General features: G+C 29.8%; 1 protein-coding gene across 1 annotated transcript; it reads left to right on the forward strand.

Annotated features, from left to right (window-relative positions):
• The first annotated feature begins 15,971 nt into the window (after positions 1 to 15,971).
• On the forward strand, positions 15,972 to 19,239 carry LOC113335496. The gene is made up of 4 exons (XM_026581533.1): positions 15,972 to 16,712; positions 16,857 to 17,130; positions 17,293 to 18,911; positions 19,189 to 19,239. Exons 1-4 carry the CDS (start codon positions 15,972 to 15,974, stop codon positions 19,237 to 19,239), a joined length of 2,685 nt encoding a protein of 894 aa, XP_026437318.1.
• Positions 19,240 to 72,089: the final 52,850 nt, after the last annotated feature.

Below are 72,089 nucleotides of genomic sequence, written 5' to 3' on the forward strand. Positions count from 1 at the left end.
TTATCTATGGGAAAAGTTTTAGGGACTCCTATTGTGGTTGATCAAAGAACCCTAAATCTGGAGTATGGAAACTTTGCTTCAGTTTTGGTAGATGTGGATTTTGCAAAACACATTCCAAGTAGAATTAAGATTACAGCTGGGGGGAGAACGTTTTGGCAATACTTGGATATCCCAAAATCACCTAAATTCTGTATGAAGTGCTGCATAATTGGTCACAATGATGTTGAATGTAGAAGACAATCAAAGAATGATGAGAAAACTTCTAAGGCTGATGCGAAAGGGGAGTGGCAGAATGTGCGTAATAGGAGAAACCGTAAGGGTGATGGAGATGACGCAACCGTGGCTGTTGCTGGTGGTACAAACGCTGTTGCTGTAGGTGTTGGCGCTGCTGTAGGTGGTATAAACGTTGTTGCTGTAGGTGTTGGCGCTGCTGTAGGTGGTGTAAATGATGGTGCTATTGTGGTTCATGATGTTGTTAATGGTGCTGGTGGTAATGTGGATGATGCTCTTGCTGTAGGGCACGGTGGAGCTGTGGTGAATGGGGTGGTTGAAGCTGGTTTAGTGGAGAGTGCTGGTGGTTTGGAGAAAACTCTTCAGCTAGAGAATGATTTAGCGAATACTGAAGCCAATCTTCATGCAGCGTCTGAAGCTTTTGAGAAGGCTAAGAAGGCGTTAGCATTGCAAAAGAGTTCGGTTATTGGGTTGTCAATGGTTGAAATTGCAACCTCATTTAAGTCAACTAAGAGTGGTGAATTGGCAAAAACTAATCACTCTAGTGACAGGAATGAGGCGAGTTCTTCTTTTACGCCGGTTGAGGCTGGTAATAAGTCTTTGCAAGACATGGTGGTTGATAATATTGAGGATATCTCAAGCTACAGAGCTGTTGCTGAAACTTCTATCGTGGTTTCTCCTAATAAGTTCAATGTTTTGAATGATGAGTTGGGTGTGGATAATGATGATGTTGAACACTTTTCTGGAGGGGGTTCGGATGCGGCAGAAAACACTTCTGGAGGTAGTTTGGATGAAGAGTTGACGCCTGAGAAAGCTTCATCAGGTGTTAAAGGTGTTAAGTGGGCGGAAATACCAGTGGATATGCCAAAGAAAAGTAGAAAACCAAGCCGGGTTTTGATTACAAGCTCTAGTTCTTCTCAACAACGTTTTAATGATTCCAAATCAGATTCGGATTCTGAAGTGAATGCTTTGGGAAGCCGAGTTAGGAAGGGTGTCTCTCCTGTTTTACAAAGTAGGATTCCTAGCAGGATTCCACAAGCTATTCATAATAAAAAGAAGAGTGTTTCCTGATGAGAGTTCTATATTGGAATATTAATGGGGTGGCGAAGGTGGAAGCGGGTAGTAAGTTACGTAAATTGGTGCATGAATACAAACCGGTAGTACTTTGTATTGCTGAGCCTAAGATTCGTTGCACTGACAATGTAATGATAAGGTTAAATTTGGTTGGTTATAATAAAAAGGTAATTCATAATTCTACTTCTAGTTCTTTGGGTAATTTGTGGATTCTTTGGGATGATTGTATTGAGGAGACGGTGGTGATTAATATGTCTAGACAGGCTATTACGGTTAAAACTGAGGGGGTTCTTATCTCTTTTGTTCATGCTAGTTATATTCAAGTTTTTCGTAGGAGGCTTTGGAGTCAACTTGAAGCGGTTGACGTAACTACTCCTTGGTTGGTTATGGGTGATTTCAATTGTGTTCTTCGTTAAGATGAAAAGAAAGGGGGTAGGACAACTCGTCTCTCTTGTATTAATGAGTTTTCTGATTGGATGGAGGATAATAACTTGTTTGAAGCAGATTCGTTGGGGTCTAAGTTTACTTGGACCAATGGTCAGACTGGTGTTGGCAGAATTATTAGTAAGTTGGATCGTGCTATTATTAATGAACCTTGGCTGTCTAAGTTTTCGAATTGGCGGTGTAAAGCTCTTCCTAGGGAAGTTTCTGACCATTCGACTCTTATTGGTTTTCCTTTTTGTGATCCTAGGCCTAGACGTGCTCCTTTTCGTATACAGAAGATGTGGTTTTCTCATCCAGATTTTTTGAAGATGGTGGAGTTATCTTGGATGACGCCGGTGTATGGTAATCATGGTTTTATCTTTCCTTTCAAATTGAAGCGGTTGAAGGAGGAAATTAAGTTATGGAATCAAATGGTTTTTGGTAATGTCAATGCTAGACTAAAGCAAGCAACGCTTAAGTTTGAGGTAGCTAGTAGAAATTCTGATGAAGATCCGTTTGATGTTTCAAAACTTAATAATATGAAGGATGCTCTTGTTGAGGTTCAAGATATTCAAAGGCAGCAGCATATAATGTTAAAGCAAAAATCTAGAAATCAGTGGTTGTTGGAGGGTTCTAGTAACACTTCTTTCTTTCACAACTCTATTAAAATTCGTAGAAGTGCTAATACAATCTCGGAGCTTGTTGCTGAAGATGGGAGTACTATTACTGATCCGGTTCATCTTAGTGCTCATGTGGTTTCTTACTATCAGGCTAAATTCAATGGTGAGGATGGTCAGGTAAGTGAAACTCTTTTTGATTATGATCATGATTCTATTACTGTGGAAGAGTCGCATATGTTGGATGCTATTCCTACTTGTGATGAGATTAAACAGGTGGTTTTTGATTTGGGAGCTGATAGTGCGCCAGGTCCAGATGGTTTCTCGGGGTGTTTTTATAGACATTATTGGGAGATTATTCAAAGGGATCTGATTTTAGCGGTTACTTATTGCTGGTCTTCTAAAACTGTTCCTAATGGGGTTAATTCTAGTCTTATTCTTTTGCTTGCAAAGGTTAGGGGAGCTGCTAGGTTGAAGAACTTTAGGCCGATTGGTTTAAGTAATTTCTTTTTTAAGATTTTTACTAAAATTTTGGCTACTAGGCTTGGTAGGGTGTTGGGAAAGTTGGTGTCTGAAGAGCAAGTGGCTTTCATGAAGGGAAGGAATATCCATGAGAATATTAGTTTAGCTTCTGAGATGGTGAATGAATTGCACATCAAAAGGAAGGATGGTAATTTGGGTTTGAAGCTTGATATCTCTCAGGCTTTTGATACGGTGAGCTGGTCTTTTGTTCTTGAGGTTTTTAGAAGGTGTGGTTTTTCTGAAGATTGGTGCTCTTGGATTTGGAAAATTCTGGATTCGGCGCGTATTTCTATTCTTCTTAATGGTAGTCCGGAGGGTTATTTCAAGATTAATAGGGGTTTACGGCAGGGGGATCCTCTATCTCCTCTTATTTTTGTTTTGATTGAGGATGTGCTTAGTCGCAACATCACTAAACTCTTTCAGAATAAGGATATGTCTTATATTGTAAAACGTAAGGGTATTGCTCCCACTCATTTATTTTTTGCTGATGATATTATGATTTTTTGCAAGGGAAATATGAAGAGTGTGAAGAATCTGGTGAAACTTTTGGAGAATTACCAACAAGCTTCTGGTCAGAGGGTTTGTAGGGAGAAGAGCAAGATCTACTTCGGTGGTGGGACTTTGAGTAGGCGCCAGACCATTGCAACTTTCTTAGGTATGGCAATTTCTAACTTTCCTGATAGATATTTGGGAGTTAAGGTGATGCCGGGGATGGTTAAGTATAGTCACATCAGCAACGTTGTTGATAAGTTGAGGGATCAACTTTCGGTTCTGAAAGGTAAGATGTTATCTTTTCAAGATAGGGTTGTGCTTGTTAAGAATGTTCTTTCGAGTTATTCTATTCATAACATGGCTGTGTACAAATGGCCGGTAAAATTCACTCTTCAATGTGAGCGTGTGATTCGTAATTTTCTGTGGTCGGGTGATTCTAATCTTTCTAGATCTTTTGTAGTTGGTTTTGATAAGATTTGTAGTCCTTTAAAGGAAGGTGGTCTTGGGATCACTAGCCTAAGGACTATGAATAAAGCTTTGCTGATGAAATTGTGGTGGGCTATAAAATCTTCTCGAAAGAGGTGGGCGAGGTTTTTGGAAGCCAAATTCACTTGTAGGGATGGTCGTATTAAGATGGCAGGGGTGAAATCTTCTATTCTTCCTGGTCTTCGTTGGGTTCATAAGGAGATGGTGGACAACACGAAGTATTTTATTGGTGACGGTAGGGATACTTCTTTATTCTTTGATATATGGTATGGAAATACAACCTTAGCTAGTGTTTTAAATCGCATGGATTTAGACAGATCAGCTCGTGTTTGTGATATTATTGTGCAAGGTGATTGGCAGATTCATGGAGTTCATTCGCAACTCCTTTTAAGTGCTGGTGTGGTGCAACAGGATTTACCAAAAATTCATATGGGAGTGGATAGGCGTTATTGGATGCCTGATTTACAAGGTAAATTTTCTGTCAAGTCAGCTAGGGAATTGATTAGGAAGAAATATCCTATTTTGAAGGAGGCGAGGTTGTTATGGAAGAGGGTGGTGCATCCTTCATTGGCGGCTCAGAACTGGAAGTTTATTCGTGGTGCGTGTGCTACTCTTGATAAGGTACGTAGCAGATTTAAAATTCAACTTGCATCTAAATGTAGTGTGTGTCAGATTGAGGAGGAGTCTCTCCAACATATTCTTTGGAGCTGTAATTTTGCACGTCAAGCTTGGGAGTGGATTGAAGGTATTTTCAAAATTAAACCTAATTATGATATCATTACTTCTTACCAAAAGGCAAAAAACCATAGTGGTATTGTTAAGGATTTGTGGTTGGTAGTGAATTTGGTTGTGCGTTCAGAATTATGGTTCACTAGGAACAAAAAAGTGTATGAAAAGAAGAACCCTTGTTGGTCTTTATTTCAAAAACGTGTTTTTAGTTTGATGCAAGATTATTCAGTTCGTATGAAGAGTTATATGCATAATTCTATGGATGACTTGAGAATTATGGAGTTTTTTAGGGTTCGGCATAGAAAGGTGAAGTTTACTGATCCCAAGGAGTGTTTTTGGTTTCCACCTAATGATAATGAATTGCTTTTGTGCACGGATGGCGCCTCAAGAGGTAATCCTGGGGTGGCGGGAGCTGGTGTTGTTGCAAGGAATGCACATTGTGAAGTGGTAGGTGCAATGTGTATTGGTTTGGGAGTTACTTCTAATTATTTGGCTGAATTGTATGGTATTATTGTGGGTATGGAGTGGGAAGTTTTGTGGGGATATGCTTGCATTGTTATTAGATCAGATTCTACAAGTGTGTTGAAGGCTTTGGAAGAAGATAACGTTCCTTGGTTTGCTAGGCAAAGATGGATGGAAGTTAAAGGTTTATATGGTTCAATTCGTTTTGAACATTCTTTTAGAGAGGCAAATTTTGCAGCTGATGCAATGGCAAAGCGTGGTTGTTTACTAGAGGACGGGGTTGGTTTTCACTTTGAAGGTCGACCAGTTTTTTTAAGTTCTATTGAGTTTCCAAATGTAATTTATTATCGTTTTAAATAGGTTTTAGGAGTTTTTTAGGGGTTTCTCTGATCCCTTTTCTCCTTCACCTATCTTGTAAATATCTTTTTTATCAATATATTTTCTTGACTTAGCAAAAAAACAAGTTGAATTTTTTATACGTTAACTCAAAAACGTCTACACTCTTCGTTATAAGTCGGAAGTTGATTTCTGAAACTATATTGTAAACTGGATAAACTCATCCTTAACAGAAAAAGTTTTAAAAATGTATTTTAATCACAATTAATATGTTCTAAGGCAGTACGTCTAGTAAAAATTGCATTTCTATGTACGTTGATTCATGAATATATGAAGGAAGTCAAATTTTACCATAGAAGAAGGATGAAAAACCAAGAAGAACTAATCCAAGTCCTAACAAATTTCATCTATCTTGAATCAAATAGAAAGACAAAGCCAACACAAAAAGAAAGAGGTCATAAAAATGTTGAATTTTATTTATGTTAACTCAAAAAAGTCTACATGCTTCGTTATACGTCTAAAATTGGTTTCTGAAACTAAATTGTAACCTAGATAAACTCATCTTTAACAGAAAAAGTTTGAAAAACGTATTGTAATCACAAATAATATGTTCTAAGGCATACCGTCTAGTAAAAATTGCATTTCTATGTACGTTGATTCAAGAAAATATGAAGGAAGTCAAATTTCACAATATAAGAAGGATGAAGGACCAGCCAGAACTAATCCAAATTCTAACAAACTTCATCTATTGAATCAAATTGAAATACAAAGCCAATACAAAAATAAAGAGTTCATAAAAATGTTGAATTTTTTATACGTTAACTCAAAAAAGTCTAAACTCTTCGTTATAAGTCGGAAGTTGATTTCTGAGACTAAATTGTAAACTAGATAAACTCATCTTTAACAGAAAAAGTTTGAAAAATATATTGTAATCACAAATAATATGTTCTAAGGCATTACGTCTAGTAAAAATTGCATTTCTATGTACGTTGATTCAAGAAAATATGAAGGAAGTCAAATTTCACAATAGAAGAAGGATGAAAGACCATGCAGAACTAACCCAAATTCCAACAAATTTCATCTATTTGAATCAAATTGAAAGACAAATCCAATACAAAAATAAATAATTCATAAAAATGTTAGATTTTTTATACGTTAACTCAAAAAAGTCTACATTCTTCGTTATAAGTCGGAAGTTTATTTCTAAGACTAAATTGTAAACTAGATAAACTCACCCTTAACAGAAAAAGTTTGAAAAATGTATTGTATTCACAACTAATATGTTCTAAGGCATTACGTTTAGTAAAAATTGTATTTCTATGTACATTGATTCAAGAAAATATGAAGGAAGTCAAATTTCACCATAGAAGAAGGATGAAAGACCAAGAAGAACTAATCCAAGTCCTAACAAATTTCATCTATATTGAATCAAATAGAAAGACAAAGCCAACACAAAAAGAAAGAGGTCATAAAAATGTTGAATTTTATTTATGTTAACTCAAAAAAGTCTACACGCTTCGTTATACGTCTGAAATTGGTTTCTGAAACTAAATTGTAACCTAGATAAACTCATCTTTAACAGAAAAAGTTTGAAAAATGTATTGTAATCACAAATAATATGTTCTAAGGCATACCGTCTAGTAAAAATTGCATTTCTATGTACGTTTTTTCAAGAAAATATGAAGGAAGTCAAATTTCACAATATAAGAAGGATGAAAGACCATCCAGAACTAATCCAAATTGTAACAAATTTCATCTATTTGAATCAAATTGAAAGATAAATCCAATACAAAAATAAAGAATTCATAAAAATGTTAGATTTTTTATACGTTAACTCAAAAAAGTCTATATTCTTCTTTATAAGTCGGAAGTTGATTTCTGAGACTAAATTGTAAACTAGATAAACTCATCTTTAACAGAAAAAGTTTGAAAAATATATTGTAATCACAAATAATATGTTCTAAGGCATTACGTCTAGTAAAAATTGCATTTCTATGTACGTTGATTCAAGAAAATATGAAGGATGTCAAATTGCACAATAGAAGAAGGATGAAAGACCATGCAGAACTAACCCAAATTCCAACAAATTTCATCTATTTGAATCAAATTGAAAGACAAATCCAATACAAAAATAAAGAATTCATAAAAATGTTAGATTTTTTATACGTTAACTCAAAAAAGTCTACATTCTTCGTTATAAGTCGGAAGTTGATTTCTAAGACTAAATATGAAGGAAGTCAAATTTCACAATATAAGAAGGATGAAAGACCAGCCAGAACTAATCCAAATTCAAATAAATTACATCTATTTGAATCAAATTGAAAGACAAAGCCAATACAAAAATAAAGAGTTCATAAAAATGTTGAATTTTTTATATGTTAACTCAAAAAAGTCTACAAACTTCGGTATAAGTCGCAAATTGATTTCTGAGACTAAATTGTTAACTAGATAAACTCATCTTTAACAGAAAAAGTTTGAAAAATGTATTTTAATCACAAATTATATGTTCTAAGGAATTACGTCTAGTAAAAATTGCATTTCTATGTACGTTAATTCAAGAAAATATGAAGGAAGCCAAATTTCACAATAGAAGAAGGATGAAAGACCAACCAGAACTAATCCAAATTGTAACAATTTCATCTATTTGAATCAAATTGAAAGATAAATCCAATACAAAAATAAAGAATTCATAAAAATGTTAGATTTTTTATACGTTAACTCAAAAAAGTCTACATTCTTCGTTATAAGTCGGAAGTTGATTTCTGAGACTAAATTGTAAACTAGATAAACTCATCTTTAACAGTTTTTTTTTTTTTTTTGATAAGTCAAAAAATTGTATTGCAAGAAATGATATTTACAAGATAGTTTAGGAGAAAAGAGGTCATAGAAACCCCAAAAACTCACACAAACTATTTAAAACGATAATAAATTACATTTGGAAACTAAATTGAACTTAAGAAATCTGGTCTTCCCTCAAAGTGAATACCTACTCCTTCTTCTAACAAACAACCACGCTTAGCCATTCCATCCGCAGCAAAATTTGCTTCACGAAAAGTGTGTTCAAACCGAATAGCACCATATAAACCCTTAGCATTCAGCCATCTTTGTGTAGCAAACCATGGAATATTATCCTCCTCCAAAGCCTTCAGCACCGAAGAAGAGTCTGATCTAATCAACAAACGATCATAACCCCATTGAATTGCCCATTCAAGACCAACAATAATACCATATAACTCAGCCATATAGTTAGTCGCAATTCCTAAGCCAATACACATTGCCCCTACCACTTCCGAACTCGCATTTCTAGCCACAACACCAGCCCCTGCCACTCCCGGGTTTCCTCTTGAGGCACCATCAGTACACAACAGCAATTCATTGTTATTAGGAGGCGTCCAATAACACTCCTTTGGATCTGAAATCTTCACTTTCCTATGCTTAACACGAAAGAAATCCAAAATTCTCAAATCTGCTACCGTATTGAACATAAAACTCTTCATTCTAACTGAGTATTCATGCATCAAATTGAACACTCGTTTTTGGAAAAAGGACCAGCAAGGAACTTTCTTCTCATATACCTTCTTATTTCTAGTGAACCAAAGTTCAGATCGCACAACCAAATTTGCTACCAGCCACAAATCCCTAACAATGCCACTTTGAAGCCTAGCTCCATTGTAAGACGTGATCAAATCATAATAAGGTTTTATATTGAAAATACCTGCTATCCAGTTCCAAGCTTTTTGCGCAAAACTACAGCTCCAGAGGACGTGCTGAAGTGTCTTCTCTTCAATTTGACAAACGCTGCACCTAGAAGCCAATTGAATTTATCAAGAGTTGCACACGCTCCCCGAACAAACTTCCAATTCTGAGCCGCCAAAGAAGGATGCACAACTTTCCTCCACAATAGCGAAGCTTCTCATCTTTAACAGAAAAAAGTTTGAAAAATGTATTGTATTCACAACTAATATGTTCTAAGGCATTACGTCTAGTAAAAATTGCATTTCTATGTACGTTGATTAAAGAAAATATGAAGGAAGTCAAATATCACAATATAAGAAGGATGAAAGACCAGCCAGAACTAATCCAAATTCTAACAAATTTCATCTATTTGAATCAAATTGAAAGACAAAGCCAATACAAAAATAAAGAGTTCATAAAAATGTTGAATTTTGTATACGTTAACTCAAAAAAGTCTACAAACTTCGGTATAAGTCGCAAATTGATTTCTGAGACTAAATTGTAAGCTAGATAAACTCATCTTTAACAAAAAAAGTTTGAAAAATGTATTTTAATCACAAATTATATTTTCTAAGGAATTACGTCTGGTAAAAATTGCATTTCTATGTACGTTAATTCAAGAAAATATGAAGGAAGCCAAATTCCACAATAGAAGAAGTATGAAAGACCAGCAAGAACTAATCCAAATTGTAACAAATTTCATCTATTTGAATCAAATTGAAACACAAAGCCAATACAAAAATAAAGAGTTCATAAAAATGTTGAAATTTTTATACGTTAACTCAAAAAAGTCTACACTCTTTGTTATAAGTCGGAAGTTGATTTTTGAGACTAAATTGTAAACAAGATAAACTCATCTTTAACAGAAAAAGTTTGAAAAATGTATTGTAATCACTATAAATATCTTCTAAGCCATTATGTCTAGTAAAAATTGCATTTCTGTGTACGTTGATTCAAGAAAATATGAAGGAAGTCAAATTTCACAATATAAGAAGGATGAAAGACCAGCCAGAACTAATCCAAATTCTAACAAATTTCATCTATTTGAATCAAATTGAAAGACAAAGCCAATACAAAAATAAGGAGTTCATAAAAATGTTGAATTTTTTATATGTTAACTCAAAAAAGTCTACAAACTTCGGTATAAGTCGCAAATTGATTTCTGAGACTAAATTGTAAACTAGATAAACTCATCTTTAACAGAAAAAGTTTGAAAAATGTATTTTAATCACAAATTATATGTTCTAAGGAATTACGTCTAGTAAAAATTGCATTTCTATGTACGTTAATTCAAGAAAATATGAAGGAAGCCAAATTTCACAATAGAAGAAGGATGAAAGACCAACCTTAACTAATCCAAATTGTGACAAATTTCATCAATTTGAATCAAATTGAAAGACAAAGCCAATACAAAAATAAAGAGTTCATAAAAATGTTGAAATTTTTATATGTTAACTCAAAAAAGTCTACACTCTTTGTTATAAGTCGGAAGTTGATTTCTGATTTTTTTTTTATAAGTCAAAAATTTGTATTAATAGATAACAAAATTTACAAGAAATAGTTTACAAGAAAAGAGGTTACAGCAACCCCAAAAACTTGAAACTATTTGAACCGAAAATAAGCAACATTAGGATGTTCAACAGAAATTAAGAAAGGAGGTTTCCCATTGTAGTGTACTCCCACTTCATTACTCAATAAACAACCCCGGTTTGCCGTTGCATCAGCTGAAAAATTCACCTCTCTAAAAGTGTGAATGAAACGTATAGACGTATAGTGTCTACAGATCATAATCCATCTATTCCTTGCAAACCAAGGAATTGAGTCATTCTTGAAAGCTTCAACAACTCCCATAGAATCATACCGTATACAAATACAAGACAAACCCCATTGCATAGCCCACTCCAAACCAAAAATAATGCCGTACAATTCTGCTAAATAATTCGTCGTGACTCCTAGCCCAATACTCATAGCACCAAGAACTGAACAATGCTCATCCCTAGCTACTACACCTGCACCCGCAACGCCTGGGTTACCTCTCGCCGCTCCATTACAACAAATTTGTAATTCATTAGCCTCAGGCGGTAACCAAAAACAAGCCACAGGATGATGCAACTTCACACTACGGTGCTGAACTCTAAAATAGTTCAGAAGAACAACATCATCAGCACTATTGTTCATATGACCCTTGATCCGAATTGAATAATCTTGTATCAACTTCAGAACGCGCTTATGAAAGATACTCCAATTAGGCTTTTTATGCTCGAAAACAGCCTTGTTCCGCAACTGCCATAGCTCCAACCTAAGAACGAGGTTGGCAATAAGCCACATATCACGGACAATATGACTCCTTCCTTTTGCCGCTTTAAAAGAAACAATAAAATTAGCATTAGGTTGTAACTCGAACACATTAGCATTAGGAAGTTGATTTCTGAGACTAAATTGTAAACAAGATAAACTCATCTTTAACAGAAAAAGTTTGAAAAATGTATTGTAATCACAATAAATATCTTCTAAGCCATTACGTCTAGTAAAAATTGCATTTTTGTGTACGTTGATTCCAGAAAATGTGAAGGAAGTCAAATTTCACAATATAAGAAGGATGAAAGACCAGCCAGAACTAATCCAAATTCTAACAAATTTCATCTATTTGAATCAAATTGAAAGACAAAGCCAAGACAAAAATAAAGAGTTCATAAAAATGTTGAATTTTTTATATGTTAACTCAAAAATGTCTACACTCTTCGTTATAAGTCGGAAGTTGATTTCTGAGACTAAATTGTAAACTAGTTAAACTCATCTTTAACAGAAAAAGTTTGAAAAATGTATTGTAATTACGATAAATATGTTCTAAGACAGTACGTCTAGTAAAAATTGCATTTCTATGTACATTGATTCAAGAATATATGAAGGAAGTCAAATTTCACTATAGAAGAAGGACAAAAGACCAAGCACAACTAATCAAAATCATAACAAATTTCATCTATCTTGAATCAAATAGAAATACAAAGACAACACAAAAAGAAAGTGTTCATAAAAATGTTGAATTTTATATACGTTAACTCAAAAAGTCTACACACTTCGTAATAAGTCGGAAATTGATTTCTGAGACTAAATTTTAAACTAGATAAACTCATCTTCAACAGAAAAAGTTTGAAAAATGTATTATAATTACAATTAATATATTCAAAGGCAATACATCAAGTAAAAATTGCATTTCTATGTACGTTGTTTCAAGAAACTATGAAGGAAGTCAAATTTCACAATAGAAGAAGGATGAAAGACCAAGAAGAACTAATCCAAATCCTAACAAATTTCATCTATCTTGAATCAAATAGAAAGACAAAGCCAACACAAAAAGAAAGAGTTCATAAAAATGTTGAGTATTATATACTTTAACTAAAAAAGTCTACACACTTCGTTATACATCTGAAATTGATTTCTGAAACTATATTGTAAACTGGATAAACTCATTTTTAACAGAAAAAGTTTAAAAAATGTATTGTAATCACAAATAATATGTTCTAAGGCATTCCGTCTAGTAAAAATTGTATTTCTATGTACATTGATTCAAGAAAATATGAAGGAAGTCAAATTTCACTATAGAAGAAGGATGAAAGACCAAGAAGAACTAATCCAAGTCCTAACAAATTTCATCTATCTTGAATCAAATAGAAAGACAAAGCCAACACAAAAAGAAAGAGGTCATAAAAATGTTGAATTTTATTTATGTTAACTCAAAAAAGTCTACACGCTTCGTTATACGTCTGAAATTGGTTTCTGAAAATAAATTGTAACCTAGATAAACTCATCTTTAACAGAAAAAGTTTGAAAAATGTATTGTAATCACAAATAATATGTTCTAAGGCATACCGTCTAGTAAAAATTGCATTTCTATGTACGTTTTTTCAAGAAAATATGAAGTAAGTCAAATTTCACAATATAAGAAGGATGAAAGACCATCCAGAACTAATCCAAATTCTAACAAACTTCATCTATTTGAATCAAATTGAAAGACAAATCCAATACAAAAATAAAGAGTTCATAAAAATGTTGAATTTTATATACGTTAACTCAAAAAGTCTACACTCTTCGTTATAAGTCGGAAGTTGATTTCTGAGACTAAATTGTAAACTAGATAAACTCATCTTTAACAGAAAAAGTTTGAAAAATGTATTGTAATCAAAAATAATATGTTCTAAGGCATTCCGTCTAGTAAAAATTGCATTTCTATGTACGTTGATTCAAGAAAATATGAAGGAAGTCAAATTTCACAATATAAGAAGGATGAAAGACCAGCCAGAACTAATCCAAATTCTAACAAACTTCATCTATTTGAATCAAATTGAAAGACAAAGCCAATACAAAAATAAAGAGTTCATAAAAATGTTGAATTTTATATACGTTAACTCAAAAAAGTCTACACTCTTCGTTATAAGTAGGAAGTTGATTTCTGAGACTAAATTGTAAACTAGATCGATTTTCTCAGAATTGATGCTGTTTTTGAAAAAAACTTTTTTCTCTCTCCTATGCTCTGAGGCGATTTTTCCTTAGGGTTTTACAAACTTTCAAACTTTTTTCATTCTTCCTCTCAATCATATTTAGGTGATTTGAGATGGAGGATCCACCTCAATCATCTACTAATAGGTCTCGCTCTTATGCTGATCAGTTGAAAGGAAAACAACAACTTCCAACAACTTCTATTGATCTCAAAACCTTGCCAACACCAACGTCAAAAGAAGGAAAGCCTGCTGTTGTTTTGCCTGGGGAGTTTTATTTAGAAGGTTGCGATATTTGGAAATTCAGTCTCATAGGCCGTTTAGATCTTAAAGGGATCACTTTTCAAGAGGTGAAAAACGATTTGTTAAATCAATGGAAGTTAAGCCAAGATGTTGTTCAATTAATTCCTATGAGTACAGGTTTCTTTACCATCAAGTTACGCACGCAATCAGCCAAAGATACGATTTTGAATGCTGAAGCTTGGTTTTTTAGAAACCAAAAGTTAAACCTAATTGAATGGTTTCCTGGTTTTGATGCTGAGAAGCAACGCACATCTCATGCTTCGGTGTGGGTTACTTTTCCAGGGTTACCATTGGAGTTTTGGACAGAAAAAACGTTATTGTCTCTTGCAAAATCGTTAGGAACTCCTATTGTGGTTGATAGAAGAACTCTTGAACATGAATATGGTCACTTTGCTTCATTTTTGGTGGATATTGATTTTTCTGAAGCGGCTACTGATGCTATACATATCACGGTGGGGGGTTTGGATTTTTGGCAAGCTATTGCGATCCAAAAAATTCCAAAATATTGTTCCAAGTGCAAGCTAATTGGTCATACTGATAAGGAGTGTAGAAAACAATCCAAGGAAACTTCTGAGCGTCAACCTTTGGTTACCAATCAATCTCACGAAACTGGTGAAGCGCAACTTGGGATGAATAACAAGGTTGGTGGTGAATGGAAAGTTGCTAGGCGTAAGAAAAAAGGAAAAAAGAAGGATACAAACAGCTTGGAGGTTATTCATGATGATGAAGAAGTTTTTGTTGGTGATGTGGTTGATGAGGAGTTTGCTGCTAAGCTGCTGAAAGCTAAGCAGTTGGAGGCTGTTATGTCACAAGCCAAAGCTGATTTTGAATCTGTCTATGTTGAATTGGCGAGAACTAAACAAGCACAGGCTTCAAAATCAGCCGTATTATTGAATGGAAAAGTGGGTGAAACTAATCCTTCAAATATGACAAGTTTGGTTGGAACTAGGATTCCTAAACCTGTTAGGATTGTGACTTCAACTCCAACTCCTCTTTGTGATCAGCTCACAGCTGGGGAGTTTATATTGAATAAAAATAAATATAGTGCTCTTAATTCTATGCAAGATGTGGAGGAAAGCACAGCTGATGCAAAGTTTAGGGCTGAACAAGAAGTAAAGAGAATACGCATGCTATCCATGCATAAAATTGTGAATACTACAGCTGGGAGGAATACTTCTTTAGAAAAAATTTCTGAATCCGCTTCTCTTCAGGACTCTAATGTCCGTGTTGGTGTTGAACAAGGAAGTTCACCAGGAGTGAACTCTGGCGTTGCTTCGGTAGTTGGTAAGGCCTCTAAATCTGGTTTTTAATGCGTGTTCTCTATTGGAACATTAATGGCATTGCACGGGATGCAACCAAAAATAAGTTAAGAGAGTTAATTCTTGAGTTTAAGCCAGATATTTTCTGTCTAGTTGAACCTAAGTTGCATTGTACCTTGCGTTTCTTACACAAATTATATGTAGCTGGTTATAAGAAGGAAGTTATTCATAATGCTGTTGATTCGTCTAAAGGTAACATATGGATTTTTTGGTCCATTGACATAGCTACGCCTGTAGTTATGAATACTAGTAGACAAGCTATTACCATTGCAACAGAGGGGGTGTTGGTGTCCTTTGTTCATGCTATCTGTTTTCAAGTGACGAGAAGAAGTTTGTGGCAACAACTTTCCTCATTTGATATTAATACTCCTTGGTTGGTTATGGGTGATTTTAATTGTGTTCTTCGTAATGAGGAGAAAAAAGGAGGCAATCAACCACGTACTTCAGTCATCAATGATTTTAGTGATTGGATGGATGATAATAATCTTTTTGAAGCTGATTTTTTGGGTTCTAAATTCACTTGGTCTAATAGGCAATCTGGTGTTCATAGAATCCTTTGTAAGCTGGATAGAGCTTTGATTAATGAGGCATGGCTTATTAAGTATGAGAATTGAAGGTGTAAAGCTCTTCCCCGTGAAGTTTCCGACCATTCTACTCTTATTGGCTTTCCTTTTGTTAATACTAGACCGAAACGAGCTCCTTTTAGAGTTCAGAAGATGTGGTTTGCTCATTCTGATTTCATGAGAATGGTAAGTGATTGTTGGAATGCACCGGTTACAGGATCTCCTCCTTTTATTTATCGTTTCAAGCTCAAGAGGTTAAAAGCTGTTATGAAGGATTGGAATTTACATGTTTTTGGCAATATTTTTGCTAAGCTAAAACAAGCTGAATTGACTATGGAAGTGGCTCTTCGTATTTCGGATGAGGATCCAGAGGATATAACTAAGCTGAATTCGGCCAAGGAGGCTTCAGTTATTCTTCAGGAAATTCGTTCTCATCATGTTACTATGCTAAAGCAAAAATCACGTAATAAATGGCTTTTGGAGGGAGCTAGTAATACTTCTTTCTTTCATGCTAATATCAGAATGCGCAGGAGTAGTAATATGATTTCGGAGTTGGTGGATGATAATGGGGCTGTTATTACTGATTGTGATCAAATTAGAGACTATACGGTTTCTTTTTTTGAGTCAAAGTTTAATGGTGATGAGTTTCCTATTGATGAGGAGCTTTTTAATTATGATCATAACATCATCTCGGTGGAGGATAGTCAGAAAATGGATGAAATTCCTTCTATGGAGGAGATTAAGAATGCTGTTTTTGATTTGGGTGCGGATAGTGCGCCAGGGCCGGATGGTTTCTCTGGTTGTTTTTATAGGCATTGTTGGGACGTGGTGCAATATGACCTTGTCAGAGCTATCACGTACTGTTGGCAGCGCCAAATCATTGCTCATGGTGCTAATTCTAGTCTTATTATTCTTCTTGCCAAGGTTAGAGGAGCCAACACTCTTCGAAACTTTCGGCCTATTGGTCTTAGTAATTTTTTCTTTAAAATTTTTACTAAGATTTTAGCTACAAGACTAGGGAGTGTTCTTGATAATTTGGTTTCAGAAGAACAAGTTGCTTTCATGAAGGGGAGGAACATTCATGAAAACATTACTGTGGCGTCGGAGATGATCAATGATCTGAAAACAAAACGTAAGAATGGCAATTTGGGGTTGAAACTGGATATTACTCAAGCTTTTGACACGGTTAGTTGGTCATTTGTTTTAGAGGTTTTTCGAAGGTATGGTTTCTCTCAAAATTGGTGTTCTTGGATTTTGGCTATTCTTAACTCAGCAAGGATTTCTATTCTTCTTAATGGAAGTCCAGAGGGTTTCTTCAAAATCAATAGAGGTCTTCGGCAAGGTGATCCTTTATCTCCTCTTATTTTTGTTCTGATTGAAGATGTTCTTAGTAGAAATCTTACAAAGTTGTTTGTTGAGAAGATGATGACGCCTATGCTTTCCAAAAGAGGTATTTCTCCCACACATCTTTTCTTTGCTGATGACATTATGATTTTCTGTAAAGGCAATATGAAGAGTCTGCATAACCTTCTTGCTTTGCTTGGTAAATACCAAAGTGCCTCGGGCCAAACTGTCTGTCGTCAAAAGAGTAAGATTTATTATGGTGGTGGTTCTTTGAGTCGCTGTGGGACTATCACTAATTTACTGGGTATGGAAGTTACTACTTTTCCGGACAGGTATTTGGGAGTTCAAATTATGCCTGGAGCAGTTAAGTATCGTCACATTTGTAATGTGATAGAGAAAATTAAGAATCAACTTTCGGTTTGGAAAGGTAAGTTACTTTCTTTTCAAGATAGAGTTGTTCTTATCAATTCAGTGATAGCGAGTTATGCTATCCACAACATGGCGGTGTACAAATGGCCTAGAAAATTTGTTCAACAGGCTGAAAGAGTTATTCGTAATTTTCTTTGGTCGGGTGATGCTGATGTTGCAAGGAAATTTGTTGTTGGATATCCAAAGGTTTGTTGTCCGTTGAAGGAAGGGGGTCTTGGTATAACCAGCATGGTTGTTACTAATAAGGCTCTTCTAATGAAGCTTTGGTGGAGTATTCGTTCTTCTAACAAGAAATGGGCTCGTTTCTTATGGGCGAAATTTACTACTAAGCAGGGTAGTATAAAGCTTTATGGGGTGAATTCTTCTATTTTGCCGGGCATGAAACTGATTCATTCTATTGTTGACAAGAATACCAAGGTTCTAATTGGGGACGGGAGGTCTACATCTCTTTATTTTGATGTTTGGTATGGTAATGAGTGTATTGCTGATATGCTTAATGAATCTGACTTGGACAGAAATGTCAAGGTCAGTGATATTATTGTTAATAATGCTTGGATGATGCAGGGAGATCATATTCAGAATTTGGTCCGTGCGGGTGTGGATCTTTCAAATTTGCCGTTGTTACAAGGAGGGAATGATTGTAGAGTTTGGATGCCGGAGATGAATGGCCACTTTTCAGTCTCTTCAGCAAAGAATATCATTAGAAGGGCCTATCCAAAATCAGCAATTTATGGTCTTTTGTGGAGGAAAGAAATTCATCCCAAATTGGCTGCTCAGAATTGGAAGATATGTCGTGAGGTTTGTGCAACTCAAGACAAGATCAGGAGTAGATTCAAAGTTGAAATGGCCAACAAATGTTACTTGTGCAACATGGAGGAAGAATCTTTGGAGCATATTATTTGGAGTTGTACGTTTGCAACTCATATTTGGCAGTGGTGTTCAGGTTTGTTTAATCTAACACCTTATTATGATATTGTGAATTCATATAAATCAGCAAAGGGTAGAAGTATAATTGTCAAGGATTTATGGCTTTTAGCTATTTTGGTGATTCGCTCGGAATTATGGCAAACAAGAAATATGGCATGTTTTCAGAATTCTTCTGTTAGCATTCATTTTTTTAAGAAGAGAGTGTTCTATTTGATTAGTGAATCCGCTGGTCGTTTGAAGGGTTTCATGCATAATACTACAATGGACTTGGATCTTTTGAACTTTTTCCGTGTGATGCATAGGAAGGTTAAGCAGGTTCAGCCAATTGAGTGCTTTTGGAGTCCGCCAAATAGGGATGAAATTTTATTATGTTGTGATGGAGCATCCAAAGGAAATCCGGGTATAGCTGGAGCTGGTGTTGTTGTTCGTGATGCTGATTGTAATTTTTTGGGTGCTATGAGTATTGGTTTGGGTTCTACTACTAATTTCTTAGCTGAACTTTATGGTATTATTGTTGGTTTGGAGTGGGCTATGAAGTGGAATGTTAAAAGAGTGGTTGTACGTTCTGATTCAATGGGAACAATTAAGACATTGACGGGTACAAATCTTCCTTGGTTTTTCAAGCACAGATGGAGAAGAATACAAAACAATTATGACTCTATTCGCTTTGTTCATACTTATCGTGAGGCTAATTTTGCAGCAGACAAGACGGCTAAAAGGGGATGTTATCTTCGTAATGGTGAAGGTTTAAATTATGATGAAAGGCCTGATTTCCTTTTGTCTTTAGAATTTCCTAATGTTGTTTATTTCAGATTCAAGTAGTTTGTAAGTTTTTGGGGTCTTCTGACCTCTTTTCTTATGAACACTTTGTACATATTGGTTATTCATTAATACAACATGGATTTAGCAAAAAAAAAAAAAAGTAAACTAGATAAACTCATCTTTAACAGAAAAAGTTTGAAAATATATTGTAATCACAAATAATATGTTCTAGGGCATTACGTCTAGTAAAAATTGCATTTCTATGTACGTTGATTCAAGAAAATATTAAGGAAGTCAAATTTCACAATAGAAGAAGGATGAAAGACCATGCAGAACTAATCCAAATTCCATCAAATTTCATCTATTTGAATCAAATTGAAAGACAAATCCAATACAAAAATAAAGAATTCATAAAAATGTTAGATTTTTTATACGTTAACTCAAAAAAGTCTACACTCTTCGTTATAAGTCGGAAGTTGATTTCTGAGACTAAATTGTAAACTAGATAAACTCATCTTTAACAGAAAAAGTTTGAATAATGTATTGTATTCACAATTAATATGTTCTAAGGCATTACGTCTAGTAAAAATTGCATTTCTATGTACGTTGATTAAAGAAAATATGAAGGAAGTCAAATTTCACAATATAAGAAGGATGAAAGACCATCCAGAACTAATCCAAATTCTAACAAATTTCATCTATTTGAATCAAATTGAAAGACAAAGCCAATACAAAAATAAAGAGTTCATAAAAATGTTGAATTTCTTATACGTTAACTCAAAAAAGTCTACAAACTTCGGTATAAGTCACAAATTGATTTCTGAGACTAAATTGTAAGCTGGATAAACTCATCTTTAACATAAAAAGTTTGAAAAATGTATTTTAATCACTAATTATATTTTCTAAGGATTTACGTCTAGTAAAAATTGCATTTCTATGTACGTTAATTCAAGAAAACATGAAGGAAGTCAAATTTCACAATATAAGAAGGATGAAAGACCAGCAAGAACTAATCCAAATTCTAACAATTTCATTTATTTGAATCAAATTTAAAGACAAAGCCAAGACAAAAATAACGAGTTCATAAAAATGTTGAATTTTTTATACGTTAACTCAAAAACGTCTACACTCTTCGTTATAAGTCGGAAGTTGATTTCTGAGACTAAATTGTAAACTAGTTAAACTCATCTTTAACAGAAAAACCTTAAAAAATGTATTGTAATTACAATAAATATGTTCTAAGGCAGTACGTCTAAAAATTGCATTTCTATGTACATTGATTCAAGAATATATGAAAGAAGTCAAATTTCACTATAGAAGAAGGACAAAAGACCAAGCAGAACTAATCCAAATCCTAACAAATTTCATCTATCATGAATCAAATAGAAAGACAAAGACAACACAAAAAGAAAGTGTTCATAAAAATGTTGAATTTTATATACGTTAACTCAAAAAGTCTTCACACTTCGTTATAAGTCGGAAATTGATTTCTGAGACTAAATTGTAAACTAGATAAACTCATCTTTAACAGAAAAAGTTTGAAAAATGTATTGTAGTTACAATTAATATGTTCTAAGGAAATACGTCAAGTAAAAATTGCATTTCTATGTAAGTTGATTCAAGAAAATATGAAGGAAGTCAAATTTCACAATAGAAGAAGGATGAAAGACCAAGAAGAACTAATCCAAATCCTAACAAATTTCATTCAACTTGAATCAAATAGAAAGACAAAGCCAACACAAACAGAAAGAGTTCATAAAAATGTTGAATTTTTTGTACGTTAACTCAAAAACGTCTACACTCTTTGTTATAAGTCGGAAGTTGATTTCTGAAACTATATTGTAAACTGGATAAACTCATCTTTAACAGAAAAAGTTTGAAAAATGTATTGTAATCACAATTAATATGTTCTAAGGCAGTATGTCTAGTAAAAATTGCATTTCTATGTACGTTGATTCATGAATATATGAAGGAAGTCAAATTTTACCATAGAAGAAGGATGAAAAACCAAGAAGAACTAATCCAAGTCCTAACAAATTTCATCTATCTTGAATCAAATAGAAAGACACAAAAAGAAAGAGGTCATAAAAATGTTGAATTTTATTTATGTTAACTCAAAAAAGTCTACACGCTTCGTTATACGTCTGAAATTGGTTTCTGAAACTAAATTGTAACCTAGATAAACTCATCTTTGACAGAAAAAGTTTGAAAAATGTATTGTAATCACAAATAATATGTTCTAAGGCATACCGTCTAGTAAAAATTGCATTTCTATGTACGTTGATTCAAGAAAATATGAAGGAAGTCAAATTTCACAATATAAGAAGGATGAAAGACCAGCCAGAACTAATCCAAATTCTAACAAACTTCATCTATTGAATCAAATTGAAAGACAAAGCCAATACAAAAATAAAGAGTTCATAAAAGATGTTGAATTTTTTATACGTTAACTCAAAAAAGTCTAAACTCTTCGTTATAAGTCGGAAGTTGATTTCTGAGACTAAATTGTAAACCAGATAAACTCATCTTTAACAGAAAAAGTTTGAAAAATATATTGTAATCACAAATAATATGTTCTAAGGCATTACGTCTAGTAAAAATTGCATTTCTATGTACGTTGATTCAAGAAAATATGAAGGAAGTCAAATTTCACAATAGAAGAAGGATGAAAGACCATGCAGAACTAATCCAAATTCCAACAAATTTCATCTATTTGAATCAAATTGAAAGACAAATCCAATACAAAAATAAAGAATTCATAAAAATGTTAGATTTTTTATACGTTAACTCAAAAAAGTCTACATTCTTCGTTATAAGTCGGAAGTTGATTTCTAAGACTAAATATGAAGGAAGTCAAATTTCACAATATAAGAAGGATGAAAGACCAGCCAGAACTAATCCAAATTCAAATAAATTACATCAAATTGAAAGACAAAGCCAATACAAAAATAAAGAGTTCATAAAAATGTTGAATTTTTTATATGTTAACTCAAAAAAGTCTACAAACTTCGGTATAAGTCGCAAATTGATTTCTGAGACTAAATTGTTAACTAGATAAACTCATCTTTAACATAAAAAGTTTGAAAAATGTATTTTAATCACAAATTATATGTTCTAAGGAATTACGTCTAGTAAAAATTGCATTTCTATGTACGTTAATTCAAGAAAATATGAAGGAAGCCAAATTTCACAATAGAAGAAGGATGAAAGACCAACCAGAACTAATCCAAATTGTAACAAATTTCATCTATTTGAATTAAATTGAAAGATAAATCCAATACAAAAATAAAGAATTCATAAAAATGTTAGATTTTTTATACGTTAACTCAAAAAAGTCTACATTCTTCGTTATAAGTCGGAAGTTGATTTCTGAGACTAAATTGAACTTAAGAAATCTGGTCTTCCCTCAAAGTGAATACCTACTCCTTCTTCTAACAAACAACCACGCTTAGCCATTCCATCCGCAGCAAAATTTGCTTCACGAAAAGTGTGTTCAAACCGAATAGCACCATATAAACCCTTAGCATTCAGCCATCTTTGTGTAGCAAACCATGGAATATTATCCTCCTCCAAAGCCTTCAGCACCGAAGAAGAGTCTGATCTAATCAACAAACGATCATAACCCCATTGAATTGCCCATTCAAGACCAACAATAATACCATATAACTCAGCCATATAGTTAGTCGCAATTCCTAAGCCAATACACATTGCCCCTACCACTTCCGAACTCGCATTTCTAGCCACAACACCAGCCCCTGCCACTCCCGGGTTTCCTCTTGAGGCACCATCAGTACACAACAGCAATTCATTGTTATTAGGAGGCGTCCAATAACACTCCTTTGGATCTGAAATCTTCACTTTCCTATGCTTAACACGAAAGAAATCCAAAATTCTCAAATCTGCTACCGTATTGAACATAAAACTCTTCATTCTAACTGAGTATTCATGCATCAAATTGAACACTCGTTTTTGGAAAAAGGACCAGCAAGGAACTTTCTTCTCATATACCTTCTTATTTCTAGTGAACCAAAGTTCAGATCGCACAACCAAATTTTCTACCAGCCACAAATCCCTAACAATGCCACTTTGAAGCCAAGCTCCATTGAAAGACGTGATCAAATCATAATAAGGTTTTATATTGAAAATACCTGTTATCCAGTTCCAAGCTTTTTACGCAAAACTACAGCTCCAGAGGACGTGCTGAAGTGTCTCCTCTTCAATTTGACAAACGCTGCACCTAGAAGCCAATTGAATCTTAAACCTGCTGCGAACTTTATCAAGAGTTGCACACGCTCCCGAACAAGCTTCCAATTCTGTTGAATTTTATATACGTTAACTCAAAAAAGTCTACACACTTCAAAATGTTGAATTTTATATACGTTATCTCAAAAAAGTCTACACACTTCATTATGTGTCTGAAATTGATTTCTGAAACTAAATTTTAAACTAGATAAACTCATCTTTAACAGAAAAAGTTTGAAAAATGTATTGTAATCACAAATAATATATTCTAAGGAATTACATCTAGTAAAAATTGCATTTCTATGTACGTTGATTCAAGAAAATATGAAGGAAGTCAAATTTCACAATAGAGGAAGGATGAAAGACCAGCCAGAACTAATCCAAATTCTAACAAATTTCATCTATTTGAATCAAATTGAAAGACAAAGCCAATACAAAAATAAAGAGTTAATAAAAATGTTGAATTTTTTATATGTTAACTCAAAAATGTCTACACACTTCGTTATAAGTCGGAAGTTGATTTCTGAGACTAAATTGTAAACTAGATAAACTCATTTTTAACAGAAAAAGTTTGAAAAATGTATTGTAATTACAATTAATATGTTCTACGGCATTACGTCTAGTAAGAATTGCATTTCTATGTACGTTGATTCAAGAAATATGAAGGAAGTCAAATTTCACAGTAGAAGAAGGATGAAAGACCATGGAGAACTAATCCAAATCCTAACAAATTTCATCTGTCTTGAATCAAATAGAAAGACAAAGCCAACACAAAAAGAAAGAGTTCATAAAAATGTTGAATTTTATATACGTTAACTCAAAAAAGTCTACACACTTCGTTATAAGTCTGAAATTGATTTCTGAAACTAAATTGTAAACTAGATAAACTCATGTTTAACAGAAAAAGTTTGAAAAATGTATTGTAATCACAAATAATATGTTCTAAGGCATTACGTCTAGTAAAAATTGCATTTCTATGTACGTTTATTCTAGAAAATATGAATGAAGTCAAATTTCACAATAGAAGAAGGATGAAGGACCAGCCAGAACTAACCCCAAATGCTAATAAATTTCATCTAATTGAATCAAATTGAAAGACAAAGCCAATACAAAAATAAAGAGATCATAAAAATGTTGAATTTTATATACGATAACCTAAAAAAGTCAACACACTTCGTTATAAGTCGGAAATTGATTTCTGAGACTAAATTGTAAACTAGATAAACTCATTTTTAACAGAAAAAGTTTGAAAAATGTATTGTAATTACAATTAAAATGTCCTAAGGCAATACATCTAGCAAAAATTGCATCTCTATGTACGTTGATTCAAGAAAATATGAAGGAAGTCAAATTTCACATTAGAAGAAGGATGAAAGACCATGCAGAACTAATCTAAATCCTTACAAATTTCATCTATCTTGAATCAAATAGAAAGACAAAGCCAACACAAAAAGAAAGAGATCATAAAAATGTTGAATTTTATATACGTTAACTCAAAAAAGACTACACACTTCGTTATATGTCTGAAATTGATTTCTGAAACTAAATTGTAAACTAGATAAACTCATCTTTAACAGAAAAGTTTGAAAATGTATTGTAATCACAAATAATATGTTCTAAGGCATTACGTCTAGTAAAAATTGCATTTCTATGTACGTTGATTCAAGAAAATATGAAGGAAGTCAAATTTCACAATAGAAGAAGGATGAAAGACCATGCATAACTAATCCAAATCCTAACAAATTTCATCTATCTTGACTCAAATAGAAAGACAAAGCCAACACAAATGAAAGAGTTCATAAATTTTTGAATTTTATATACGTTAACTCAAAAAAGTCTACAATTCGGAAATTGATTTCTAAGACTAAATCGTAAACTAGATAAACCCGTCTTTAACATAAAAAGTTTGAAAATGTATTGTAATCACAAATAATATGTTCTAAGGCATTACGTCTAGTAAAAATTGCATTTCTATGTACGTTGATTCAAGAAAATATGAAGGAAGTCAAATTTCACAATAGAAGAAGGATGAAAGACCAGCCAGAACTAAGCCAAATTCTAACAAATTTTATCTATTTGAATCAAATTGAAAGACAAAGCCAATACAAAAATAAAGAGTTAATAAAAATGTTGAATTTTATTTACGTTAACTCAAAAATGTCTACACACTTCGTTATAAGTCGGAAGTTGATTTCTGAGACTAAATTGTGAACTAGATAAACTCATTTTTAACAGAAAAAGTTTGAATAATGTATTGTAATTACAATTACTATGTTCTAAGGCAATAGCTCTAGTAAAAATTGCATTTCTATGTACGTTGATTCAAGAAATATGAAGGAAGTCAAATTTCACACTAGAAGAAGGATGAAAGACCATGTAGAACTAATCCAAATCCTAACAAATTTCATCTATCTTGAATCAAATAGAAAGACAAAGCCAACACAAAAAGAAAGAGTTCATAAAAATGTTGAATTTTATATATGTTAACTCAAAAATGTCTACACACTTCGTTATAAGTCTGATATTGTTTTCTGAAACTAAATTGTAAACTAGATAAATTCGTCTTTAACAGAAAAAGTTTGAAAATGTATTGTAATCACAAATAATATGTTCTAAGGAATTACGTATAGTAAAAATTGCATTTCTATGTACGTTTATTCAAGAAAATATGAAGGAAGTCAAATTTCACAATAGAAGAAGGATGAAGGACCAGCCAGAACTAACCCCAAATGATAACAAATTTCATCTATTTGAATCAAATTGAAAGACAAAGCCAATACAAAAACAAAGAGATCATAAAAATGTTGAATTTTATATACGATAACCTAAAAAAGTCTACACACTTCGTTATAAGTCGGAAATTGATTTCTGAGACTAAATTGTAAACTAGATAAACTCATTTTTAACAGAAAAAGTTTGAAAAATGTATTGTACTTACAATTAAAATGTCCTAAGGCAATACATCTAGTAAAAATTGCATTTCTATGTACATTGATTCAAGAAAATATGAAGGAAGTCAAATTTCACAATAGAAGAAGGATGAAAGACCAGCCAGAACTAACCCAAATTCTAACAAATTTATCTATTTGAATCAAATTGAAAGACAAAGCCAATACAAAAATAAAGAGTTAATAAAAATGTTGAATTTTTTTTACGTTAACTCAAAAATGTCTACACACTTCGTTATAAGTCGGAAGTTGATTTCTGAGACTAAATTGTAAACTAGATAAACTCATTTTTAACAGAAAAAGTTTGAATAATGTATTGTAATAACAATTAATATGTTCTAAGGCAATAGCTCTAGTAAAAATTGCATTTCTATGTACGTTGATTCAAGAAAATATTAAGGCATATTTCACAATAGAAGAAGGATGAATGACCATGTGGAACTAATCCAAATCCTAACAAATTTCATCTATCTTGAATCAAATAGAAAGACAAAGCCAACACAAAAAGAAATAGTTCATAAAAATGTTGAATTTTATATACTTTTTTTTGATAAGTCGAAAAATTATATTGCAAGAAACGATATTTACAAGATAGTTTAGGAGAAAAGAGGTCATAGAAACCCCAAAACCTCACACAAACTATTTAAAACGATAATAAATTACATTTGGAAACTCAATTGAACTTAAGAAATCTGGTCTTCCCTCAAAGTGAATACCTACTCCTTCTTCTAACAAACAACCACGCTTAGCCATTCCATCCGCAGATAAATTTGCTTCACGAAAAGTGTGTTCAAACCGAATAGCACCATATAAACCCTTAGCATTCAGCCATCTTTGTGTAGCAAACCATGGAACATTATCCTCCTCCAAAGCCTTCAGCACCGAAGAAGAGTCTGATCTAATCAACAAACGATCATAACCCCATTGAATTGCCCATTCAAGACCAACAATAATACCATATAACTCAACCATATAGTTAGTCGCAATTCCTAAGACAATACACATTGCCCCTACCACTTCTGAACTCGCATTTCTAGCCACAACACCAGCCCCTGCCATTCCCGGGTTTCCTCTTGAGGCACCATCAGTACACAACAGCAATTCATTGTTATTAGGAGGCGTCCAATAACACTCCTTTGGATCTGAAATCTTCACTTTCCTATGCTTAACACGAAAGAAATCCAAAATTCTCAAATCTGCTACCGTATTGAACATAAAACTCTTCATTCTAACTGAGTATTCATGCATCAAATTGAACACTCGTTTTTGGAAAAAGGACCAGCAAGGAACTTTCTTCTCATATACCTTCTTATTTCTAGTGAACCAAAGTTCAGATCGCACAACCAAATTTTCTACCAGCCACAAATCCCTAACAATGCCACTTTGAAGCCAAGCTCCATTGAAAGACGTGATCAAATCATAATAAGGTTTTATATTGAAAATACCTGTTATCCAGTTCCAAGCTTTTTACGCAAAACTACAGCTCCAGAGGACGTGCTGAAGTGTCTCCTCTTCAATTTGACAAACGCTGCACCTAGAAGCCAATTGAATCTTAAACCTGCTGCGAACTTTATCAAGAGTTGCACACGCTCCCGAACAAGCTTCCAATTCTGTTGAATTTTATATACGTTAACTCAAAAAAGTCTACACACTTCAAAATGTTGAATTTTATATACGTTATCTCAAAAAAGTCTACACACTTCATTATGTGTCTGAAATTGATTTCTGAAACTAAATTTTAAACTAGATAAACTCATCTTTAACAGAAAAAGTTTGAAAAATGTATTGTAATCACAAATAATATATTCTAAGGAATTACATCTAGTAAAAATTGCATTTCTATGTACGTTGATTCAAGAAAATATGAAGGAAGTCAAATTTCACAATAGAGGAAGGATGAAAGACCAGCCAGAACTAATCCAAATTCTAACAAATTTCATCTATTTGAATCAAATTGAAAGACAAAGCCAATACAAAAATAAAGAGTTAATAAAAATGTTGAATTTTTTATATGTTAACTCAAAAATGTCTACACACTTCGTTATAAGTCGGAAGTTGATTTCTGAGACTAAATTGTAAACTAGATAAACTCATTTTTAACAGAAAAAGTTTGAAAAATGTATTGTAATTACAATTAATATGTTCTACGGCATTACGTCTAGTAAGAATTGCATTTCTATGTACGTTGATTCAAGAAATATGAAGGAAGTCAAATTTCACAGTAGAAGAAGGATGAAAGACCATGGAGAACTAATCCAAATCCTAACAAATTTCATCTGTCTTGAATCAAATAGAAAGACAAAGCCAACACAAAAAGAAAGAGTTCATAAAAATGTTGAATTTTATATACGTTAACTCAAAAAAGTCTACACACTTCGTTATAAGTCTGAAATTGATTTCTGAAACTAAATTGTAAACTAGATAAACTCATGTTTAACAGAAAAAGTTTGAAAAATGTATTGTAATCACAAATAATATGTTCTAAGGCATTACGTCTAGTAAAAATTGCATTTCTATGTACGTTTATTCTAGAAAATATGAATGAAGTCAAATTTCACAATAGAAGAAGGATGAAGGACCAGCCAGAACTAACCCCAAATGCTAATAAATTTCATCTAATTGAATCAAATTGAAAGACAAAGCCAATACAAAAATAAAGAGATCATAAAAATGTTGAATTTTATATACGATAACCTAAAAAAGTCAACACACTTCGTTATAAGTCGGAAATTGATTTCTGAGACTAAATTGTAAACTAGATAAACTCATTTTTAACAGAAAAAGTTTGAAAAATGTATTGTAATTACAATTAAAATGTCCTAAGGCAATACATCTAGCAAAAATTGCATCTCTATGTACGTTGATTCAAGAAAATATGAAGGAAGTCAAATTTCACATTAGAAGAAGGATGAAAGACCATGCAGAACTAATCTAAATCCTTACAAATTTCATCTATCTTGAATCAAATAGAAAGACAAAGCCAACACAAAAAGAAAGAGATCATAAAAATGTTGAATTTTATATACGTTAACTCAAAAAAGACTACACACTTCGTTATATGTCTGAAATTGATTTCTGAAACTAAATTGTAAACTAGATAAACTCATCTTTAACAGAAAAGTTTGAAAATGTATTGTAATCACAAATAATATGTTCTAAGGCATTACGTCTAGTAAAAATTGCATTTCTATGTACGTTGATTCAAGAAAATATGAAGGAAGTCAAATTTCACAATAGAAGAAGGATGAAAGACCATGCATAACTAATCCAAATCCTAACAAATTTCATCTATCTTGACTCAAATAGAAAGACAAAGCCAACACAAATGAAAGAGTTCATAAATTTTTGAATTTTATATACGTTAACTCAAAAAAGTCTACAATTCGGAAATTGATTTCTAAGACTAAATCGTAAACTAGATAAACCCGTCTTTAACATAAAAAGTTTGAAAATGTATTGTAATCACAAATAATATGTTCTAAGGCATTACGTCTAGTAAAAATTGCATTTCTATGTACGTTGATTCAAGAAAATATGAAGGAAGTCAAATTTCACAATAGAAGAAGGATGAAAGACCAGCCAGAACTAAGCCAAATTCTAACAAATTTTATCTATTTGAATCAAATTGAAAGACAAAGCCAATACAAAAATAAAGAGTTAATAAAAATGTTGAATTTTATTTACGTTAACTCAAAAATGTCTACACACTTCGTTATAAGTCGGAAGTTGATTTCTGAGACTAAATTGTGAACTAGATAAACTCATTTTTAACAGAAAAAGTTTGAATAATGTATTGTAATTACAATTACTATGTTCTAAGGCAATAGCTCTAGTAAAAATTGCATTTCTATGTACGTTGATTCAAGAAATATGAAGGAAGTCAAATTTCACACTAGAAGAAGGATGAAAGACCATGTAGAACTAATCCAAATCCTAACAAATTTCATCTATCTTGAATCAAATAGAAAGACAAAGCCAACACAAAAAGAAAGAGTTCATAAAAATGTTGAATTTTATATATGTTAACTCAAAAATGTCTACACACTTCGTTATAAGTCTGATATTGTTTTCTGAAACTAAATTGTAAACTAGATAAATTCGTCTTTAACAGAAAAAGTTTGAAAATGTATTGTAATCACAAATAATATGTTCTAAGGAATTACGTATAGTAAAAATTGCATTTCTATGTACGTTTATTCAAGAAAATATGAAGGAAGTCAAATTTCACAATAGAAGAAGGATGAAGGACCAGCCAGAACTAACCCCAAATGATAACAAATTTCATCTATTTGAATCAAATTGAAAGACAAAGCCAATACAAAAACAAAGAGATCATAAAAATGTTGAATTTTATATACGATAACCTAAAAAAGTCTACACACTTCGTTATAAGTCGGAAATTGATTTCTGAGACTAAATTGTAAACTAGATAAACTCATTTTTAACAGAAAAAGTTTGAAAAATGTATTGTACTTACAATTAAAATGTCCTAAGGCAATACATCTAGTAAAAATTGCATTTCTATGTACATTGATTCAAGAAAATATGAAGGAAGTCAAATTTCACAATAGAAGAAGGATGAAAGACCAGCCAGAACTAACCCAAATTCTAACAAATTTATCTATTTGAATCAAATTGAAAGACAAAGCCAATACAAAAATAAAGAGTTAATAAAAATGTTGAATTTTTTTTACGTTAACTCAAAAATGTCTACACACTTCGTTATAAGTCGGAAGTTGATTTCTGAGACTAAATTGTAAACTAGATAAACTCATTTTTAACAGAAAAAGTTTGAATAATGTATTGTAATAACAATTAATATGTTCTAAGGCAATAGCTCTAGTAAAAATTGCATTTCTATGTACGTTGATTCAAGAAAATATTAAGGCATATTTCACAATAGAAGAAGGATGAATGACCATGTGGAACTAATCCAAATCCTAACAAATTTCATCTATCTTGAATCAAATAGAAAGACAAAGCCAACACAAAAAGAAATAGTTCATAAAAATGTTGAATTTTATATACTTTTTTTTGATAAGTCGAAAAATTATATTGCAAGAAACGATATTTACAAGATAGTTTAGGAGAAAAGAGGTCATAGAAACCCCAAAACCTCACACAAACTATTTAAAACGATAATAAATTACATTTGGAAACTCAATTGAACTTAAGAAATCTGGTCTTCCCTCAAAGTGAATACCTACTCCTTCTTCTAACAAACAACCACGCTTAGCCATTCCATCCGCAGATAAATTTGCTTCACGAAAAGTGTGTTCAAACCGAATAGCACCATATAAACCCTTAGCATTCAGCCATCTTTGTGTAGCAAACCATGGAACATTATCCTCCTCCAAAGCCTTCAGCACCGAAGAAGAGTCTGATCTAATCAACAAACGATCATAACCCCATTGAATTGCCCATTCAAGACCAACAATAATACCATATAACTCAACCATATAGTTAGTCGCAATTCCTAAGACAATACACATTGCCCCTACCACTTCTGAACTCGCATTTCTAGCCACAACACCAGCCCCTGCCATTCCCGGGTTTCCTCTTGAGGCACCATCAGTACACAACAGCAATTCATTGTTATTAGGAGGCGTCCAATAACACTCCTTTGGATCTGAAATCTTCACTTTCCTATGCTTAACACGAAAGAAATCCAAAATTCTCAAATCTGCTACCGTATTGAACATAAAACTCTTCATTCTAACTGAGTATTCATGCATCAAATTGAACACTCGTTTTTGGAAAAAGGACCAGCAAGGAACTTTCTTCTCATATACCTTCTTATTTCTAGTGAACCAAAGTTCAGATCGCACAACCAAATTTTCTACCAGCCACAAATCCCTAACAATGCCACTTTGAAGCCAAGCTCCATTGAAAGACGTGATCAAATCATAATAAGGTTTTATATTGAAAATACCTGTTATCCAGTTCCAAGCTTTTTACGCAAAACTACAGCTCCAGAGGACGTGCTGAAGTGTCTCCTCTTCAATTTGACAAACGCTGCACCTAGAAGCCAATTGAATCTTAAACCTGCTGCGAACTTTATCAAGAGTTGCACACGCTCCCGAACAAGCTTCCAATTCTGTTGAATTTTATATACGTTAACTCAAAAAAGTCTACACACTTCAAAATGTTGAATTTTATATACGTTATCTCAAAAAAGTCTACACACTTCATTATGTGTCTGAAATTGATTTCTGAAACTAAATTTTAAACTAGATAAACTCATCTTTAACAGAAAAAGTTTGAAAAATGTATTGTAATCACAAATAATATATTCTAAGGAATTACATCTAGTAAAAATTGCATTTCTATGTACGTTGATTCAAGAAAATATGAAGGAAGTCAAATTTCACAATAGAGGAAGGATGAAAGACCAGCCAGAACTAATCCAAATTCTAACAAATTTCATCTATTTGAATCAAATTGAAAGACAAAGCCAATACAAAAATAAAGAGTTAATAAAAATGTTGAATTTTTTATATGTTAACTCAAAAATGTCTACACACTTCGTTATAAGTCGGAAGTTGATTTCTGAGACTAAATTGTAAACTAGATAAACTCATTTTTAACAGAAAAAGTTTGAAAAATGTATTGTAATTACAATTAATATGTTCTACGGCATTACGTCTAGTAAGAATTGCATTTCTATGTACGTTGATTCAAGAAATATGAAGGAAGTCAAATTTCACAGTAGAAGAAGGATGAAAGACCATGGAGAACTAATCCAAATCCTAACAAATTTCATCTGTCTTGAATCAAATAGAAAGACAAAGCCAACACAAAAAGAAAGAGTTCATAAAAATGTTGAATTTTATATACGTTAACTCAAAAAAGTCTACACACTTCGTTATAAGTCTGAAATTGATTTCTGAAACTAAATTGTAAACTAGATAAACTCATGTTTAACAGAAAAAGTTTGAAAAATGTATTGTAATCACAAATAATATGTTCTAAGGCATTACGTCTAGTAAAAATTGCATTTCTATGTACGTTTATTCTAGAAAATATGAATGAAGTCAAATTTCACAATAGAAGAAGGATGAAGGACCAGCCAGAACTAACCCCAAATGCTAATAAATTTCATCTAATTGAATCAAATTGAAAGACAAAGCCAATACAAAAATAAAGAGATCATAAAAATGTTGAATTTTATATACGATAACCTAAAAAAGTCAACACACTTCGTTATAAGTCGGAAATTGATTTCTGAGACTAAATTGTAAACTAGATAAACTCATTTTTAACAGAAAAAGTTTGAAAAATGTATTGTAATTACAATTAAAATGTCCTAAGGCAATACATCTAGCAAAAATTGCATCTCTATGTACGTTGATTCAAGAAAATATGAAGGAAGTCAAATTTCACATTAGAAGAAGGATGAAAGACCATGCAGAACTAATCTAAATCCTTACAAATTTCATCTATCTTGAATCAAATAGAAAGACAAAGCCAACACAAAAAGAAAGAGATCATAAAAATGTTGAATTTTATATACGTTAACTCAAAAAAGACTACACACTTCGTTATATGTCTGAAATTGATTTCTGAAACTAAATTGTAAACTAGATAAACTCATCTTTAACAGAAAAGTTTGAAAATGTATTGTAATCACAAATAATATGTTCTAAGGCATTACGTCTAGTAAAAATTGCATTTCTATGTACGTTGATTCAAGAAAATATGAAGGAAGTCAAATTTCACAATAGAAGAAGGATGAAAGACCATGCATAACTAATCCAAATCCTAACAAATTTCATCTATCTTGACTCAAATAGAAAGACAAAGCCAACACAAATGAAAGAGTTCATAAATTTTTGAATTTTATATACGTTAACTCAAAAAAGTCTACAATTCGGAAATTGATTTCTAAGACTAAATCGTAAACTAGATAAACCCGTCTTTAACATAAAAAGTTTGAAAATGTATTGTAATCACAAATAATATGTTCTAAGGCATTACGTCTAGTAAAAATTGCATTTCTATGTACGTTGATTCAAGAAAATATGAAGGAAGTCAAATTTCACAATAGAAGAAGGATGAAAGACCAGCCAGAACTAATCCAAATTCTAACAAATTTCATCTATTTGAATCAAATTGAAAGACAAAGCCAATACAAAAATAAAGAGTTCATAAAAATGTTGAATTTTTTATACGTTAACTCAAAAAAGTCTACAAACTTCGGTATAAGTCGCAAATTGATTTCTGAGACTAAATTGTAAGCTGGATAAACTCATCTTTAACATAAAAAGTTTGAAAAATGTATTTTAATCACTAATTATATTTTCTAAGGATTTACGTCTAGTAAAAATTGCATTTCTATGTACGTTAATTCAAGAAAATATGAAGGAAGTCAAATTTCACAATATAAGAAGGATGAAAGACCAGCAAGAACTAATCCAAATTCTAACAATTTCATCTATTTGAATCAAATTTAAAGACAAAGCCAAGACAAAAATAAAGAGTTCATAAAAATGTTGAATTTTTTATACGTTAACTCAAAAACGTCTACACTCTTCGTTATAAGTCGGAAGTTGATTTCTGAGACTAAATTGTAAACTAGTTAAACTCATCTTTAACAGAAAAACCTTGAAAAATGTATTGTAATTACAATAAATATGTTCTAAGGCAGTACGTCTAAAAATTGCATTTCTATGTACATTGATTCAAGAATATATGAAAGAAGTCAAATTTCACTATAGAAGAAGGACAAAAGACCAAGCAGAACTAATCCAAATCCTAACAAATTTCATCTATCTTGAATCAAATAGAAAGACAAAAACAACACAAAAAGAAAGTGTTCATAAAAATGTTGAATTTTATATACGTTAACTCAAAAAGTCTACACACTTCGTTATAAGTCGGAAATTGATTTCTGAGACTAAATTGTAAACTAGATAAACTCATCTTTCACACTAAAAGTTTGAAAATGTATTGTAATTACAATTAATATGTTCTAAGGAAATACGTCAAGCAAAACTTGCATTTCTATGTAAGTTGATTCAAGAAAATATGAAGGAAGTCAAATTTCACAATAGAAGAAGGATGAAAGAACAAGAAGAACTAATCCAAATCCTAACAAATTTCATTAATCTTGAATCAAATAGAAAGACAAAATCAACACAAAAAGAAAGAGTTCATAAAAATGTTGAATTTTTTATACGTTAACTAAAAAACGTCTACACTCTTCGTTATAAGTCGGAAGTTGATTTCTGAAACTATATTGTAAACTGGATAAACTCATCTTTAACAATAAAAGTTTGAAAAATGTATTGTAATTACAATAAATATGTTCTAAGGCAGTACGTATAAAAATTGCATTTCTATGTACGTTGATTCATGAATATATGAAGGAAGTCAAATTTTACCATAGAAGAAGGATGAAAAACCAAGAAGAACTAATCCAAGTCCTAACAAATTTCATCTATCTTGAATCAAATAGAAAGACAAAGCCAACACAAAAAGAAAGAGGTCATAAAAATGTTGAATTTTATTTATGTTAACTCAAAAAAGTCTACACGCTTCGTTATACGTCTGAAATTGGTTTCTGAAACTAAATTGTAACCTAGATAAACTCATCTTTAACAGAAAAAGTTTGAAAAATGTATTGTAATCACAAATAATATGTTCTAAGGCATACCGTCTAGTAAAAATTGCATTTCTATGTACGTTTTTCAAGAAAATATGAAGGAAGTCAAATTTCACAATATAAGAAGGATGAAAGACCAGCCAGAACTAATCCAAATTCTAACAAACTTCATCTATTTGAATCAAATTGAAAGACAAAGCCAATACAAAAATAAAGAGTTCATAAAAATGTTGAATTTTATATACGTTAACTCCAAAAAGTCTACACTCTTCGTTATAAGTCGGAAGTTGATTTCTGAGACTAAATTGTAAACTAGATAAACTCATCTTTATCAGAAAAAGTTTGAAAATATATTGTAATCACAAATAATATGTTCTAAGGCATTACGTCTAGTAAAAATTGCATTTCTATGTACGTTGATTCAAGAAAATATGAAGGAAGTCAAATTTCACAATAGAAGAAGGATGAAAGACCATGCAGAACTAATCCAAATTCCATCAAATTTCATCTATTTGAATCAAATTGAAAGACAAATCCAATACAAAAATAAAGAATTCATAAAAATGTTAGATTTTTTATACGTTAACTCAAAAAAGTCTACACTCTTCGTTATAAGTCGGAAGTTGATTTCTGAGACTAAATTGTAAACTAGATAAACTCATCTTTAACAGAAAATGTTTGAAAAATGTATTGTATTAACAATTAATATGTTCTAAGGAATTATGTCTAGTAAAAATTGCATTTCTATGTACGTTAATTCAAGAAAATATGAAGGAAGTCAAATTTCACAATATAAGAAGGATGAAAGACCAGCAAGAACTAATCCAAGTTCTAACAATTTCATCTATTTGAATCAAATTTAAAGACAAAGCCAAGACAAAAATAAAGAGTTCATAAAAATGTTGAATTTTTTATACGTTAACTCAAAAACGTCTACACTCTTCGTTATAAGTCGGAAGTTGATTTCTGAGACTAAATTGTAAACTAGTTAAACTCATCTTTAACAGAAAAACCTAGGAAAATGTATTGTAATTACAAAAAATATGTTCTAAGGCAGTACGTCTAAAAATTGCATTTCTATATACATTGATTCAAGAATATATGAAAGAAGTCAAATTTCACTATAGAAGAAGGACAAAAGACCAAGCAGAACTAATCCAAATCCTAACAAATTTCATCTATCTTGAATCAAATAGAAAGACAAAGACAACACAAAAAGAAAGTGTTCATAAAAATGTTGAATTTTATATACGTTAACTCAAAAAGTCTACACACTTCGTTATAAGTCGGAAATTGATTTCTGAGACTAAATTGTAAACTAGATAAACTCATCTTTAACAGAAAAAGTTTGAAAAATGTATTGTAATTATAATTAATATGTTCTAAGGAAATACGTCAAGTAAAAATTGCATTTCTATGTAAGTTGATTCAAGAAAATATGAAGGAAGTCAAATTTCACAATAGAAGAAGGATGAAAGAACAAGAAGAACTAATCCAAATCCTAACAAATTTCATTAATCTTGAATCAAATAGAAAGACAAAATCAACACAAAAAGAAAGAGTTCATAAAAATGTTGAATTTTTTATACGTTAACTAAAAAACGTCTACACTCTTCGTTATAAGTCGGAAGTTTATATCTGAAACTATATTGTAAACTGGATAAACTCATCTTTAACAATAAAAGTTTGAAAAATGTATTGTAATCACAATTAATATGTTTTAAGGCAGTACGTCTAGTAAAAATTGCATTTCTATGTACGTTGATTCATGAATATATGAAGGAAGTCAAATTTTACCATAGAAGAAGGATGAAAAACCAAGAAGAACTAATCCAAGTCCTAACAAATTTCATCTATCTTGAATCAAATAGAAAGACAAAGCCAACACCAAAAGAAAGAGGTCATAAAAATGTTGAATTTTATTTATGTTAACTCAAAAAAGTCTACACGCTTCGTTATACGTCTGAAATTGGTTTCTGAAACTAAATTGTAACCTAGATAAACTCATCTTTAACAGAAAAAGTTTGAAAAATGTATTGTAATCACAAATAATATGTTCTAAGGCATACCGTCTAGTAAAAATTGCATTTCTATGTACGTTTTTTCAAGAAAATATGAAGGAAGTCAAATTTCACAATATAAGAAGGATGAAAGACCATCCAGAACTAATCCAAATTCTAACAAACTTCATCTATTTGAATCAAATTGAAAAACAAAGGCAATACAAAAATAAAGAGTTCATAAAAATGTTGAATTTTATATACGTTAACTCAAAAAAGTCTACACTCTTCGTTATAAGTCGGAAGTTGATTTCTGAGACTAAATTGTAAACTAGATAAACTCATCTTTAACAGAAAAAGTTTGAAAATATATTGTAATCACAAATAATATGTTCTAAGGCATTACGTCTAGTAAAAATTGAATTTCTATGTACGTTGATTCAAGAAAATATGAAGGAAGTCAAATTTCACAATATAAGAAGGATGAAAGACCAGCAAGAACTAATCCAAATTCTAACAATTTCATCTATTTGAATCAAATTTAAAGACAAAGCCAAGACAAAAATAAAGAGTTCATAAAAATGTTGAATTTTTTATACGTTAACTCAGAAACGTCTACACTCTTCGTTATAAGTCGGAAGTTGATTTCTGAGACTAAATTGTAAACTAGTTAAACTCATCTTTAACAGAAAAACCTTGAAAAATGTATTGTAATTACAATAAATATGTTCTAAGGAAGTACGTCTAAAAATTGCATTTCTATGTACATTGATTCAAGAATATATGAAAGAAGTCAAATTTCACTATAGAAGAAGGACAAAAGACCAAGCAGAACTAATCCAAATCCTAACAAATTTCATCTATCTTGAATCAAATAGAAAGACAAAGACAACACAAAAAGAAAGTGTTCATAAAAATGTTGAATTTTATATACGTTAACTCAAAGTCTACACACTTCGTTATAAGTCGGAAATTGATTTCTGAGACTAAATTGTAAACTAGATAAACTCATCTTTAACAGAAAAAGTTTGAAAAATGTATTGTAATTACAATTAATATGTTCTAAGGAAATACGTCAAGTAAAAATTGCATTTCTATGTAAGTTGATTCAAGAAAATATGAAGGAAGTCAAATTTCACAATAGAAGAAGGATGAAAGAACAAGAAGAACTAATCCAAATCCTAAAAAATTTCATTAATATTGAATCAAATAGAAAGACAAAATCAACACAAAAAGAAAGGGTTCATAAAAATGTTGAATTTTTTATACGTTAACTAAAAAACGTCTACACTCTTCGTTATAAGTCGGAAGTTGATTTCTGAAACTATATTGTAAACTGGATAAACTCATCTTTAACAATAAAAGTTTGAAAAATTTATTGTAATCACAATTAATATGTTTTAAGGCAGTACGTCTAGTAAAAATTGCATTTCTATGTACGTTGATTCATGAATATATGAAGGAAGTCAAATTTTACCATAGAAGAAGGATGAAAAACCAAAAAGAACTAATCCAAGTCCTAACAAATTTCATCTATCTTGAATCAAATAGAAAGACAAAGCCAACACAAAAAGAAAAAGGTCACAAAAATGTTGAATTTTATTTATGTTAACTCAACAAAGTCTACACGCTTCGTTATACGTCTGAAATTTGTTTCTGAAACTAAATTGTAACCTAGATAAACTCGTGTTTAACAGAAAAAGTTTGAAAAATGTATTGTAATCACAAATAATATGTTCTAAGGCATACCGTCTAGTAAAAATTGCATTTCTATGTACTTTTGTTCAAGAAAATATGAAGGAAGTCAAATTTCACAATACAAGAAGGATGAAATACCATCCAGAACTAATCCAAATTCTAACAAACTTCATCTATTTGAATCAAATTGAAAGACAAAGCCAATACAAAAATAAAGAGTTCATAAAAATGTTGAATTTTTTATACGTTAACTAAAAAACGTCTACACTCTTCGTTATAAGTCGGAAGTTGATTTCTGAAACTATATTGTAAACTGGATAAACTCATCTTTAACAATAAAAGTTTGAAAAATTTATTGTAATCACAATTAATATGTTTTAAGGCAGTACGTCTAGTAAAAATTGTTTTTCTATGTACGTTGATTCATGAATATATGAAGGAAGTCAAATTTTACCATAGAAGAAGGATGAAAAACCAAGAAGAACTAATCCAAGTCCTAACAAATTTCATCTATCTTGAATCAAATAGAAAGACAAAGCCAACACAAAAAGAAAGAGGTCACAAAAATGTTGAATTTTATTTATGTTAACTCAAAAAAGTCTACACGCTTCGTTATACGTCTGAAATTGGTTTCTGAAACTAAATTGTAACCTAGATAAACTCATCTTTAACAGAAAAAGTTTGAAAAATGTATTGTAATCACAAATAATATGTTCTAAGGCATACCGTCTAGTAAAAATTGCATTTCTATGTACTTTTGTTCAAGAAAATATGAAGGAAGTCAAATTTCACAATACAAGAAGGATGAAATACCATCCAGAACTAATCCAAATTCTAACAAACTTCATCTATTTGAATCAAATTGAAAGTCAAAGCCAATACAAAAATAAAGAGTTCATAAAAATGTTGAATTTTATATACGTTAACTCAAAAAAGTCTACACTCTTCGTTATAAGTCGGAAGTTGATTTCTGAGACTAAATTGTAAACTAGATAAACTCATCTTTAACAGAAAAAGTTTGAAAATATATTGTAATCACAAATAATATGTTCTAAGGCATTACGTCTAGTAAAAATTGAATTTCTATGTACGTTGATTCAAGAAAATATGAAGGAAGTCAAATTTCACAATATAAGAAGGATGAAAGACCAGCAAGAACTAATCCAAATTCTAACAATTTCATCTATTTGAATCAAATTTAAAGACAAAGCCAAGACAAAAATAAAGAGTTCATAAAAATGTTGAATTTTTTATACGTTAACTCAAAAACGTCTACACTCTTCGTTATAAGTCGGAAGTTGATTTCTGAGACTAAATTGTAAACTAGTTAAACTCATCTTTAACAGAAAAACCTTGAAAAATGTATTGTAATTACAATAAATATGTTCTAAGGCAGTACGTCTAAAAATTGCATTTCTATGTACATTGATTCAAGAATATATGAAAGAAGTCAAATTTCACTATAGAAGAAGGACAAAAGACCAAGCAGAACTAATCCAAATCCTAACAAATTTCATCTATCTTGAATCAAATAGAAAGACAAAAACAACACAAAAAGAAAGTGTTCATAAAAATGTTGAATTTTATATACGTTAACTCAAAAAGTCTACACACTTCGTTATAAGTCGGAAATTGATTTCTGAGACTAAATTGTAAACTAGATAAACTCATCTTTAACAGAAAAAGTTTGAAAAATGTATTGTAATTACAATTAATATGTTCTAAGGAAATACGTCAAGCAAAAATTGCATTTCTATGTAAGTTGATTCATGAAAATATGAAGGAAGTCAAATTTCACAATAGAATAAGGATGAAAGAACAAGAAGAACTAATCCAAATCCTAACAAATTTCATTAATCTTGAATCAAATAGAAAGACAAAATCAACACAAAAAGAAAGAGTTCATAAAAATGTTGAATTTTTAATACGTTAACTAAAAAACGTCTACACTCTTCGTTATAAGTCGGAAGTTGATTTCTGAAACTATATTGTAAACTGGATAAACTCATCTTTAACAATAAAAGTTTGAAAAATGTATTGTAATCACAATTAATATGTTTTAAGGCAGTACGTCTAGTAAAAATTGCATTTCTATGTACGAGATTCATGAATATATGAAGGAAGTCAAATTTTACCTTAGAAGAAGGATGAAAAACCAAGAAGAACTAATCCAAGTCCTAATCTATCTTGAATCAAATAGAAAGACAAAGCCAACACAAAAAGAAAGAGGTCATAAAAATGTTGAATTTTATTTATGTTAACTCAAAAAAGTCTACACGCTTCGTTATACGTCTGAAATTGGTTTCTGAAACTAAATTGTAACCTAGATAAACTCATCTTTAACAGAAAAAGTTTGAAAAATGTATTGTAATCACAAATAATATGTTCTAAGGCATACCGTCTAGTAAAAATTGCATTTCTATGTACGTTTTTCAAGAAAATATGAAGGAAGTCAAATTTCACAATATAAGAAGGATGAAAGACCATCCAGAACTAATCCAAATTCTAACAAACTTCATCTATTTGAATCAAATTGAAAGACAAAGCCAATACAAAAATAAAGAGTTCATAAAAATGTTGAATTTTATATACGTTAACTCCAAAAAGTCTACACTCTTCGTTATATATCGGAAGTTGATTTCTGAGACTAAATTGTAAACTAGATAAACTCATCTTTAACAGAAAAAGTTTGAAAAATGTATTGTAATAAAAAATAATATGTTCTAAGGCATTCCGTCTAGTAAAAATTGCATTTCTATGTACGTTGATTCAAGAAAATATGAAGGAAGTCAAATTTCACAATATAAGAAGGATGAAAGACCAGCCAGAACTAATCCAAATTCTAACAAACTTCATCTATTTGAATCAAATTGAAAGACAAAGCCAATACAAAAATAAAGAGTTCATAAAAATGTTGAATTTTATATACGTTAACTCAAAAAAGTCTACACTCTTCGTTATAAGTCGAATGTTGATTTCTGAGACTAAATTGTAAACTAGATAAACTCATCTTTAACAGAAAAAGTTTGAAAATATATTGTAATCACAAATAATATGTTCTAAGGCATTACGTCTAGTAAAAATTGCATTTCTATGTACGTTGATTCAATAAAATATGAAGGAAGTCAAATCTCACAATATAAGAAGGATGAAAGACCAGCAAGAACTAATCCAAATTCTAACAATTTCATCTATTTGAATCAAATTTAAAGACAAAGCCAAGACAAAAATAAAGAGTTCATAAAAATGTTGAATTTTTTATACGTTAACTCAAAAACGTCTACACTCTTCGTTATAAGTCGGAAGTTGATTTCTGAGACTAAATTGTAAACTAGTTAAACTCATCTTTAACAGAAAAACCTTGAAAAATGTATTGTAATTACAATAAATATGTTCTAAAGCAGTACGTCTAAAAATTGCATTTCTATGTACATTGATTCAAGAATATATGAAAGAAGTCAAATTTCACTATAGAAGAAGGACAAAAGACCAAGCAGAACTAATCCAAATCCTAACAAATTTCATCTATCTTGAATCAAATAGAAAGACAAAAACAACACAAAAAGAAAGTGTTCATAAAAATGTTGAATTTTATATACGTTAACTCAAAAAGTCTACACACTTCGTTATATGTCGGAAATTGATTTCTGAGACTAAATTGTAAACTAGATAAACTCATCTTTAACAGAAAAAGTTTGAAAAATGTATTGTAATTACAATTAATATGTTCTAAGGAAATACGTCAAGCAAAAATTGCATTTCTATGTAAGTTGATTCAAGAAAATATGAAGGAAGTCAAATTTCACAATAGAAGAAGGATGAAAGAACAAGAAGAACTAATCCAAATCCTAACAAATTTCATTAATCTTGAATCAAATAGAAAGACAAAATCAACACAAAAAGAAAGAGTTCATAAAAATGTTGAATTTTTTATACGTTAACTAAAAAACGTCTACACTCTTCGTTATAAGTCGGAAGTTGATTTCTGAGACTAAATTGTAAACTCGTTAAACTCATCTTTAACAGAAAAACCTTGAAAAATGTATTGTAATTACAATAAATATGTTCTAAGGCAGTACGTCTAAAAATTGCATTTCTATTACATTGATTCAAGAATATATGCAAGAAGTCAAATTTCACTATAGAAGAAGGACAAAAGACCAAGCAGAACTAATCCAAATCCTAACAAATTTCATCTATCTTGAATCAAATAGAAAGACAAAGCCAACACAAAAAGAAAGAGGTCATAAAAATGTTGAATTTTATTTATGTTAACTCAAAAAAGTCTACAGGCTTCGTTATACGTCTGAAATTGGTTTCTGAAACTAAATTGTAACCTAGATAAACTCATCTTTAACAGAAAAAGTTTGAAAAATGTATTGTAATCACAAATAATATGTTCTAAGGCATACCGTCTAGTAAAAATTGCATTTCTATGTACGTTTTTTCAAGAAAATATGAAGGAAGTCAAATTTCACAATATAAGAAGGATGAAAGACCATCCAGAACTAATCCAAATTCTAACAAACTTCATCTATTTGAATCAAATTGAAAGACAAAGCCAATACAAAAATAAAGAGTTCATAAAAATGTTGAATTTTATATACGTTAACTCAAAAAAGTCTACACTCTTCGTTATAAGTCGGAAGTTGATTTCTGAGACTAAATTGTAAACTAGATAAACTCATCTTTAACAGAAAAAGTTTGAAAAATGTATTGTAATTACAATTAATATGTTCTAAGGAAATACGTCAAGCAAAAATTGCATTTCTATGTAAGTTGATTCAAGAAAATATGAAGGAAGTCAAATTTCACAATAGAAGAAGGATGAAAGAACAAGAAGAACTAATCCAAATCCTAACAAATTTCATTAATCTTGAATCAAATAGAAAGACAAAATCAACACAAAAAGAAAGAGTTCATAAAAATGTTGAATTTTTTATACGTTAACTAAAAAACGTCTACACTCTTCGTTATAAGTCGGAAGTTGATTTCTGAAACTATATTGTAAACTGGATAAACTCATCTTTAACAATAAAAGTTTGAAAAATGTATTGTAATCACAATTAATATGTTTTAAGGCAGTACGTCTAGTAAAAATTGCATTTCTATGTACGTTGATTCATGAATATATGAAGGAAGTCAAATTTCACAATATAAGAAGGATGAAAGACCATCCAGAACTAATCCAAATTCTAACAAACTTCATCTATTTGAATCAAATTGAAAGACAAAGCCAATACAAAAATAAAGAGTTCATAAAAATGTTGAATTTTAAATACGTTAACTCAAAAAAGTCTACACTCTTCGTTATAAGTCGGAAGTTGATTTCTGAGACTAAATTGTAAACTAGATAAACTCATCTTTAACAGAAAAAGTTTGAAAAATGTATTGTAATCAAAAATAATATGTTCTAAGGCATTCCGTCTAGTAAAAATTGCATTTCTATGTACGTTGATTCAAGAAAATATGAAGGAAGTCAAATTTCACAATATAAGAAGGATGAAAGACCAGGCAGAACTAATCCAAATTCTAACAAACTTCATCTATTTGAATCAAATAGAAAGACAAAGCCAATACAAAAATAAAGAGTTCATAAAAATGTTGAATTTTATATACGTTAACTCAAAAAAGTCTACACTCTTCGTTATAAGTCGAATGTTGATTTCTGAGACTAAATTGTAAACTAGATAAACTCATCTTTAACAGAAAAAGTTTGAAAATATATTGTAATCACAAATAATATGTTCTAAGGCATTACGTCTAGTAAAAATTGCATTTCTATGTACGTTGATTCAAGAAAATATGAAGGAAGTCAAATCTCACAATATAAGAAGGATGAAAGACCAGCAAGAACTAATCCAAATTCTAACAATTTCATCTATTTGAATCAAATTTAAAGACAAAGCCAAGACAAAAATAAAGAGTTCATAAAAATGTTGAATTTTTTATACGTTAACTCAAAAACGTCTACACTCTTCGTTATAAATCGGAAGTTGATTTCTGAGACTAAATTGTAAACTAGTTAAACTCATCTTTAACAGAAAAACCTTGAAAAATGTATTGTAATTACAATAAATATGTTCTAAAGCAGTACGTCTAAAAATTGCATTTCTATGTACATTGATTCAAGAATATATGAAAGAAGTCAAATTTCACTATAGAAGAAGGACAAAAGACCAAGCAGAACTAATCCAAATCCTAACAAATTTCATCTATCTTGAATCAAATAGAAATACAAAAACAACACAAAAAGAAAGTGTTCATAAAAATGTTGAATTTTATATACGTTAACTCAAAAAGTCTACACACTTCGTTATAAGTCGGAAATTGATTTCTGAGACTAAATTGTAACCTAGATAAACTCATCTTTAACAGAAAAAGTTTGAAAAATGTATTGTAATCACAAATAATATGTTCTAAGGCATACCGTCTAGTAAAAATTGCATTTCTATGTACGTTTTTCAAGAAAATATGAAGGAAGTCAAATTTCACAATATAAGAAGGATGAAAGACCATCCAGAACTAATCCAAATTCTAACAAACTTCATCTATTTGAATCAAATTGAAAGACAAAGCCAATACAAAAATAAAGAGTTCATAAAAATGTTGAATTTTATATACGTTAACTCCAAAAAGTCTACACTCTTCGTTATATATCGGAAGTTGATTTCTGAGACTAAATTGTAAACTAGATAAACTCATCTTTAACAGAAAAAGTTTGAAAAATGTATTGTAATCAAAAATAATATGTTCTAAGGCATTCCGTCTAGTAAAAATTGCATTTCTATGTACGTTGATTCAAGAAAATATGAAGGAAGTCAAATTTCACAATATAAGAAGGATGAAAGACCAGCCAGAACTAATCCAAATTCTAACAAACTTCATCTATTTGAATCAAATTGAAAGACAAAGCCAATACAAAAATAAAGAGTTCATAAAAATGTTGAATTTTATATACGTTAACTCAAAAAAGTCTACACTCTTCGTTATAAGTCGAATGTTGATTTCTGAGACTAAATTGTAAACTAGATAAACTCATCTTTAACAGAAAAAGTTTGAAAATATATTGTAATCACAAATAATATGTTCTAAGGCATTACGTCTAGTAAAAATTGCATTTCTATGTACGTTGATTCAATAAAATATGAAGGAAGTCAAATCTCACAATATAAGAAGGATGAAAGACCAGCAAGAACTAATCCAAATTCTAACAATTTCATCTATTTGAATCAAATTTAAAGACAAAGCCAAGACAAAAATAAAGAGTTCATAAAAATGTTGAATTTTTTATACGTTAACTCAAAAACGTCTACACTCTTCGTTATAAGTCGGAAGTTGATTTCTGAGACTAAATTGTAAACTAGTTAAACTCATCTTTAACAGAAAAACCTTGAAAAATGTATTGTAATTACAATAAATATGTTCTAAAGCAGTACGTCTAAAAATTGCATTTCTATGTACATTGATTCAAGAATATATGAAAGAAGTCAAATTTCACTATAGAAGAAGGACAAAAGACCAAGCAGAACTAATCCAAATCCTAACAAATTTCATCTATCTTGAATCAAATAGAAAGACAAAGACAACACAAAAAGAAAGTGTTCATAAAAATGTTGAATTTTATATACGTTAACTCAAAAAGTCTACACACTTCGTTATAAGTCGGAAATTGATTTCTGAGACTAAATTGTAAACTAGATAAACTCATCTTTAACAGAAAAAGTTTGAAAAATGTATTGTAATTACAATTAATATGTTCTAAGGAAATACGTCAAGCAAAAATTGCATTTCTATGTAAGTTGATTCAAGAAAATATGAAGGAAGTCAAATTTCACAATAGAAGAAGGATGAAAGAACAAGAAGAACTAATCCAAATCCTAACAAATTTCATTAATCTTGAATCAAATAGAAAGACAAAATCAACACAAAAAGAAAGAGTTCATAAAAATGTTGAATTTTTTATACGTTAACTAAAAAACGTCTACACTCTTCGTTATAAGTCGGAAGTTGATTTCTGAGACTAAATTGTAAACTAGTTAAACTCATCTTTAACAGAAAAACCTTGAAAATTGTATTGTAATTACAATAAATATGTTCTAAGGCAGTACGTCTAAAAATTGCATTTCTATGTACATTGATTCAAGAATATATGCAAGAAGTCAAATTTCACTATAGAAGAAGGACAAAAGACCAAGCAGAACTAATCCAAATCCTAACAAATTTCATCTATCTTGAATCAAATAGAAAGACAAAGCCAACACAAAAAGAAAGAGGTCATAAAAATGTTGAATTTTATTTATGTTAACTCAAAAAAGTCTACAGGCTTTGTTATACGTCTGAAATTGGTTTCTGAAACTAAATTGTAACCTAGATAAACTCATCTTTAACAGAAAAAGTTTGAAAAATTTATTGTAATCACAAATAATATGTTCTAAGGCATACCGTCTAGTAAAAATTGCATTTCTATGTACGTTTTTTCAAGAAAATATGAAGGAAGTCAAATTTCACAATATAAGAAGGATGAAAGACCATCCAGAACTAATCCAAATTCTAACAAACTTCATCTATTTGAATCAAATTGAAAGACAAAGCCAATACAAAAATAAAGAGTTCATAAAAATGTTGAATTTTATATATGTTAACTCAAAAAAGTCTACACTCTTCGTTATAAGTCGGAAGTTGATTTCTGAGACTAAATTGTAAACTAGATAAACTCATCTTTAACAGAAAAAGTTTGAAAAATGTATTGTAATCAAAAATAATATGTTCTAAGGCATTCCGTCTAGTAAAAATTGCATTTCTATGTACGTTGATTCAAGAAAATATGAAGGAAGTCAAATTTCACAATATAAGAAGGATGAAAGACCAGCCAGAACTAATCCAAATTCTAACAAACTTCATCTATTTGAATCAAATTGAAAGACAAAGCCAATACAAAAATAAAGAGTTCATAAAAATGTTGAATTTTATATACGTTAACTCAAAAAAGTCTACACTCTTCGTTATAAGTCGAAAGTTGATTTCTGAGACTAAATTGTAAACTAGATAAACTCATCTTTAACAGAAAGAGTTTGAAAAATGTATTGTAATTACAATTAATATGTTCTAAGGAAATACGTCAAGCAAAAATTGCATTTCTATGTAAGTTGATTCAAGAAAATATGAAGGAAGTCAAATTTCACAATAGAAGAAGGATGAAAGAACAAGAAGAACTAATCCAAATCCTAACAAATTTCATTAATCTTGAATCAAATAGAAAGACAAAATCAACACAAAAAGAAAGAGTTCATAAAAATGTTGAATTTTTTATACGTTAACTAAAAAACGTCTACACTCTTCGTTATAAGTCGGAAGTTGATTTCTGAAACTATATTGTAAACTGGATAAACTCATCTTTAACAATAAAAGTTTGAAAAATGTATTGTAATCACAATTAATATGTTTTAAGGCAGTACGTCTAGTAAAAATTGCATTTCTATGTACGTTGATTCATGAATATATGAAGGAAGTCAAATTTCACAATATAAGAAGGATGAAAGACCATCCAGAACTAATCCAAATTCTAACAAACTTCATCTATTTGAATCAAATTGAAAGACAAAGCCAATACAAAAATAAAGAGTTCATAAAAATGTTGAATTTTATATACGTTAACTCAAAAAAGTCTACACTCTTCGTTATAAGTTGGAAGTTGATTTCTGAGACTAAATTGTAAACTAGATAAACTCATCTTTAACAGAAAAAGTTTGAAAAATGTATTGTAATCAAAAATAATATGTTCTAAGGCATTCCGTCTAGTAAAAATTGCATTTCTATGTACGTTGATTCAAGAAAATATGAAGGAAGTCAAATTTCACAATATAAGAAGGATGAAAGACCAGCCAGAACTAATCCAAATTCTAACAAACTTCATCTATTTGAATCAAATTGAAAGACAAAGCCAATACAAAAATAAAGAGTTCATAAAAATGTTGAATTTTATATACGTTAACTCAAAAAAGTCTACACTCTTCGTTATAAGTCGAAAGTTGATTTCTGAGACTAAATTGTAAACTAGATAAACTCATCTTTAACAGAAAAAGTTTGAAAATATATTGTAATCACAAATAATATGTTCTAAGGCATTACGTCTAGTAAAAATTGCATTTCTATGTACGTTGATTCAAGAAAATATGAAGGAAGTCAAATCTCACAATATAAGAAGGATGAAATACCAGCAAGAACTAATCTAAATTCTAACAATTTCATCTATTTGAATCAAATTTAAAGACAAAGCCAAGACAAAAATAAAGAGTTCATAAAAATGTTGAATTTTTTATACGTTAACTCAAAAACGTCTACACTCTTCGTTATAAGTCGGAAGTTGATTTCTGAGACTAAATTGTAAACTAGTTAAACTCATCGTTAACAGAAAAACCTTGAAAAATGTATTGTAATTACAATAAATATGTTCTAAGGCAGTACGTATAAAAATTGCATTTCTATGTACATTGATTCAAGAATATATGATAGAAGTCAAATTTCACTATAGAAGAAGGACAAAAGACCAAGCAGAACTAATCCAAATCCTAACAAATTTCATCTATCTTGAATCAAATAGAAAGACAAAGACAACACAAAAAGAAAGTGTTCATAAAAATGTTGAATTTTATATACGTTAACTCAAAAAGTCTACACACTTCGTTATAAGTCGGAAATTGATTTCTGAGACTAAATTGTAAACTAGATAAACTCATCTTTAACAGAAAAAGTTTGAAAAATGTATTGTAATTACAATTAATATGTTCTAAGGAAATACGTCAAGCAAAAATTGCATTTCTATGTAAATTGATTCAAGAAAATATGAAGGAAGTCAAATATCACAATAGAAGAAGGATGAAAGAACAAGAAGAACTAATCCAAATCCTAACAAATTTCATTAATCTTGAATCAAATAGAAAGACAAAATCAACACAAAAAGAAAGAGTTCATAAAAATGTTGAATTTTTTATACGTTAACTAAAAAACGTCTACACTCTTCGTTATAAGTCGGAAGTTGATTTCTGAAACTATATTGTAAACTGGATAAACTCATCTTTAACAATAAAAGTTTGAAAAATTTATTGTAATCACAATTAATATGTTTTAAGGCAGTACGTCTAGTAAAAATTGCATTTCTATGTACGTTGATTCATGAATATATGAAGGAAGTCAAATTTTACCATAGAAGAAGGATGAAAAACCAAGAAGAACTAATCCAAGTCCTAACAAATTTCATCTATCTTGAATCAAATAGAAAGACAAAGCCAACACAAAAAGAAAGAGGTCATAAAAATGTTGAATTTTATTTATGTTAACTCAAAAAAGTCTACACGCTTCGTTATACGTCTGAAATTGGTTTCTGAAACTAAATTGTAACCTAGATAAACTCATCTTTAACAGAAAAAGTTTGAAAAATGTATTGTAATCACAAATAATATGTTCTAAGGCATACCGTCTAGTAAAAATTGCATTTCTATGTACGTTTTTCAAGAAAATATGAAGGAAGTCAAATTTCACAATATAAGAAGGATGAAAGACCATCCAGAACTAATCCAAATTCTAACAAACTTCATCTATTTGAATCAAATTGAAAGACAAAGCCAATACAAAAATAAAGAGTTCATAAAAATGTTGAATTTTATATACGTTAACTCCAAAAAGTCTACACTCTTCGTTATATATCGGAAGTTGATTTCTGAGACTAAATTGTAAACTAGATAAACTCATCTTTAGCAGAAAAAGTTTGAAAAATGTATTGTAATCAAAAATAATATGTTCTAAGGCATTCCGTCTAGTAAAAATTGCATTTCTATGTACGTTGATTCAAGAAAATATGAAGGAAGTCAAATTTCACAATATAAGAAGGATGAAAGACCAGCCAGAACTAATCCAAATTCTAACAAACTTCATCTATTTGAATCAAATTGAAAGACAAAGCCAATACAAAAATAAAGAGTTCATAAAAATGTTGAATTTTATATACGTTAACTCAAAAAAGTCTACACTCTTCGTTATAAGTCGAATGTTGATTTCTGAGACTAAATTGTAAACTAGATAAACTCATCTTTAAAAGAAAAAGTTTGAAAATATATTGTAATCACAAATAATATGTTCTAAGGAATTACGTCTAGTAAAAATTGCATTTCTATGTACGTTGATTCAAGAAAATATGAAGGAAGTCAAATTTCACAATATAAGAAGGATGAAAGACCAGCCAGAACTAATCCAAATTCTAACAAACTTCATCTATTTGAATCAAATTGAAAGACAAAGCCAATACAAAAATAAAGAGTTCATAAAAATGTTGAATTTTATATACGTTAACTCAAAAAAGTCTACACTCTTCGTTATAAGTCGGAAGTTGATTTCTGAGACTAAATTGTAAACTAGATAAACTCATCTTTAACAGAAAAAGTTTGAAAAATGTATTGTAATTACAATTAATATGTTCTAAGGAAATACGTCAAGTAAAAATTGCATTTCTATGTAAGTTGATTCAAGAAAATATGAAGGAAGTCAAATTTCACAATAGAAGAAGGATGAAAGAACAAGAAGAACTAATCCAAATCCTAACAAATTTCATTAATCTTGAATCAAATAGAAAGACAAAATCAGCACAAAAAGAAAGAGTTCATAAAAATGTTGAATTTTTTATACGTTAACTAAAAAACGTCTACACTCTTCGTTATAAGTCGGAAGTTGATTTCTGAAACTATATTGAAAACTGGATAAACTCATCTTTAACAATAAAAGTTTGAAAAATGTATTGTAATCACAATTAATATGTTTTAAGGCAGTACGTCTAGTAATAATTGCATTTCTATGTACGTTGATTCATGAATATATGAAGGAAGTCAAATTTTACCATAGAAGAAGGATGAAAAACCAAGAAGAACTAATCTAAGTCCTAACAAATTTCATCTATCTTGAATCAAATAGAAAGACAAAGCCAACACAAAAAGAAAGAGGTCATAAAAATGTTGAATTTTATTTATGTTAACTCAAGAAAGTCTACACGCTTCGTTATACGTCTGAAATTGGTTTCTGAAACTAAATTGTAAACTAGTTAAACTCATCTTTAACAGAAAAACCTTGAAAAATGTATTGTAATTACAATAAATATGTTCTAAGGCAGTACGTATAAAAATTGCATTTCTATGTACATTGATTCAAGAATATATGATAGAAGTCAAATTTCACTATAGAAGAAGGACAAAAGACCAAGCAGAACTAATCCAAATCCTAACAAATTTCATCTATCTTGAATCAAATAGAAAGACAAAGACAACACAAAAAGAAAGTGTTCATAAAAATGTTGAATTTTATATACGTTAACTCAAAAAGTCTACACACTTCGTTATAAGTCGGAAATTGATTTCTGAGACTAAATTGTAAACTAGATAAACTCATCTTTAACAGAAAAAGTTTGAAAAATGTATTGTAATTACAATTAATATGTTCTAAGGAAATACGTCAAGCAAAAATTGCATTTCTATGTAAGTTGATTCAAGAAAATATGAAGGAAGTCAAATTTCACAATAGAAGAAGGATGAAAGAACAAGAAGAACTAATCCAAATCCTAACAAATTTCATTAATCTTGAATCAAATAGAAAGACAAAATCAACACAAAAAGAAAGAGTTCATAAAAATGTTGAATTTTTTATACGTTAACTAAAAAACGTCTACACTCTTCGTTATAAGTCGGAAGTTGATTTCTGAAACTATATTGTAAACTGGATAAACTCATCTTTAACAATAAAAGTTTGAAAAATGTATTGTAATCACAATTAATATGTTTTAAGGCAGTTTGTCTAATAAAAATTGCATTTCTATGTACGTTGATTCATGAATATATGAAGGAAGTCAAATTTTACCATAGAAGAAGGATGAAAAACCAAGAAGAACTAATCCAAGTCCTAACAAATTTGATCTATCTTGAATCAAATAGAAAGACAAAGCCAACACAAAAAGAAAGAGGTCATAAAAATGTTGAATTTTATTTATGTTAACTCAAAAAAGTCTACACGCTTCGTTATACGTCTGAAATTGGTTTCTGAAACTAAATTGTAACCTAGATAAACTCATCTTTAACAGAAAAAGTTTGAAAAATGTATTGTAATCACAAATAATATGTTCTAAGGCATACCGTCTAGTAAAAATTGCATTTCTATGTACGTTGATTCAAGAAAATATGAAGGAAGTCAAATTTCACAATATAAGAAGGATGAAAGACCAGCCAGAACTAATCCAAATTCTAACAAACTTCATCTATTTGAATCAAATTGAAAGACAAAGCCAATACAAAAATAAAGAGTTCATAAAAATGTTGAATTTTATATACGTTAACTCAAAAAAGTCTACACTCTTCGTTATAAGTCGAATGTTGATTTCTGAGACTAAATTGTAAACTAGATAAACTCATCTTTAACAGAAAAAGTTTGAAAATATATTGTAATCACAAATAATATGTTCTAAGGCATTACGTCTAGTAAAAATTGCATTTCTATGTACGTTGATTCAATAAAATATGAAGGAAGTCAAATCTCACAATATAAGAAGGATGAAAGACCAGCAAGAACTAATCCAAATTCTAACAATTTCATCTATTTGAATCAAATTTAAAGACAAAGCCAAGACAAAAATAAAGAGTTCATAAAAATGTTGAATTTTTTATACGTTAACTCAAAAACGTCTACACTCTTCGTTATAAGTCGGAAGTTGATTTCTGAGACTAAATTGTAAACTAGTTAAACTCATCTTTAACAGAAAAACCTTGAAAAATGTATTGTAATTACAATAAATATGTTCTAAAGCAGTACGTCTAAAAATTGCATTTCTATGTACATTGATTCAAGAATATATGAAAGAAGTCAAATTTCACTATAGAAGAAGGACAAAAGACCAAGCAGAACTAATCCAAATCCTAACAAATTTCATCTATCTTGAATCAAATAGAAAGACAAAAACAACACAAAAAGAAAGTGTTCATAAAAATGTTGAATTTTATATACGTTAACTCAAAAAGTCTACACACTTCGTTATAAGTCAGAAATTGATTTCTGAGACTAAATTGTAAACTAGATAAACTCATCTTTAACAGAAAAAGTTTGAAAAATGTATTGTAATTACAATTAATATGTTCTAAGGAAATACGTCAAGCAAAAATTGCATTTCTATGTAAGTTGATTCAAGAAAATATGAAGGAAGTCAAATTTCACAATAGAAGAAGGATGAAAGAACAAGAAGAACTAATCCAAATCCTAACAAATTTCATTAATCTTGAATCAAATAGAAAGACAAAATCAACACAAATAGAAAGAGTTCATAAAAATGTTGAATTTTTTATACGTTAACTAAAAAACGTCTACACTCTTCGTTATAAGTCGGAAGTTGATTTCTGAAACTATATTGTTAACTGGATAAACTCATCTTTAACAATAAAAGTTTGAAAAATGTATTGTAATTACAATAAATATGTTCTAAGGCAGTACGTATAAAAATTGCATTTCTATGTACGTTGATTCATGAATATATGAAGGAAGTCAAATTTTACCATAGAAGAAGGATGAAAAACCAAGAAGAACTAATCCAAGTCCTAACAAATTTCATCTATCTTGAATCAAATAGAAAGACAAAGCCAACACAAAAAGAAAGAGGTCATAAAAATGTTGAATTTTATTTATGTTAACTCAAAAAAGTCTACACGCTTCGTTATACGTCTGAAATTGGTTTCTGAAACTAAATTGTAACCTAGATAAACTCATCTTTAACAGAAAAAGTTTGAAAAATGTATTGTAATCACAAATAATATGTTCTAAGGCATACCGTCTAGTAAAAATTGCATTTCTATGTACGTTTTTCAAGAAAATATGAAGGAAGTCAAATTTCACAATATAAGAAGGATGAAAGACCATCCAGAACTAATCCAAATTCTAACAAACTTCATCTATTTGAATCAAATTGAAAGACAAAGCCAATACAAAAATAAAGAGTTCATAAAAATGTTGAATTTTATATACGTTAACTCCAAAAAGTCTACACTCTTCGTTATAAGTCGGAAGTTGATTTTTGAGACTAAATTGTAAACTAGATAAACTCATCTTTAACAGAAAAAGTTTGAAAAATGTATTGTAATCAAAAATAATATGTTCTAAGGCATTCCGTCTAGTAAAAATTGCATTTCTATGTACGTTGATTCAAGAAAATATGAAGGAAGTCAAATTTCACAATATAAGAAGGATGAAAGGCCAGCCAGAACTAATCCAAATTCTAACAAACTTCATCTATTTGAATCAAATTGAAAGACAAAGCCAATACAAAAATAAAGAGTTCATAAAAATGTTGAATTTTATATACGTTAACTCAAAAAAGTCTACACTCTTCGTTATAAGTCAGAAGTTGATTTCTGAGACTAAATTGTAAACTAGATAAACTCATCTTTAACAGAAAAAGTTTGAAAATATATTGTAATCACAAATAATATGTTCTAAGGCATTACGTCTAGTAAAAATTGCATTTCTATGTACGTTGATTCAAGAAAATATGAAGGAAGTCAAATTTCACAATAGAAGAAGGATGAAAGACCATGCAGAACTAATCCAAATTCCATCAAATTTCATCTATTTGAATCAAATTGAAAGACAAATCCAATACAAAAATAAAGAATTCATAAGAATGTTAGATTTTTTATACGTTAACTCAAAAAAGTCTACACTCTTCGTTATAAGTCGGAAGTTGATTTCTGAGACTAAATTGTAAACTAGTTAAACTCATCTTTAACAGAAAAACCTTGGAAAATGTATTGTAATTACAATAAATATGTTCTAAGGCAGTACGTCTAAAAATTGCATTTCTATGTACATTGATTCAAGAATATATGAAAGAAGTCAAATTTCACTATAGAAGAAGGACAAAAGACCAAGCAGAACTAATCCAAATTCTAACAAATTTCATCTATTTGAATCAAATTGAAAGACAAAGCCAATACAAAAATAAAGAGTTCATAAAAATGTTGAATTTGTTATACGTTAACTCAAAAAAGTCTACAAACTTCGGTATAAGTCGCAAATTGATTTCTGAGACTAAATTGTAAGCTGGATAAACTCATCTTTAACATAAAAAGTTTGAAAAATGTATTTTAATCACTAATTATATTTTCTAAGGAATTACGTCTAGTAAAAATTGCATTTCTATGTACGTTAATTCAAGAAAATATGAAGGAAGTCAAATTTCACAATATAAGAAGGATGAAAGACCAGAAAGAACTAATCCAAATTCTAACAATTTCATCTATTTGAATCAAATTTAAATACAAAGCCAAGACAAAAATAAAGAGTTCATAAAAATGTTGAATTTTTTATACGTTAACTCAAAAACGTCTACACTCTTCGTTATAAGTCGGAAGTTGATTTCTGAGACTAAATTGTAAACTAGTTAAACTCATCTTTAACAGAAAAACCTTGAAAAATGTATTGTAATTACAATAAATATGTTCTAAGGCAGTACGTCTAAAAATTGCATTTCTATGTACATTGATTCAAGAATATATGCAAGAAGTCAAATTTCACTATAGAAGAAGGACAAAAGACCAAGCAGAACTAATCCAAATCCTAACAAATTTCATCTATCTTGAATCAAATAGAAAGACAAAGCCAACACAAAAAGAAAGAGGTCATAAAAATGTTGAATTTTATTTATGTTAACTCAAAAAAGTCTACAGGCTTCGTTATACGTCTGAAATTGGTTTCTGAAACTAAATTGTAACCTAGATAAACTCATCTTTAACAGAAAAAGTTTGAAAAATGTATTGTAATCACAAATAATATGTTCTAAGGCATACCGTCTAGTAAAAATTGCATTTCTATGTACGTTTTTTCAAGAAAATATGAAGGAAGTCAAATTTCACAATATAAGAAGGATGAAAGACCATCCAGAACTAATCCAAATTCTAACAAACTTCATCTATTTGAATCAAATTGAAAGACAAAGCCAATACAAAAATAAAGAGTTCATAAAAATGTTGAATTTTATATACGTTAACTCCAAAAAGTCTACACTCTTCGTTATATATCGGAAGTTGATTTCTGAGACTAAATTGTAAACTAGATAAACTCATCTTTAACAGAAAAAGTTTGAAAAATGTATTGTAATCAAAAATAATATGTTCTAAGGCATTCCGTCTAGTAAAAATTGCATTTCTATGTACGTTGATTCAAGAAAATATGAAGGAAGTCAAATTTCACAATATAAGAAGGATGAAAGACCAGCCAGAACTAATCCAAATTCTAACAAACTTCATCTATTTGAATCAAATTGAAAGACAAAGCCAATACAAAAATAAAGAGTTCATAAAAATGTTGAATTTTATATACGTTAACTCAAAAAAGTCTACACTCTTCGTTATAAGTCGAAAGTTGATTTCTGAGACTAAATTGTAAACTAGATAAACTCATCTTTAACAGAAAGAGTTTGAAAAATGTATTGTAATTACAATTAATATGTTCTAAGGAAATACGTCAAGCAAAAATTGCATTTCTATGTAAGTTGATTCAAGAAAATATGAAGGAAGTCAAATTTCACAATAGAAGAAGGATGAAAGAACAAGAAGAACTAATCCAAATCCTAACAAATTTCATTAATCTTGAATCAAATAGAAAGACAAAATCAACACAAAAAGAAAGAGTTCATAAAAATGTTGAATTTTTTATACGTTAACTAAAAAACGTCTACACTCTTCGTTATAAGTCGGAAGTTGATTTCTGAAACTATATTGTAAACTGGATAAACTCATCTTTAACAATAAAAGTTTGAAAAATGTATTGTAATCACAATTAATATGTTTTAAGGCAGTACGTCTAGTAAAAATTGCATTTCTATGTACGTTGATTCATGAATATATGAAGGAAGTCAAATTTTACCATAGAAGAAGGATGAAAAACCAAGAAGAACTAATCCAAGTCCTAACAAATTTCATCTATCTTGAATCAAATAGAAAGACAAAGCCAACACAAAAAGAAAGAGGTCACAAAAATGTTGAATTTTATTTATGTTAACTCAAAAAAGTCTACACGCTTCGTTATACGTCTGAAATTGGTTTCTGAAACTAAATTGTAACCTAGATAAACTCATCTTTAACAGAAAAAGTTTGAAAAATGTATTGTAATCACAAATAATATGTTCTAAGGCATACCGTCTAGTAAAAATTGCATTTCTATGTACTTTTGTTCAAGAAAATATGAAGGAAGTCAAATTTCACAATACAAGAAGGATGAAATACCATCCAGAACTAATCCAAATTCTAACAAACTTCATCTATTTGAATCAAATTGAAAGTCAAAGCCAATACAAAAATAAAGAGTTCATAAAAATGTTGAATTTTATATACGTTAACTCAAAAAAGTCTACACTCTTCGTTATAAGTCGGAAGTTGATTTCTGAGACTAAATTGTAAACTAGATAAACTCATCTTTAACAGAAAAAGTTTGAAAATATATTGTAATCACAAATAATATGTTCTAAGGCATTACGTCTAGTAAAAATTGAATTTCTATGTACGTTGATTCAAGAAAATATGAAGGAAGTCAAATTTCACAATATAAGAAGGATGAAAGACCAGCAAGAACTAATCCAAATTCTAAAAATTTCATCTATTTGAATCAAATTTAAAGACAAAGCCAAGACAAAAATAAAGAGTTCATAAAAATGTTGAATTTTTTATACGTTAACTCAAAAACGTCTACACTCTTCGTTATAAGTCGGAAGTTGATTTCTGAGACTAAATTGTAAACTAGTTAAACTCATCTTTAACAGAAAAACCTTGTAAAATGTATTGTAATTACAATAAATATGTTCTAAAGCAGTACGTCTAAAAATTGCATTTCTATGTACATTGATTCAAGAATATATGAAAGAAGTCAAATTTCACTATAGAAGAAGGACAAAAGACCAAGCAGAACTAATCCAAATCCTAACAAATTTCATCTATCTTGAATCAAATAGAAAGACAAAAACAACACAAAAAGAAAGTGTTCATAAAAATGTTGAATTTTATATACGTTAACTCAAAAAGTCTACACACTTCGTTATAAGTCGGAAATTGATTTCTGAGACTAAATTGTAAACTAGATAAACTCATCTTTAACAGAAAAAGTTTGAAAAATGTATTGTAATTACAATTAATATGTTCTAAGGAAATACGTCAAGCAAAAATTGCATTTCTATGTAAGTTGATTCAAGAAAATATGAAGGAAGTCAAATTTCACAATAGAAGAAGGATGAAAGAACAAGAAGAACTAATCCAAATCCTAACAAATTTCATTAATCTTGAATCAAATAGAAAGACAAAATCAACACAAAAAGAAAGAGTTCATAAAAATGTTGAATTTTTTATACGTTAACTAAAAAACGTCTACACTCTTCGTTATAAGTCGGAAGTTGATTTCTGAGACTAAATTGTAAACTAGTTAAACTCATCTTTAACAGAAAAACCTTGAAAAATGTATTGTAATTACAATAAATATGTTCTAAGGCAGTACGTCTAAAAATTGCATTTCTATGTACATTGATTCAAGAATATATGCAAGAAGTCAAATTTCACTATAGAAGAAGGACAAAAGACCAAGCAGAACTAATCCAAATCCTAACAAATTTCATCTATCTTGAATCAAATAGAAAGACAAAGCCAACACAAAAAGAAAGAGGTCATAAAAATGTTGAATTTTATTTATGTTAACTCAAAAAAGTCTACAGGCTTTGTTATACGTCTGAAATTGGTTTCTGAAACTAAATTGTAACCTAGATAAACTCATCTTTAACAGAAAAAGTTTGAAAAATGTATTGTAATCACAAATAATATGTTCTAAGGCATACCGTCTAGTAAAAATTGCATTTCTATGTACGTTTTTTCAAGAAAATATGAAGGAAGTCAAATTTCACAATATAAGAAGGATGAAAGACCATCCAGAACTAATCCAAATTCTAACAAACTTCATCTATTTGAATCAAATTGAAAGACAAAGCCAATACAAAAATAAAGAGTTCATAAAAATGTTGAATTTTATATAGGTTAACTCAAAAAAGTCTACACTCTTCGTTATAAGTCGGAAGTTGATTTCTGAGACTAAATTGTAAACTAGATAAACTCATCTTTAACAGAAAAAGTTTGAAAAATGTATTGTAATCAAAAATAATATGTTCTAAGGCATTCCGTCTAGTAAAAATTGCATTTCTATGTACGTTGATTCAAGAAAATATGAAGGAAGTCAAATTTCACAATATAAGAAGGATGAAAGACCAGCCAGAACTTATCCAAATTCTAACAAACTTCATCTATTTGAATCAAATTGAAAGACAAAGCCAATACAAAAATAAAGAGTTCATAAAAATGTTGAATTTTATATACGTTAACTCAAAAAAGTCTACACTCTTCGTTATAAGTCGAATGTTGATTTCTGAGACTAAATTGTAAACTAGATAAACTCATCTTTAACAGAAAAAGTTTGAAAATATATTGTAATCACAAATAATATGTTCTAAGGCATTACGTCTAGTAAAAATTGCATTTTTATGTACGTTGATTCAAGAAAATATGAAGGAAGTCAAATCTCACAATATAAGAAGGATGAAAGACCAGCAAGAACTAATCCAAATTCTAACAATTTCATCTATTTGAATCAAATTTAAAGACAAAGCCAAGACAAAAATAAAGAGTTCATAAAAATGTTGAATTTTTTATACGTTAACTCAAAAACGTCTACACTCTTCGTTATAAGTCGGAAGTTGATTTCTGAGACTAAATTGTAAACTAGTTAAACTCATCTTTAACAGAAAAACCTTGAAAAATGTATTGTAATTACAATAAATATGTTCTAAAGCAGTACGTCTAAAAATTGCATTTCTATGTACATTGATTCAAGAATATATGAAAGAAGTCAAATTTCACTATAGAAGAAGGACAAAAGACCAAGCAGAACTAATCCAAATCCTAACAAATTTCATCTATCTTGAATCAAATAGAAAGACAAAAACAACACAAAAAGAAAGTGTTCATAAAAATGTTGAATTTTATATACGTTAACTCAAAAAGTCTACACACTTCGTTATATGTCGGAAATTGATTTCTGAGACTAAATTGTAAACTAGATAAACTCATCTTTAACAGAAAAAGTTTGAAAAATGTATTGTAATTACAATTAATATGTTCTAAGGAAATACGTCAAGCAAAAATTGCATTTCTATGTAAGTTGATTCAAGAAAATATGAAGGAAGTCAAATTTCACAATAGAAGAAGGATGAAAGAACAAGAAGAACTAATCCAAATCCTAACAAATTTCATTAATCTTGAATCAAATAGAAAGACAAAATCAACACAAAAAGAAAGAGTTCATAAAAATGTTGAATTTTTTATACGTTAACTAAAAAACGTCTACACTCTTCGTTATAAGTCGGAAGTTGATTTCTGAGACTAAATTGTAAACTCGTTAAACTCATCTTTAACAGAAAAACCTTGAAAAATGTATTGTAATTACAATAAATATGTTCTAAGGCAGTACGTCTAAAAATTGCATTTCTATTACATTGATTCAAGAATATATGCAAGAAGTCAAATTTCACTATAGAAGAAGGACAAAAGACCAAGCAGAACTAATCCAAATCCTAACAAATTTCATCTATCTTGAATCAAATAGAAAGACAAAGCCAACACAAAAAGAAAGAGGTCATAAAAATGTTGAATTTTATTTATGTTAACTCAAAAAAGTCTACAGGCTTCGTTATACGTCTGAAATTGGTTTCTGAAACTAAATTGTAACCTAGATAAACTCATCTTTAACAGAAAAAGTTTGAAAAATGTATTGTAATCACAAATAATATGTTCTAAGGCATACCGTCTAGTAAAAATTGCATTTCTATGTACGTTTTTTCAAGAAAATATGAAGGAAGTCAAATTTCACAATATAAGAAGGATGAAAGACCATCCAGAACTAATCCAAATTCTAACAAACTTCATCTATTTGAATCAAATTGAAAGACAAAGCCAATACAAAAATAAAGAGTTCATAAAAATGTTGAATTTTATATACGTTAACTCAAAAAAGTCTACACTCTTCGTTATAAGTCGAAAGTTGATTTCTGAGACTAAATTGTAAACTAGATAAACTCATCTTTAACAGAAAAAGTTTGAAAATATATTGTAATCACAAATAATATGTTCTAAGGCATTACGTCTAGTAAAAATTGCATTTCTATGTACGTTGATTCAAGAAAATATGAAGGAAGTCAAATCTCACAATATAAGAAGGATGAAAGACCAGCAAGAACTAATCCAAATTCTAACAATTTCATCTATTTGAATCAAATTTAAAGACAAAGCCAAGACAAAAATAAAGAGTTCATAAAAATGTTGAATTTTTTATACGTTAACTCAAAAACGTCTACACTCTTCGTTATAAGTCGGAAGTTGATTTCTGAGACTAAATTGTAAACTAGTTAAACTCATCTTTAACAGAAAAACCTTGAAAAATGTATTGTAATTACAATAAATATGTTCTAAAGCAGTACGTCTAAAAATTGCATTTCTATGTACATTGATTCAAGAATATATGAAAGAAGTCAAATTTCACTATAGAAGAAGGACAAAATACCAAGCAGAACTAATCCAAATCCTAACAAATTTCATCTATCTTGAATCAAATAGAAAGACAAAAACAACACAAAAAGAAAGTGTTCATAAAAATGTTGAATTTTATATACGTTAACTCAAAAAGTCTACACACTTCGTTATAAGTCGGAAATTGATTTCTGAGACTAAATTGTAAACTAGATAAACTCATCTTTAACAGAAAAAGTTTGAAAAATGTATTGTAATTACAATTAATATGTTCTAAGGAAATACGTCTAGTAAAAATTGCATTTCTATGTACGTTGATTCAAGAAAATATGAAGGAAGTCAAATTTCACAATAGAAGAAGGATGGAAAACCATGAAGAATTAATCCAAATCCTAATAAATTTCATCTATCTTGAATCAAAAAAAAAAGACAAAGCCAACACAAAAAGAAAGAGTTCATAAAAATGTTGAATTTTATATACTTTAACTCCAAAAAGTCTAGACATTTCGTTATAAGTCGGAAATTGATTTCTGAGACTAAATTGTAAACTAGATAAACTCATCTTTAATATAAAAAGTTTGAAATTGTATTGTAATTACAATTAATAGTAAAAATTGCATTTCTATGTACGTCGATTCAAGAAAATATGAAGGAAGTCAAATTTCACAATAGAAGAAGGATGAAAGACCATACAGAACTAATCCAAATCCTAACAAATTTCATCTATCTTGAATCGAATAGAAAGACAAAGCCAACACAAAAAGAAAGAGTTCATAAAAATGTTGAATTTTATATACGTTAACTCAAAAAAGTCTACACATTTCGTTATAAGTCGGAAATTGATTTCTGAGACTAAATTGTAAACTAGATAAACTCATATTTAACACAAAAAGTTTGAAAAATGTATTGTAATTACAATTAATATGTTCTAAGGCAATATGTCTAGTAAAAATTGCATTTCTATGTATGTTGATTCAAGAAAATATGAAGGAAGTCAAAATTCACAATAGAAGAAGGATGAAAAACCATGCACAACTAATCCAAATCCTACCAAATTTCATCTATCTTGAATCAAATAGAAAGACAAAGCCACCACAAAAATAAAGAGTTCATAAATATGTCGAATTTTATATACGTTAACTCAAAAAAGTCTACACATTTCGTTATAAGTCGGAAATTGATTTCTGAGACTAAATTGTAAACTAGATAAACTCATCTTTAACAGAAAAAGTTTGAAAAATGTATTGTAATTACAATTAATATGTTCTAAGGCAATACGTCTAGTAAAAATTGCATTTCTATGTACATTGATTCAAGAAAATATGAAGGAAGGCAAATTTCACAATAGAAGAAATTTGAAAGACCATGCAGAATTAATCCAAATCCTAACAAATTTCATCTATCTTGAATCAAATAGAAAGACAAAGCAAACACAAAAAGAAGGAGTTCATAAAAATGTTTAATTTTATATACGTGAACTCAAAAAAGTCTACACATTTCGTTATAAGTCGGAAATTGATTTCTGAGACTTAATTGTAAACTAGATAAACTCATCTTTAACAGAAAAAGTTTGAGAAATGCATTGTAATTACAATTAATATGTTCTAACGCAGTAAGTCTAGTAAAAATTCCATTTCTATGTACGTTGATTCAAGAAAATATGAAGGAAGTCAAATTTCACAATAAAATAAAGATGAAAGACCATGCAGAACTAATCCAAATCCAAAAAAATTTCATCTATCTCGAATCAAATTGACAGACAAATCCAACATAAAAAGAAAGAGTTCATAAAAATGTTGAATGTTATATACGTTAACTCTAAAAAGTCTACACATTTAGTTATACGTCGGAAATTGATTTCTGAGACTAAATTGTAAACTAGATAACTCATCTTTAACAGAAAAAGTTTGAAAAATGTATTGTAATTACAATTAATATATTCTAAGGCAATACGTCTAGTAAAAATTGCATTTCTATGTACGTTGATTCAAGAAAATTTGAAGGAAGTCAAATTACACAATAAAAGAAAGATGAAAGACCATGCATAACTAATCCAAAACCTAACAAATTTCATCTATCTTGAATCAAATAGAAAGACAAAGCAAACACAAAAAGAAAGAGTTCATGAAAATGTTGAATTTTATATACGTTACCTCAAAAAAGTCTACACATTCCTTTATAAGTTGGAAATTGATTTCTGAGACTAAATTGGAAACTAGATAAACTCATCTTTAACAGAAAAAGTTTGAAAAATGTATTGTAATTACAATTAATATGTTCTAAGGCAATACGTCTAGTAAAAATTGCATTTCTATGTACGTTGATTCAAGAAAATATGAAGGAAGTCAAATTACACAATAAAAGAAAGATGAAAGACCATGCAGAACTAATCCAAATCCTAACAAATTTCATCTATCTTGAATCAAATAGAAAGATAAAGCAAACACAAAAAGAAAGAGTTCAGGAAAATGTTGAATTTTCTATACGTTAACTCAAAAAAGTCTACACATTTCGTTATAAGTTGGAAATTGATTTCTGAGACTAAATTGGAAACTAGATAAACTCATCTTTAACAGAAAAAGTTTGAAAAATATATTGTAATCACAAATAATATGTTCTAAGGTATTACGTCTAGTAAAAATTGCATTTCTATGTACGTTGATTCAAGAAAATATGAAGGAAGTCAAATTTCACAATAAAAGAAAGATGAAAGACCATGCAGAACTAATCCAAATCCTAACAAATTCCATCTATCTTGAATCAAATAGAAAGACAAAGCAAACACAAAAAGAAAGAGGTCATGAAAATGTTGAATTTTATATACGTTAACTCAAAAAAGTCTACACATTTCTTTATAAGTTGGAAATTGATTTCTGAGACTAAATTGGAAACTAGATAAACTCATCTTTAACAGAAAAAGTTTGAAAAATGTATTGTAATTACAATTAATATGTTCTAAGGCAATACGTCTAGTAAAAATTGCATTTCTATGTACGTTGATTCAAGAAAATATGAAGGAAGTCAAATTACACAATAAAAGAAAGATGAAAGACCATGCAGAACTAATCCAAATCCTAACAAATTTCATCTATCTTGAATCAAATAGAAAGATAAAGCAAACACAAAAAGAAAGAGTTCAGGAAAATGTTGAATTTTCTATACGTTAACTCAAAAAAGTCTACACATTTCTTTATAAGTTGGAAATTGATTTCTGAGACTAAATTGGAAACTAGATAAACTCATCTTTAACAGAAAAAGTTTGAAAAATGTATTGTAATTACAATTAATATATTCTAAGGCAATACGTCTAGTAAAAATTGCATTTCTATGTACGTTGATTCAAGAAAATATGAAGGAAGTCAAATTTCACAATAAAAGAAAGATGAAAGACCATGCAGAACTAATCCAAATCCTAACAAATTTCATCTATCTTGAATCAAATAGAAAGACAAAGCAAACACAAAAAGAAAGAGTTCATAAAAATGTTTAATTTTATATACGTTAACTCAAAAAAGTCTACACATTTCGTTATAAGTCGGAAATTGATTTCTGAGACTTAATTGTAAACTAGATAAACTCATCTTTAACAGAAAAAGTTTGAGAAATGCATTGTAATTACAATTAATATGTTCTAACGCAGTAAGTCTAGTAAAAATTCCATTTCTATGTACGTTGATTCAAGAAAATATGAAGGAAGTCAAATTTCACAATAAAATAAAGATGAAAGACCATGCAGAACTAATCCAAATCCAAACAAATTTCATCTATCTCGAATCAAATTGACAGACAAATCCAACATAAAAAGAAAGAGTTCATAAAAATGTTGAATGTTATATACGTTAACTCTAAAAAGTCTACACATTTCGTTATAAGTCGGAAATTGATTTCTGAGACTAAATTGTAAACTAGATAACTCATCTTTAACAGAAAAAGTTTGAAAAATGTATTGTAATTACAATTAATATATTCTAAGGCAATACGTCTAGTAAAAATTGCATTTCTATGTACGTTGATTCAAGAAAATTTGAAGGAAGTCAAATTACACAATAAAAGAAAGATGAAAGACCATGCATAACTAATCCAAAACCTAACAAATTTCATCTATCTTGAATCAAATAGAAAGACAAAGCAAACACAAAAAGAAAGAGTTCATGAAAATGTTGAATTTTATATACGTTACCTCAAAAAAGTCTACACATTCCTTTATAAGTTGGAAATTGATTTCTGAGACTAAATTGGAAACTAGATAAACTCATCTTTAACAGAAAAAGTTTGAAAAATGTATTGTAATTACAATTAATATGTTCTAAGGCAATACGTCTAGTAAAAATTGCATTTCTATGTACGTTGATTCAAGAAAATATGAAGGAAGTCAAATTACACAATAAAAGAAAGATGAAAGACCATGCAGAACTAATCCAAATCCTAACAAATTTCATCTATCTTGAATCAAATAGAAAGACAAAACAAACGCAAAAAGAAATAGTTCATGAAAATGTTGAATTTTACATGCGTTAACTCAAAAAAGTCTACACATTTCTTTATAAGTTAGAAATTGATTTCTGAGACTAAATTGGAAACTAGATAAACTCATCTTTAACAGAAAAATTTTGAAAAATGTATTGTAATTACAATTAATATGTTCTAAGGCAATACGTCTAGTAAAAATTGCATTTCTATGTACGTTGATTCAAGAAAATATGAAGGAAGTCAAATTTCACAATAAAAGAAAGATGAAAGACCATGCAGAACTAATCCAAATCCTAACAAATTTCATCTATCTTGAATCAAATAGAAAGACAAAGCAAACACAAAAAGAAAGAGTTCATGAAAACGTTGAATTTTATATACGTTAACTCAAAAAAGTATACACATTTCGTTATAAGTCGGAATTTGATTTCTGAGACTAAATTGTAAACTAGATAAACTCATCTTTAACAGAAAAAGTTTGAAAAATGTATTGTAATTACAATTAATATATTCTAAGGCAATACGTCTAGTAAAAATTGCATTTCTATGTACGTTGATTCAAGAAAATATGAAGGAAGTCAAATTACACAATAAAAGAAAGATGAAAGACCATGCAGAACTAATCCAAATCCTAACAAATTTCATCTATCTTGAATCAAATAGAAAGACAAAACAAACGCAAAAAGAAATAGTTCATGAAAATGTTGAATTTTATATGCGTTAACTCAAAAAACTCTACACATTTCTTTATAAGTTAGAAATTGATTTCTGAGACTAAATTGGAAACTAGATAAACTCATCTTTAACAGAAAAATTTTGAAAAATGTATTGTAATTACAATTAATATGTTCTAAGGCAATACGTCTAGTAAAAATTGCATTTCTATGTACGTTGATTCAAGAAAATATGAAGGAAGTCAAATTTCACAATAAAAGAAAGATGCAAGACCATGCAGAACTAATCCAAATCCTAACAAATTTCATCTATCTCGAACGAAATTGAAAGACAAAGCCAACAGAAAAAGAAAGAGTTCATAAAAATGTCGAATGTTATATACGTTAACTCAAAAAAGTATACACATTTCGTTATAAGTCGGAATTTGATTTCTGAGACTAAATTGTAAACTAGATAAACTCATCTTTAACAGAAAAAGTTTGAAAAATATATTGTAATCACAAATAATATGTTCTAAGGTATTACGTCTAGTAAAAATTGCATTTCTATGTACGTTGATTCAAGAAAATATGAAGGAAGTCAAATTTCACAATAAAAGAAAGATGAAAGACCATGCAGAACTAATCCAAATCCTAACAAATTTCATCTATCTTGAATCAAATAGAAAGACAAAGCAAACACAAAAAGAAAGAGTTCATAAAAATGTTTAATTTTATATACGTTAACTCAAAAAAGTCTACACATTTCGTTATAAGTCGGAAATTGATTTCTGAGACTTAATTGTAAACTAGATAAACTCATCTTTAACAGAAAAAGTTTGAGAAATGCATTGTAATTACAATTAATATGTTCTAACGCAGTAAGTCTAGTAAAAATTCCATTTCTATGTACGTTGATTCAAGAAAATATGAAGGAAGTCAAATTTGACAATAAAATAAAGATGAAAGACCATGCAGAACTAATCCAAATCCAAACAAATTTCATCTATCTCGAATCAAATTGACAGACAAATCCAACATAAAAAGAAAGAGTTCATAAAAATGTTGAATGTTATATACGTTAACTCTAAAAAGTCTACACATTTCGTTATAAGTCGGAAATTGATTTCTGAGACTAAATTGTAAACTAGATAACTCATCTTTAACAGAAAAAGTTTGAAAAATGTATTGTAATTACAATTAATATATTCTAAGGCAATACGTCTAGTAAAAATTGCATTTCTATGTACGTTGATTCAAGAAAATTTGAAGGAAGTCAAATTACACAATAAAAGAAGTTGAAAGACCATGCATAACTAATCCAAAACCTAACAAATTTCATCTATCTTGAATCAAATAGAAAGACAAAGCAAACACAAAAAGAAAGAGTTCATGAAAATGTTGAATTTTATATACGTTAACTCAAAAAAGTCTACACATTTCGTTATAAGTCGGAAATTGATTTCTGAGACTAAATTGTAAACTAGATAAACTCATCTTTAACAGAAATTTTTTGAAAAATGTATTGTAATTACAATTAATATGTTCTAAGGCAATACGTCTAGTAAAAATTGCATTTCTATGTACGTTGATTCAAGAAAATATGAAGGAAGTCAAATTTCACAATAAAAGAAAGATGAAAGACCATGCAGAACTAATCCGAATCCTAACGAATTTCATCTATCTTGAATCAAATAGAAATACAAAGCCAACACAAAAAAAAAGAGTTCATAAAAATGTTGAATTTTATATACGTTAACTCAGAAAAGTCTACACATTTCTTTATAAGTCGGAAATTGATTTCTGAGACTAAATTGCAAACTAGATAAACTCATCTTCAACAGAAAAAGTTTGAGAAATGTATTGTAATTACAGATAATATGTTCTAAGGCAATACATCTAGTAAAAATTGCATTTCTATGTACGTTGATTCAAGAAAATATGAAGCAACTCAAATTTCACAATAGAAGAAGGATGAAAGACCATGCAGAACTAATCCAAATCATAATAAGTTCCATCTATCTTGAATCAAATAGAAAAACAAAGCCATCACAAAAACAAAGAGTTCATAAAAATGTTGAATTTTATATACGTTAACTCAAAAAAGTCTACACATTTCGTTATAAGTCGGAAATTGATTTCTGAGACTAAATTGTAAACTAGATAAACTCATCTTTAACAGAAAAAGTTTGAAAAATGTATTGTAATTGCAATTAATATGTTCTAAGGCAATACGTCTAGTAAAAATTGCATTTCTATGTACGTTGATTCAAGAAAATATGAAGGAAGTCAAATTTCACAATAGAAGAAGGATGAAAGACCATGCAGAACTAATCCAAATCCTAACAAATTTCATCTATCTGGAATCAAATAGAAACACAAAGCCAGCACAAAAAGAAAGAGTTCATAAAAATGTTGAATTTAATATACGTTAACTCAAAAAAGTCTACACACTTCGTTATAAGTCAGAAATTGATTTCTGAGACTAAATTGTAAACTAGATAAACTCATCCTTAACAGAAAAAGTTTGAAAAATGTATTGTAATTACAATTTATATGTTCTAAGGAAATACGTCTAGTAAAAATTGCATTTCTATGTACGTTGTTCAAGAAAATATGAAGCAAGTCAAATTTGACAATAGAAGAAGGATGAAAGACCATGCAGAACTAATCCAAATCCTAACAAATTTCATCTATGTTGAATCAAATAGAAAGACAAAGCCAGCACAAAAAGAAAGAGTTCAAAAAATGTTGAATTTAATATACGTTAACTCAAAAAAGTCTACACACTTCGTTATAAGTCGGAAATTGATTTCTGAGACAAAATTGAAAACTAGATAAACTCATATTTAACAAAAAAAGTTTGAAAAATGTAGTGTAATTATAATTAATGTGTTCTAAGGCAATACGTCTAGTAAAAATTGCATTTCTATGTACGTTGATTCAAGAAAATATGAAGCAAGTCAAATTTCACAATAGAAGAAGGATGAAATACCATGCAGAACTAATCCAAATCCTAACAAATTTCATCTATCTTTCATCAAATAGAAAGACAAAGCCGACACAAAAAGAAAGAGTTCATAAAAATGTTGAATTTTATATACGTTAACTCAAAAAAGTCTACACATTTCTTTATAAGTCGGAAATTGATTTCTGAGACTAAATTGTAAACCAGATAAACTCATCTTTAACAGAAAAAGTTTGAGAAATGTATTGTAATTAATATTAATATGTTCTAAGGCAATACGTCTAGTAAAAATTGCATTTCTATGTACGTTGATTCAAGAAAATATGAAGGAAGTCAAATTTCACAATAAAAGAAAGATGAAAGACCATGCAGAACTAATCCAAATCCTAACAAATTTCATCTATCTCGAATCAAATTGAAAGACAAAGCCAACATAAAAAGAAAGAGTTCATAAAAATGTTGAATTTTATATACGTTAACTCAAAAAAGTCCACACACTTCGTTATTAGTCGGAAATTGATTTCTGAGACTAAATTGTAAACTAGATAAACTCATCTTTAACAGAAAAAGTTTGAAAAATGTATTGTAATTACAATTAATATGTTCCAAGGCAATATGCCTAGTAA

This window comes from Papaver somniferum, unplaced genomic scaffold, assembly GCF_003573695.1.
Source record: "Papaver somniferum cultivar HN1 unplaced genomic scaffold, ASM357369v1 unplaced-scaffold_149, whole genome shotgun sequence".
NCBI classification, from domain to species: domain Eukaryota; kingdom Viridiplantae; phylum Streptophyta; class Magnoliopsida; order Ranunculales; family Papaveraceae; genus Papaver; species Papaver somniferum.

What these genes read in the sequence shown, in the direction of transcription:
- LOC113335496 (XM_026581533.1), top strand. Translation starts at nt 15,972, where the DNA reads ATGGTAAGTGATTGTTGGAATGCACCGGTTACAGGATCTCCTCCTTTT. An exon ending in TTATTATTCTTCTTGCCAAG is followed by an intron (nt 16,713 to 16,856) that starts GTTAGAGGAGCC and finishes GCTTTCATGAAG; the next exon opens with GGGAGGAACATTCATGAAAA. An exon ending in CAATAGAGGTCTTCGGCAAG is followed by an intron (nt 17,131 to 17,292) that starts GTGATCCTTTAT and finishes TTTTCTGTAAAG; the next exon opens with GCAATATGAAGAGTCTGCAT.